This window comes from Populus euphratica, unplaced genomic scaffold, assembly GCF_000495115.2.
Source record: "Populus euphratica unplaced genomic scaffold, PopEup_1.0 scaffold129.1, whole genome shotgun sequence".
Taxonomy (NCBI): Eukaryota; Viridiplantae; Streptophyta; class Magnoliopsida; order Malpighiales; family Salicaceae; genus Populus; species Populus euphratica.
The window spans coordinates 859551-929468 of NW_011499907.1; the positions used below are offsets into that span (position 1 = coordinate 859551).

The window sequence follows — 69918 nt, forward strand, 5'->3', positions numbered from 1 at the left end:
AAGTTTAAAAACATATTAATAATATTTTTTATCAATAAAAATTCATTAACTTAAAAATCAGTTCTTTTAGTGACTAAAATATAATTGATTGGCTTTATGTAATGTAATAAGGATTGAAAAATAAACAAATAAAGTTTTGAATGAAAACATGAAATCATAAAAAATTAGGGATGAAAAGTTTTTTAAAAAAAAGGAAAAACCTTGAGGTATTGAACTATACTTTTCCCTCATGAGTAGTAAAAAAGGGGAAAATGTATATTGTTATGTTTATATGCCAAAACTGGTCCTGGTGTTTTAATTTCTAAAAATTAAAAAGAAAATCTTAATTTTCAAAACTCAGCATCAATTTAAGCGATGAAGCATTTTTTTAAGGCCTCAGATACAATGCAGCACAACAGAATCGTTTGAACATAACATGGGATAATAAAAAAAAAATTAAAAAAAAGGAAAGATTGATGACTATTATTATCTTATAAAATTACGTAGTCAGGATTTTTGTCATTGAATTTAGCCTTGGACTGACAGATCTGTGTAATATTCATTGTTTGTGAGTTCTGGTACTGTCCTTCGTCCTTACCTTTGATATCTTTGGTTCAGGCCAGGACATTGAAAGATTGGTAGAACAGATAAAAAAAAAAAAAAAAACTTTGACAGCAAAATGCTCCAACCACACAGGAACATCACTTTCGTGTAATGTTCCAGACAGCACACCCTCTTCGTACAGTACCTGACATATTAGAACTACTTGCGATACTTCCAGCTGCCTCTAAGCCATTTCTCTCCGTCTTTCACAATTTCATTTTATGTCGTCCTCTCTCTCCGGGTAAACTTTCGCCCTTCATTTTCTCATGCAGAATGTTGCTTTTTGCATCCTGTAGGTAATTATTGAAATTCATATTTTGTCAAATAATGTTTTTTGATGATCCCAGCTGGTTTCGACAAAGTAGAGGTAGTGTCAAATATTGCAATGAAAGCAAACACAGCAGCAGCAGCTCCAGCAACAATGCTGTTTTGGATTCCACGGAATGTTATGCTTGCACTCAGGTTGGTGTCCCTGTGTTTCACTCCACAAGCTGTGACAGTGCCCACCAACCCGAGTGGCAAGCCTTAGCTGGATCCTCCCTCGTACCTATCCATGCCAAATCCGACCCGATATCCAAACCTGCCCGCTGTCAAACCCCGACCACAAAGGGCCCGTTCGGGTCCATCCTGGATCCACGTAGCAAGTGGGTCAAGAAATGGAATAGGGTGCTGCTGCTGACCCGGGGCATTGCGCTGGCCATTGATCCTCTTTTCTTCTACGCGTTGTCACTGTCGATTGGAAAAGGTGGAGGCCCTTGTTTGTATGTGAATATTGGGTTTGCAGCAATCGTGACAGTTGCTCGTTCTTGCGTGGATGCGGTGCATCTATGGCATCTATGGCTGCAATTCAGGCTGGCGTACGTGTCGAGGGAGTCCCTTGTTTTTGGGTGTGGGAAACTCGTGTGGAACGCACGTGCCATTGCTTATCATTATGTGAGGTCACTGAAAGGATTTTGGTTCGATGTTTTTGTTATCCTGCCGATCCCCCAGGTTTAGTACGATTGCTTTAATTTGGTGATTGCCCTTTGTTGTTGTGCTAGTGATTTAAACAAATGCCAAAGGAGATTTGGTTTCCGGCGATATATATATATATTAGACTTTTATGGTAGTTAAGTATAGTAAAAATTAATAGCATGATCGACCACATTTATCTACATATTATCTACGCAAAAAATGAGTTGAAAATACTCTAATTAATATCTAATCCTTAAACCTTAGAAATAAAAATTCGAAACTAGTTGCGATGTTCTTGAGATTTTATGGATGACTTGATCTTCAAGGAATCATGAGCTGTGGCTAATATCAATACATGGAAGGAGTGGTGTGTATATCCAAGTGTTCTTAATTATGTCGGCAAAACAACAGAATAATTTATGGAGAACTACAGCAGTGATGGTCCAACTTCACAAATTTTCTAATTAGAAGTTCATTCCTTGTATTTGCTGAAGAAAACGAGGGCAAAATGGTGCGATTCATCTGGGGGGAAAAAAAGATTAACGCTTCTAATATCTTCATTTTGCAGGCAATATTTTGGTTCCTGGTACCAAAACTCATAAGGGAAGAAAAGATTAAGCAGGTCTTGACGATGTTGTTAGTGACTTTCGCATTCCAATTCCTTCCCAAGGTCTACCATAGCTTTTGCTTGGCTAGAAGAATGCGGAAAGTCACAGGTTATATATTTGGCACAATTTGGTGGGGTTTTGGACTCAATCTCGTTGCCTACCTAATTGCCTCTCATGTAGGTCTAACTTAATCTCACTAGAGAAATGAATCTTTAAGCTTCATATGACATCAATCTGATAGTAAAAGGCACCTTTCCTTGAGATTTTACAGGTCACAGGAGGATGCTGGTATGTTCTTGCAACTGAACGAGTTGCGACATGTCTCAAGAAACAGTGTGAAAGAAATGGAAACTGCGATCTCACTTTGCAATGCTCAATGAATGTTTGCTATCAGTTCATGTATCCAGCAGATAGCTATGGAAACCCTTGTGGCAGAAACTCAACATGGATTGCTAAGCCGTTGTGCCTGGATGATAATGGGCCATTCAATTATGGGATTTATTCGCCAGCTCTTCTAGTTGTATCCAGCAATTCTCTAGCAGTCAAGATCCTTTATCCCATATTCTGGGGCTTGTTAAACCTTAGGTAATTAGCCTACTTAATTTAGTACAAAAGCTGCAAACAATTTCTGATATGGGGGTCGTCAGTTTTTTCTAATAGTCATTTCATTTGCATTTGCCTTTGCCTTGGCCTTTTCAATCCTCCAGATTTTTGTGCACAGATTTTTCCTGTGCATCTTTGATAGGAGTCGAATCTTGAGCTAGTGTATACCAGAGTCTCTCTCGTTTCTTTTCAGGCGCGCTTAACATGTTAGTTTAAACTTCACAATCAGGTTTCCAACTTTCTGTATGAATAGCTATACATTTAACTACATCTTCCTGAACTTTTGTAGAAGCGTCTACAGTAAACTAGGTAGTCATGCTGGCATTATTGATGCACCTAGACTCCATGAATTACCAAAATTTAATCTGATTTTCTACAGATAATATGAGGAAAATGTAGGCTTGTATAAGCTTGATCTGGTTCTTTACTACGGTTTTCTTTTAATATCATGCTTTTATTGGCAGCTCTTTCGGCAACGAACTCGCTCCAACAAGTAACTTGGTAGAAGTGATGTTCAGTATATACATTGTGCTGTTTGGTTTCACTCTTTTCACTTTACTGATAGGAAACATCCAGGTAATAAAACTTCAGCACTGATTTCTTTTGAATGAATATATATAAAAGCAATAATTACAGAACTGAGGAATTCTTATCGTTTGATAGGTATTTTTGCATGTGGTCATGGCAAAGAATAAAAAGATGCAGCTAAGACGCCAAGATGTGGAATGGTGGATGAGGAGAAGACAGTTGCCAACTGGTTTAAGACAAAGATTTCGACATTTCGAACGCCAAAAATGGAGAGTCATGGGAGGAGAGGACGAGATGAGTTGGATTGAAGAGTTGCCCGAAGGACTCCGGAGAGACATTAAACGCTATCTTTGCCTAGACCTCATAAAAAAGGTAGCGCAAAATCCTCATAATGTGTTTTCAAAAGTAAATTGACTAATCAAATTAGCATCAAGGGATGCCTTTTAAATACTTATGAAATGGAGTAATTCTTACTGCAGGTGCCTTTGTTTCACAACTTGGATGATCTTATCCTTGACAACATCTGTGATCGTGTCAAGCTCCTTGTCTACTCAAAAGATGAGAAGGTTCGATATGATCATAAAGTTAAAATCATTCTGTTAGCTTATTTTCTATGCAACAATCCATACTGCATGCATAATTCTGCAAGAAAAAGAATTAAACTGTTACACTGTATTAAGTTGTTGAACATATTATTGCCCCCAAGAACAGATTTTAAGAGAAGGAGACCCTGTGCTAAGGATGGTTTTTATTGTGCACGGACGTGTGAAATACAGCCAATGCCTTAGCAAAGGCATGGTAGCCACAAGTGTGCTTGAGCCAGGAGGCTTTTTAGGTGATGAGCTGCTCTCGTGGTGCCTTCGCCGCCCATTTATAGACCGCCTCCCAGCCTCATCCGCAACTTTTGTTTGCATGGAACCAACAGAAGCATTTGTTCTGGATGCATATGATCTGAGATATATCTCAGAACACTTCAGGTACCGATTTGCCAGCAAGAGACTCAAGCGAACAATGAGATATTACTCGTCCAATTGGCGAACATGGGCAGCCGTGAACATACAATTTGCTTGGCGACGATACAGGATTAGGAAGAGGGGTCTAGCGACTCCTGATATGGTAAATGTAAGCATGGAGAACCGTCTTCGGCTGTGTGCTGCAATGTTCATGTCGCTGAGGCCACATGACCACTTCCAATAAATTACATGCAATTGATGCTGCTATTTTGGTTGGCCTTTTACCTTCTTTAATAAGATTTAGACACTAAATCTTCCATGAAAATTGTAAGATCAGGACTATACACAGCTTAAGAGCTTGTGCTATTCTAATATTCTTTCTTCAAGAGTTCGAAGTATGTGGATTTATCAGCGGGTAATTAGCTCAAAATTTTCCTTATATTTCATGACCAATATTCTCTAATCTTTCTTTACAAATTTAATTGCTTCTGGTTTGTTTTTCTATCTATTAGAAAATATTCTCACATCAGAGACTCAAACCTAACCTAGTTTATTAAAAACAAATTAACACAATATGAAAAATCCAAATTTTATATTTATTTATTTTTCTTGTAAATTAGATGGGGTTTGAGTTTCTCAGGATAGGGTTTTTCCCATTAATTTACATCAAAATTAATATTTGTTACTATTTATAAAAGCACGAACTTGTATTGAAATATTTGATTAAAACACTATTAAATTCTTATTAATTTAATGACTACACTAATAACTTTAATTCATTTTCAATATGTAAAGTTAATTATTATCTTTCCCAATTTTTATTAACTTCCCTTTATGTTTTTATTAATTCATTTTCAATTTTTATTAGCTATGGATACACATGTGTTCTAATATTACTTCTATACAGAAAAAAAAAAAAAAAAAAAACCTTGAGTCCTTATGTAATCAGTGAAGCTTCTCCTCCTCCTCTTCTTGTTCTTTTTTTTTTCAATTTAATTCTTAATTTTTATTTAATTTCATCTTTTTTTTCAATTTCATACTTATATTTGTTTAAAGATTGTTTTTGGGTTAGCCAAATCAACTAGATCATGTAAAAACAACTTCTATATAATTTAATTTTAAACTTAAGTTAAATAAAAAGTCAAGTCAATATGTTTTTTTGTTGATTTTATTTTTTTATTAATTTTATCCTTAAAATATTTTTACTGGTCGGTCATATTGCTTTTAAATTAGTCAATTTAACTGTGGCATGCCAGGACAATTCCATATCGTCTAATTTTAAGTTTAAAAAGTTGGATTGAGAGATTTTTTCTCAATTTTATCTTTAAATTTTTTTATTTATAAGCTTTTTCAGGAAAATATATATTTTTCTTAATTAATTTTATTTTTTCCTATTTTATTTACCTTTTCTTTATTATCATGTTTTTCTAAATTGTTTTCTATTTAAGGGAGTATTTTTTTTTTCTTAGTTTATTTTTCTATTCATTTTTCAGCCATTTTCTTTTAATTTCTTCTCAATTCCACCTTAACTTTTTTTATTTTTTTTATTTTCTTCATTTCTCAATTTTTAATTTAAAAAAATAATTTTTTTGGTTTAATTTTTTAATTTATTAGGATTAAAAATTAGGTTATGATAAGGATATAATCTTATTATGCATAAAATATATCTAATATGCTTGGGTGCACCAAAAAAAATATAAAATTGAAAACTGGAGGGATAGATGGGGTAATACTTGGGGAAAGTTCAATTAATTAAAAATATAGTTCTAAATATAATTTAAAAACTTTATGGTTTTAAAAATAAAAATATTGAACAAAAAAGGGGTTCAAAATAAAATTTTAAAATATATGAGGTTTGATATGAAAATACTGAACACCTTATAACTTTTTTAATTAAAAAAATGATTATTTAAAATGTAATTTAAGATTATTATTATTATTATTATTAAATCCTGATCTTGCAATCAGATCATTAACAAAGCATGCATGCAAGGATGGATCTTCATGAATTTGAAATTAATTTTTACAGAATATTTGAACCATATTGATGCTAATCAGACATGTCACTTTCCTAGCTAAATCTACCATAGAGTTAGGCAATTTTGGTATTAATTATGTATTTAATGGCTCTAATAGTATGGTCCTGGGAGATAAAGTTTTTATTATTTGGCCATGCATGCTTTTGATCCTTTTGTTACGAAAGCATATATATGCCCTTGAAGAAGCCATTCAAATTAATGGCCTTGCTAATCAGATAATTAAAAGAGACGCTAAACTTAAGATTGAAGCCTTTCACTCTCGGATGCTCAACAACAATAAGTCTCACCTTATTTTATTAGACATTGCTACTAAAATTTTAATTTATTAACAATATTCTAAAAAAAAATGAGAGATTCACAGTGTAAAATTATATCATGAAGCTTCTCATAAAATGTTGTGAACTTACTTTTCACTATGGTTTTATTTTCTGTTTTATTATTTTTTTTTTTTAATTTCACCCTTTATAGAGTAAATTAAGGGTCAATTTGCCAATTTAAGTAAAATAGTTAAAGGAGGAAAAAAAAGATAGAGGATCAAAATGAAAAAAACAAAGAAAATGAGTGGTGGTTTTAAAGTTTTGTAAAAAAACATAACCCATCCTCTTACTTTTCCAATTATACATTTGTGGTCCCTATAGATTTTTTAAATTCACTTTTAATATAAATCTTTATTTTCATTATTTTTTAGTTCCTGTGTTATAAAAAATAGAGAGGAAGTCACCCTGGATTTGAACCGAAAAGTGAGCAAATCATGATCAACATTAATTTCAATAAAAAAAAATACCTTGGTGTTATTAGATTTTATTCAATAAAAAAAGTTTTATGGTGATTATTTTAAGTCTTAATATTACCTAAAAAAATTTTAGATTAAGAAAGAAAATTTTTACCCACTTTAATTCGGAGATTTCTATTGTTTTTTAAGATGATAAATGAGTTTTTTTTCTTCTTTCTTGCAAACTAAAATCACGGGTCAAGATCTAAATGTTCATAAAGTCACTAATTTCGTATCTCCTTCCTCTTTAATCCTTATTTAGGTTGAATTTTATTATTTTTACTCTTATGTTCCTTCCTAGCTTAACTCTCTTTTCACTTTTCTATTTTTGATTCAGAGATAATCCCAATTAATTTATATATCTATATGTTAAATCTCGTAAAAGATTAAGGTTTAACTGGAAGATCTTCTTAATCTATAAAAATTTCTAATTATATGACTTAAATATTAAAATAAATAAGGGTACCATTTTTTTATTTGCTCTGGATCATTTAGAGGATGCCAATCAATCTTCTTAATCTATGAAAATGAATTGTTTTGGAGAACAAATTAATTTTTATGTTAACATATCTATAATCTATTTTGGATGCCAATGAATTCCGATAATTAAAGTTTATGTTATATTTTTTTTCTTTTGATTCACAAAATTATTTTATAAAATATGTTGTTTGATTATACATGTTTAATATGACTTTGTATCTTTATTACAATAATAAAAAAAACAATATAAATCATCGTTAACTAATATAGTATTTTATTCATATTTTATTTTGATTATCAAACCATAGATAATAACAAAAAATATTAAAATCCAAATTAAATTATTAGATTGAACTCTTAGTTACTTTTTTCTTTCAATTATTGGATATGCTTGGTTATTTTTTTGGGTATCCTTTGACTTATCTAAATGAATGAATTCATAAAATTTTCGTCATTTCTTTTGGAAAATTGCACTAACATTAAAAATAGTTTCTAAATAAGTTTTTATTCATAAATGTTAATTAATATATTCCAAAATAAGTTTTTATTCATAAATGTTAATTAATATATTCCAGTTACATAAAAATTAAACAAAGATTAAGAATAATAATGCTAATATTATCTCACCAAATATTAGTAGGGTCATAGATAAAGCTTTCAATAACATCATATAACTTATTTATTCATGAGATTAAAAAAATTTAAAAAAAAAACTCCTCTAAATAAAATTAAAAAACAAAGATTTTGTAAACATAATAATATTAATATTAATTGTAAGAGCAGAACATATTGCAATTTCAGAATATAGATATATGTATGTATATATGTAACAATTCAGCTTTACATTCTTAGTTTTTATCTTAGTGAAATTATAATTATTGTATAAATTGAAAAAAGTTAACTATTTTAGATACAAATTACCAAGATTTATATCAAATTATTTGAATTTTTAATATCATAAATTTAAAATAAATAAATAAATAATAAATTATTATTTTTATTATAAAATAAAGTATTAATAAAAAAATTAAATAGGAAAAAAAACTAATGAATTACAATGTGGAATTACAAAAATAGGCACCATATTCTCTTTTAAAAGGACCACCAGCATGGGCCATCCTGACAAGCAATGTCGGCCGCTTGGACCAGACAATTTCGAAAAGCCCCCCCAAGAAATTGTCTATAGCTTCATATCCTTAGACGAAAACAGAGGGAGAGAGACATGGAGGGGAACCCCTCTTAATTTTTTATCGTTCTCTGTTAAACCCCCTTCTTGATAAACTGGTAAGGCCATGTCATGAACTGTTTCTTTTCTTTTTCTTTTTACTGATTGGTGTTGAAAGTTGTTAGCTTTGTATAATTATAGGACCAAATCGAGCTTTGATTTTCATGGATCGGTTTTTTTTTTTTTTTTGTATGTTAGACTGTTAGGAATGTTTCTTTAACAATAAAAAAGAAGTGGGCTTTGATTGTTTTCTCTCAAACTACTATTTGTTATTGAATTTTCTGGTTTCTTGTTTGATTGTTTTCATGAATTTTCTTTGTTTAAATCCAAGAGTTTATTTCTTGTAATGATCATTGACTGTTTTTAGTTTTTTCTTTAGAATGTTTGTATGGTTAACGTTGCAGTTTCTGTAAGGAATAGTACAATTCTGGTACAGCTTTTGAATCTGATTGAGAGATTTTCTGGTGGTAACTGGTTTAAGCACATCAATCTTTAACTGGTTGATTTTAGTTTTAGTTGATTTGGGTGATTTTGAGGTCGAGCTTGAGTCTCTGAAGGGAGAGTGTTTGATTTATTTCAGATTATTAGTCTATTATTTCAGTGTAAATATCATTATTTGATGGGATTGTTTTTTTGGTAAAGATAACAGAAATAAATGCATGGTCTTGGGTCAAAAAGAGATGTTCCTGTGAGTATGTGACTGCACATAAGCACACATGCGTTCAAGTTAACATCCATAAGCAAGCTTGGATGCAAAATAAGGACAGGTGTGATAGAAAGTTGTCGCGCATATTGAATTAGCTCTCTCTACTTTTGCATCCCTTGCACCACTGATGGAATATAAGAATTTGTATTTTCTACTCATGCCAGAAAACAAGTTTATGATCCAATTTCCCGGCTAGTTGTTACTGCATCATTGTGATACAACTTAATATGTTTATCAGTTATATTGTCAGTCAGGCAGAGATCAGAAGTGTAGGGCATGGTTAGGGTAGATCTGTTTGGCATTAGAATTTGCAAATATGGATCTAGTTCAATTTATTGGTATTTATCATCGTGTCACCATCTCTTGTATAAACTTCTGCCTTGTTAACTGTAGCTCATAGCTGGCTAGCATTGCATGTGGAGAATGCAAATCATTTTTAAGATGCAGCTTGCTCTAATAACGTCAAGTGTTCTTTAACCAGTAAATTTATTTGTCTAAATGTTAAATAATGAATGTCAGCATGTTTGCTCAAGTAATCTATCCTGATATTTTGTTATTGGAAAATATGCCCTTATATTGTTGGGTCATTTAGCCTTTTCTTTTTACTTTGCATTTGGTATTACAAGTGATGGTATTATAGCTAGAGGCTCTGACACCATGAAGTCGATTGTTTGGCATCTTTTTATTTGTTCATTTTGGATTACCCTTCTTGATCATCTTAACCTGCTTCTTTCTATTAAGTTTTCCACCTTTTGGAGATAATAGTGTAGTCTGATGAAATGAAAATGTTCTGTTTTGACATACAGAATTAAACGCTGGATTACTCTATTATGCATAATTAGATTGCAGTGAAAAATTGAAAATGGATGCTAAACTGAACCTCAGCCTAAATTACATGGAATTTAGTTTAATTCTCTTTCTAATTCTTATTTTTCCTGCCAAGTGAAATACTTGGAAATTTATTAGCAAGAGGAGACAATCCAGTGTGAATTAATGGTTAATGTTACTTGCAGGTTTCAGCTTCTACAACCATTGAAAGTGATGATGTTTGCATAGTCATTTGTCTCCAATCAAAATGTGGAATTTTGCATCCAAGTGCCTAGCTGGAAATGTTAGTTTGAACAACTCTCTAAAGCCAACTCAAGTTCCTTCAGAATACTCAGACGACGAGGCATCTTCTGTTATAAGCAGAGAAGAAGGCCTAGAGTGCCCGATATGCTGGGAATCCTTCAACATTGTTGAAAATGTGCCATATGTTTTATGGTGTGGCCATACTCTTTGCAAAAATTGCATCCTAGGGCTTCAATGGGCTGTTGTGAAATTCCCTACATTACCAATTCAGCTTCCTCTCTTTATTTCTTGTCCATGGTGCAATCTGTTATCGTTCCGCCTTGTTTATCGAGGGAACCTCAAATTCCCTCGCAAGAATTATTTTCTTCTTTGGATGGTTGAGAGCAAGAATGGTGATAGAGAGAAGTCTCATGGCACCTTCTGTGAAGATCAACAACCCCACTGGTCATCGGACAGTAATTTAGTCCTTGGAAATCAGGCAAGCCGTGGGAACATCAGGAGGGGACAATATGTTCATCATGCTGAACCATCAGAGGCAAACCATGATCATAATCATGTCAACAGTTACCTCAATGTGAGGAGAATACATTCCTCTCTTCAGAAATCACTGGTTTTCTTTGTTCATCTGACAGCAAAGTTCCCATTGGTCATCATATTCCTTTTGATCATCTTATATGCAATACCTGCCAGTGCAGCCATTTTGGCCCTGTACATTCTTATCACTGTTTTGTTTGCTCTCCCATCGTTTCTCATTCTGTACTTTGCTTATCCTAGTTTGGATTGGCTTGTCAGAGAAATCATCACTTGATATCCAAATTAGCGTCGTAGTCTGCAAGCATTATGAATAGAAGTTTGCTCCAAGAAAGTGGCACATCTCTATCTTGGTGCCGCGAGTTTGGTTATTCAATGACTATCCAGTCTCCAAGACTATTTTAATTCTTTGGGTATGAGGCTCCTCAATCCCACTATTCCTATATCATCCTTGGCTAGAAGCTTGTCTGTAAATGTAGGATTTGGCTTGTCAGGGCTGGATGTTGTTTCTGGAGGTTTGTTGGTGATGATGGTCCTGTGAAAAATGGTCTCTTTGGGTATATGCAATGCTATTGTAAGTATCTGAAATATTAATCAAGTGAGGGCTATCACCCAAAAGCTTGATTTCTTGGTTGTATGGGGACTGATGTTTTATTGAATCTTTATTATGGTTCTGTGTCATGATGGATTTTGAAACAAAGCGACAAAAACCTGAGTTGTTTCATATTAATCTTCTGTGTTTAATACTATTTAAATTGAATTCTTTTTTATATATATTTGAAGCTCTTCTGGGAATACAATTGAAATAGGTTCTTGTTCATTTCCCGGATGTTACTTCTGAACAGACTTGAGTTTTGTTTGCAGAGGACGGGTTCTTTTACCTATCATGTTAGTTCGTGTATGCAACTTGGTTCTCTTTGGTCTGAAATGGAACTGTTGAACATGGGGTTTTAGTTTTAAATCAGTTGTCATCGAGTAGCTACTGAAATACCTGCAGTATGCATCTCTTGGTTATGCAAAGTTGTCTTAAAAATGCCATGCAAATGTGGAGTGAATGCTGTTTGTGGAAACATTTAGTGAACTTCCTGGATTTGCCGGTTGTTTTGCTTTTAGCGGGTGTTGAAAAAGCTAAACGTGAAATCGGAGATTAATGGACTAATATTTTAATTAGAATTTATGAAGAAAAAAAATTTATAAAAAATGTCCATGCATCTTGTGCTTGGTGAGCCAACTATTGCCCAAAATAAAAAAAGGTTAGGTTTATATGTCTAACTATCTTCCCTTTCTTACTTTTTGTGTTCAACTTTTATTTTTTCAAAAAAAAATTGATATATGGTAAATGAAACAAATGAAGCATCGTTTACTAGTTGAATTTTGACCACTTCAAATGCTAGAAATTAAAAAAGTGGAGGTTAAACTTATAGGATCCAAAAAAACTCATTATTATTATTTTTTTCTATCTACAAGTATCTAATAAATATCCTAAATGCCTTAATAAACTTAAAATTGGAGATCAACAAATTGGAGATCAACAAGTCACCATTTAGTTATTTGATTTAGAATTAATAAAAGACTTGGATGCATGTCTTATTAAAATTCTAAAAATAAAAGTTCGGTGAGGAAAGTATTAGCGTCCTTAAAACATCTTATCTGATGTTAACTACATTATATGTTCTAGATATAGTTTAAAAGTTTTGATAGATTTATAGTCAGTGGTCTGTTTAAGGTTTAGAATAAAGATTTACTTCCATAAATAAATATAATATTTAAAATTTATTATGAGCTCGTATGTCCAGATAAATTTTTATGGGAAGAGTTTATGTGGATATTCTAATAGAGTTTACCTATCCTAGAAGGCAAAAAAGTTCTTCAAAACTCGTATATTATGATGAAAATACTCCTAATTAAAATTGATGAATATCAAAAATAATTATAAAAATTTTTCTAGTCAACTTCAGTTATTTAAATATCAAACTACTTATAGCATTTATATCAGGATGTTGAACATTAATTTTAATGAATTAAAATTTTTAGAGTTATTTAAATATTGGCCAAATCGTTAAAGAATTTTTCAAACTTATTGTAAATTTTTAAAAAAAAAAAACACAAAGGAAAATCAATAAAAGTATTTTCTAAAACCATCCTAAAAATTTTTCTCTCTCTTTTTTATAAATAACATGTAATTTTTTTTTATAAGTATTGAGCCGTATACAACAAACAAAAATCATTTTTTGATTTTTACAATAAATTTTTTTGGGGCCATGTTTGATAATACCATATTTTTATTCAAAATAAAATTGTCAAAACAAGTGTAAAAATATTTTTGTCAAACATGCCCTTAAGCCAAAATTCTTTTTTTGTCAAAATAATGACAAACCAAACAAAGTCTTAAGTATTTGACTCAATTTTGACCCAATCAAGTCGATTCAAAAACTCTAGTTCAACCATGAACTAAACCAAAAACTAAGGTTTAACCCAAAACTAAATCAAAACAGAAATTTAAGCTAAAATAAACAAAACTAAAAAAAAAACATAAGAAAGCATAAAATTGTCTAACAAAAACAAATTGAATACTAATGAAAACAAAGAGCACAAAATAATAATGAAGAACATTCAAACTTAAAATCAGCAACATAAACATCAAATCAGACTAGATTTTAAGCAATAAAATGCAAGATTTATTCACAATTAAGCATATATGAAGAATTAAAAATTCATTTGCTTTGATTATTATTCAAACATCATGATTTTTATCAAAAATAGGTCTTAATTCAAAACCAAAACCCTAAGATTAAAACTCATAAAAACATGTTATTAATGCATGAAAACCATAGATTATTTACTAATGATAATATACGTACTTGCAAAAATAAATATAATCACGTGAAAACTTAAAAGTGGAGTTCATGTGACCTGCCCATTCATGTTTTTTTTTATGTTTAATATTTTTTTTAAAATACTTTTGGCATTATTTTGTGTTTTAGTATTTATGTGGATTAATAAATTAAAATAGTGTATTGTTTGCTTAATATTGTTTTGATGTTATTGTTAATGTTATTGAGATGTTTAGAAAATGTTTGTGTTTGGTTTTGATGAAATATAATCGAATTGATCATCTTTGAGAAGTGGGAAGAGTCTAGGTTATGAACTCGTGAATCATCAGCCTTTAAAAAGAGGGAAGAGTCTAGATTGTGAACTCACGAATTATCTTTCTTTATTTTATTTTTAAGTTTTGGACAAGGAGGGTCATTAGCCATAGACACCTTACCATGATCATAGCCTTCCACAATGAAAATCAAATTAAAATGAAACCTACAATTAGCACTCAAGATAATGTTTTTTAGATTATCATGAAGAACATAAACCCAGGTTGCTTAAAAAACCTAGTATATACTGTCAAATCTAGAAAATATATTTTAGCCCTGCAAATCAAGCTTTATTAGCCCTAACATACCATATTATCATAAATAAACATGTTTGAATTAAAAATACTAACAAATAATCTTGAGTCATCAAAAACATGTATAAGATTTTAACTTTTAAAATTACAGATATATTATGAGCTAATAAAAACATGAAAATTCAATCTAAAATCGATTCTTTAAACACTTGAAACCAAACTAAACTCAAAAAACAATGATATATAACATATATTAGCAATCTAGGAAAAAAAATCATCAAACACCTATTATTACCTTTGATATATAAAAAAATTAATTTGTATAAAATATAATAAAATAAATAAGAAAATTACATGAAAATAATTGTACGAAGTATTTAAAATTGATATGAAAATAATGGATCACTATACTATCAACTCATAAAACACCAAGCCACCATAAAATGATGCGGTCGAATTACAAAGAAAAGTTCAATGACCAGAAAAAAAAATCGCAAACTCTATTATTTTTTTTTATATGATTGTAATTGTAATTAGACATTGATGTAGCTTGTTAGCCAATAAATTCAATTATGATTTTAGGGGTCGTGGCACCTCTCTTGGAGTTAATATTTTGTTTGTTTTTATGTTTTAAAAATATATTTTTTATTTTAAATTAATTTATTTTAATATTTAAAAAAAAAACATATTATAAATCAATCAATAATTTCCATTCCATTGCCCCTTTTTCCCCGCCCACAATAAATTTCTAGAAAATTACATGTTGGAAAATCTAACACGTGTCGCAAACATAGCGGGGGAAATTCCAACTCTGGATTCTGTTAACGCTATGGACACCCCCCACAACCTTTTGAAACATCTATGCTCTGGTAAAATCTGACACCGTTTCAAGAAAAATGGTCGCAGCCATTACCATTTCTTGCCCAAAATCCAGAGTCCTACAGAATCCAACCACTTTAAAAGACTCAAGTTCTAGTTTTCTTGGTGGGTCCTTGAAGGGTGTTCCTTTTCAGTTAAAACCCAGAAACAAGAGACCAGACAGCTTCAGCTTGGTGGTTGCTGCTGCAAGTAACACCACTACCACAACTAGCACTAGCAGCGGCGGCGGCGGCGGCGGCGGCAGGTTTTATCTAAACTTTACTGGGTTTCCTTTCCCTCTTGGTCCTTTCCTTAATAGGCGCACTATAAGGACTGAGGTAACTTTCTTTATCTTCAACTTGGCCTCAATAAAATTTGATGATCGATAACCTTGGCTGTTAAGGATTTTGATCAAGAATAATGCTTAATCTTCCTTTGCTATGCATATTTACAAACTTGTCTATCTTCAGGTTTTATCCCTCGCAGTCTCTTGTATTTGGCATCTTATAGACTCTACGTACCTGTTAGGAGAGATAAATTACATCATAATGTCACTGTTTGTATTACAATCTGGTTTCTGCTCTTCAATTGTTGATGTGCAAATGAGTGGAGGTTGATGTTTTTGCTTGCATGACGGGCTTATATTTCATGCTGCATTGTTGTACACATTGCTAACTTTAATCAGGTCAAGCATCATTCTAGCAGGTGTTCTGTCTGTGATAAAAATTATGATAGGGCTTTTTTTATTATTATTCATATTTGCTGTGTTCAAGTTTTTACACTAACAAAAACTTGTGAAGTGGAAGGAGCAGATAGGAAACTTCTTCTCAGTTAATATGTTTTCCCAATATTGAATGTTTTCTTAAGAAAAATATAAGGACTCTTGATCTATGAGGTCTCCTAGAAATGTCTTTAAATTGTAAAAGACACAATTCTTTTGTATGCTAGTATGAGCTGTAGCTAGAAGGTCTGTTCATTACACTATGTGTTACCCCCTTTTCTTCTGTTTTATGCCTTAGGCTGTGAAGAGTTGTATATGGCTATTCGAACAAGAACAAGCATTAGGCTTCAGCAGTGTATCAACAAACATTCGAATGACAGTCATCAAACTCAAATCTGGAGGATTATGGGTCCACGCACCCATTGCTCCAACAGAGGAGTGTATTCAGGTTATACCTTGTGTACCTTTTTTTACTCTTTAACTAGATACTGTCAGTCTTATTTTGTTGCACGTAGGATTTGAGTGTATGTGGATTTTAGTTTGTTTCTGTAACGCAGGAAAATGTATTTTTGTTACTTTATTTTCTATGCTCATTATTGCAAGTTCATTCAAGGACAGAACCTTGTGCCATTGATTGCATCTTCAAGTCTGGTATTGGGTTACCCACTATTAGGGGCAAAACTGATCTGTCTTTCTAGGACTATCCAATAAAACCACTTTTACTTGTACATAGCAAACCAAAATGGCTTACCCTTGCCTTAAGTTATAATTTTTTTTTATCAACTATACAGTTGTATATGATATATGTAGGAAGTAGGAGGTGCGAAATTATTATAGCTATTGGTCCTCACTTCTATTCCAGATGAGCCTGTTGCAGGAGATCTGATCTTTGTTTGCTTTTACATGAAAACCAGCTGTTGGATGCTAGTTCATGTCAAGACATTGATTTCTTGACAGTAGGAAAGTACATCCTTGTGAAAGGAAGTGCTTCTATTTCCTGCCTCAAAATTCAAAATAAAAGAAAAATGGCAACATGTGCTTCTAAAATCTCAGAATTTATCACTATTAAATTGTCTTCATGCTTGATGGAAATAAGAAACAACTGAAGGGAAGTCAGTTATGTCTAATAGTCATATATTTGGTTATTTAATGTATCCCCTTAAGCAAAATTGGCGACATTTTGATGAGTGGTCTTACTCTGCCAGCTTTTGAAGGAGTTGGGAGCTCCAGTCGAATACATTGTCCTGCCTACATTTGCTTATGAACATAAAATCTTTGTTGGCCCATTTTCGAGAAAATTTCCACGGGCCCAAATATGGGTGGCACCAAGGCAGTGGAGCTGGCCCCTGAATTTGCCACTTGAGTTCTTTGGAATTTTTCGTGCCAGAACCTTGATGGATGAGGATATGTCTACCCCTTGGGCTGATGAGATTGAACAAAAAGTCCTAAGCTCGCCCGAAGTTGGTAATGTAGATTGCACATGCAATGAATTAAACTTCATTTAACGAATCACGATTCGATCAAATTTGTTGTGTATTATCTCAGGAATTGGACCGTATGTCGAGGTAGCTTTCTATCACAAGCGTTCAAGATCACTACTGGTAACAGATGCTGTGATTTTTGTACCAAGAATGCCACCTGAATGTATTGGCAAAGAATCCTTGCTAGCATCAGCAAAGAATGGCTTGGCTGTAAAAATTCTTAGTAAAGGAAAGGAAGTCCCTCAGGAACCAGTTGTTGATAACCAGAGGAGCCGGCAAAAAGGTTAGTATTTGAATCCCACTTCCAACACGGGAAACCGAATATGGTGTTGCATGAATTTTGAGGGTGAGAGTGTGTATGCATCACATTGAAATCAAGTTCTTGGTGCAGGTTGGGAAAGAATGGTCCTCCAGATCTTGTTTCTTGGTCCTTCTAATCTATTGGAACCTAATGCTAGCTTTGCTCAGATGTCACAAAAGTTGATTGTTTCACCCATTGTGAAGACTTTGGTCTTCAGCAAAGTTCCCGAAAAGGTAAAGAAACGGCTATGATGCAATATTAGAGCTCTTATAGCTGGGCTAAGATGATTCTGTAGGCCTAAAAAGTGAACAACAACAGACCATCATCTGTCTGGTTATGGTGTACCATGATTAGTACTATCCAACCAAAGAATAAACATATGATGAAATTCATTTGAACTATCAACCTACCAGATCAAGTAAAGTCCGCACAAGTGTTTTCACTTTCAGTACGTTCAGCTTTGTTCTAAAATCTGACCATTCTCGTGCTTGTTAATACTGCAGGTCAGGGATTGGATTGATAGTATTGTCCGAGACTGGAAATTCAAGAGGATAATTCCTGCTCATTTTGCTGCTCCGATAAACGCAGGCAGGTCTGAATTTTTAGCTGCATTTGCATTCCTAGATGACCTCTTGGGAGAGCGTTATGTTACTCGGCCTTCACTTTCTCTTCTGTTTACATCAATTATGGGCAAGGCAGCCAGTTACTTCCCACCAGATGACATGAAGACCTTATCATCTCTTGATCAGTTTTTAGTCTCAGTGGGAGCAGTGAAGAAGACTGTCTCAGGCAGGAAGAAAACTGCATGAAACATAAATTTAGCCAGTCAGTTTCACCACCTTAAATTCACTTACATGTAAATCAAGTTCTCAATAAATCATCTGTCCTAGAATCCTAATAGAGTAATAAAATATATGGTTTTGATGTCCCTATTTGCAGATGTTTTAAATGATACGATATTCAAAAGGTTCAATTGTATAAATAGCCTTGTTGGGCGAGTACTTCGTTATTAAAAGCAGATTATGCCGCCATCAAACAGGTTCTATTTGTTATCTACAGCTTTAACTTGCCATTTAAGCAATGAGTAAAAATTGTAGTCACAGTAGTTCCTAAAAGTCTCCTCAGTTAATGATTGTGGTTCCTCTCTGGTAGGTATTTGTTTTTGTGTTATAACTTGCTCTTTAGAGTGTGTTTTTTATTTTTTACTTAAAAAAAACATTAAATTGATACCTTTTAAGATGTTTTTAAAATATTTTGATGTATTAATATCAAAAATTAAAAAAAAAATTAAACAAACATCATTTATTTTTAATTAAAAAACACGCACTATATTACCAAACACGTGAAATTTAAATTGACTGCAAGAGAAAATGCGAAGGTTGGCTGGTTCGATAATCTGAACCAGGCTTAGCATCTTTTCATGTTAGTGACAATAACATGACTGAGAAATGATCAATTACCTAATCATTAAGAAATTCTGAGGATGAGAATGAGTTTCCTACCGAGACAAATGTTCATGGAATAACCAAGAAAGCAAACTCCCTCCTTAAAGAACAAAATTTGCATCTTCCTAGCACTTGACTGTTCGCACTGTTTCTATCCTTCATTTCTAGTGAAAGGAGCTCCTAAGCATTTATATGTTATCCATTTAGAAGCTTCGTGAGTGTCAATCACTTGCATCTTCCGCAAAGGTGGAAATTACTTGTCGGGGAATCAATCTTTCATGTCCCTGAAAATTAATAGCCTTGCCTTGCCTTGAATGGCCTTCTACCGTACTTTTGGGGTTATATATTAAAAGCTTGGGCCTACTAGGGTTGAAGTTCGTAAACAACCATTAACCGTTTTCTAAGTTCTGGCTACTTACCATGTTGAATGTTAAGTATAAACATCTAACAACATATTTCCATGGGTCCAGCATTCAAGGAAGATGACTCGATGAACAACTTTGAAAACAAAATCGTGCCGGTTCGATCTGGAGAGGAAATGCCCACTCTTGTGCATGGATTCCTGGCACTTGTTCAACCAGAAAATCAAATATGAAATGGATCGCTGTTTATCATAAATACTTGAAAACCTATATTCTGGTTGGAGGGTCACCTTCCCCTCAACTAAAAACTATACCACACCAGCTGTGTTGAAATTTCGTTCTCAGCAGGCTTGAGTATACACGCTCGTGCAAACCACTCATTGATAAACGTATAAACAAACAGAGAATTGTTTTCCATTTTCGTGGGGCACAGAACTATTCAGAGAGTAACTTGTCTTCGAGATGAACACCGCAGCAATAAAAGAAGATGCTGGCTAGCTAGGTAGATCTTGAAAGTTAAAACATGGGTGTCATGGACCATGAGAGAGCTAGAGAGAATCCAAAGTGACTTTTACTATTACTCAATTGTCTCTTTCCTCTTTTTTCTTCCATTTGGGTCATGACTTTGACAGAAACTTTAGGGCATGCCTCCATGGACCGATGCAATCATCTTCTTTTCATACTTTACACTTCTTAGAGAACGTTCAAGCAACATTACTTTTCCCCACGAAGTAAGGCTAGCTACGAGGGCCTTTATCTTGGAAAAGCCATTTGTCCAGCCTTTAAGTCTGTGAAATGTCAGGCATAAAGCACTGCAGATTTTTATTGTTTCTTTTCTTTTTGAGCGTGAGAAACAGCAGCAAGCCACAAACCTGCCACCGAATTAGCTAGACATTGCATGAATTAGAACTTATTGTAGATTGATTAGGGGAGATTACAATGGCAATGACAATATTACATTAATTGAAATAGGATGATGCTATAAGTTCATGGCTAGTTTGAAAGTTTGATAATAATTATTTTTTAAATATTTTTTGTCTAAAAATAAAATAAAATAATATTTTTTATTTAAAAAAAAATTATATTAGACATAATTATAAAAAAATAATATAAATTATATATTAGAACTTTATCTAATAATCTAAATTTTTAGATTATATTGGTTCTTTTATATTATATCAGAACCATAATAACTAGGTGATTACATATTTAAATCTTAAAATCTTTATTTATTTAATAAAAATTAACTTAATATAATATTAGTCTTTATAAATTTCAAGTTTACTTAAAAAAATATATTAAACAATAATATAAATTATATACTGTAATCTCACCTAATAACTTAAAAAAAAATTTAATTTTTTAAAAGAAACTAAATTAAATTTTCATAAAATACTGTTTAAACTAAATATCAAACTCCTAATGTTTACTTTATAGAAGTAGAATAATTAATTTACGGTGCATAGGATACCTGCCATCATGAAATCTTAATTCTCATGCAAGCCAAATCATATGTGCACCCACCATTTCTGCTGATCAATTCATCCATAATCATAATCACAACCAGACCATTCTATCTGCATCTTCACAAATCTTGATATAATGATGACGTCGACAAGACACACAGTATACAAATAGGAATTAGGCTTAACTACTTCCTGTACAAAACGGCTGTAGGTTTCACGAATAAGTAATCTTAAATTCCAAACTGATATTACAAGGCAGTGTTTGTGTTTAATTAATTTTGTTAGAGAATAATATAAATAAGATTATATATAATTAACTATTTAAATTATTAAATTAAATTAGTTTTTTTAAAATATATCAGAGTTTTGAAAATAACTAATTATTAAAAATATTATTTTAATATATTAAATAACACTTTTAAAAAAATAAAAAATAATCACAATAAAAACACAAAAACTACAAAGTTGTTCCGGTATTATATTTTTTCTATGTAACTTTGGTTTCATTTAGAATCACAAATCACGTTACATTAAATTTTAAATTTGTTTATTTAGATTTAATTTTTTGTTCTTTTAAATTGATTTATTGTGTTAATGTAAAAATAATTATTTTAAAAATAAAAATAAAATTAATATTTAAAAAAAAAATGGGTAGAACAACCTATGCCTAAGCACATTTTTCCAACATTTGGTAGCCAAAGCAGAAGTTGATCATTTTGTGATTTGGCCAATGGCCCACATGGGCATGGCACTGCTTCTTTGAAGCTATCCTTTCCTACATATAAAAATAAAAAAAATAAAAAAAGAATAAAAAAGCATATCTCACAGAATCCAAGCCTGAGAAGTGATTAAGAAATGATATTCACTGATGGAAGGAACCATTTAAAAAAGTCAACAATATATCTTTACAACCGACCACCACAAAATAAACTGTAGATTATCCAATGCCTGTTGATTGCCATTTTTTTAATATGGAAAATTAAATCTTCTATGTGCATAATATTGTCTCTATAATATTAATAACCCACTTTTCTTATATTTTGATTTTTTTTGGTTTTAATCTAATAATTAAAAATTACAGTTCGCTTATGTGATTAACTAAAAAAAAAATCAAATTAGATTAAGAAACATGTTTGTCCTTTGTATATAATAAATATAAATCTGTATAATTTTTTTACAAAGTTGTTTCTCTTCTCTAAATGTGATTTCTCTCTCTTTTTTCTCTTTCTAAAAACCTTTTCAAAATTAGGGCTGAAAACCTCTTTGTTGGTATTATTTTTTAAAACTCAAAGTTGAAAATCATTTTTTTAAATAAAAAAATATATTAAGATATTGTTGACATATTTTTTAATAAAAAATTTTAAAAATTATATGGAGATTAATATGATATCATCTAATTAACTTAAAAAATTTAAAAATAATCTGAATAATAAATAAAAATATAATTTGACTAAAAAATCAAGATGATAACATATTAAATTGATTTGAATCAATTTAGATTAACTTGTTAAATATACTATCTAAGTTATAAAATTTTTTATAATCATATAAAAAAATAAAAAAATATATTAAATTTAATCATCAATCAATCAACTCAATGTTAAAAAACTAAAAAATATTTAAAATTAAAAAAATAAAAAAATTTGAGAATTAAAAAACAAACCCTCAACATTCACTTTTAATTGCTATAATTTGCTACAGTGAAATCCCAACCATTTTTAGTATATGTTAATAAAATATTAAAAAAAGAATATATATAAAAATTGGAATAACAAAAGTACTTATTACATGAGCACATAATTTTTAAAAAAGACTAACATAATTTTCTTTGAACTTTTGAATTTATCTGTTTAACTTTTTAAAAAATAAAGATGATTTTGATAATTCAATTTTTTAAATGGCATTATTTGCGCATTGTAATAAATTTCCATAAAAATATGAAGAAAAAGGACAGTCTATAAATTAAATTTTTCTTCATTAATTTAAAATTTCTATAAATTGAATTCAAAGAAATTAAAGTCTCAATCATAGAAAAAGGGCATTCTTTAAATTAGAGATGACAGAAAAATTTACATAAATGATGGTCCAATACTATTCTCATAGAAACAGAGGTATCAAACTTTGAAAATTTTACTATTATTATCTAAAATATAAAAATAGATTGCAAAATATCCGAAAATGAGAATTAAATATAATATGCTTTAAAAAGATTAATTATTTTAAGAATTATTTAAAAAAAGGTGAATGTTCGCCAAGAAGGGATATATAATTCTCCTCTTTTCTTTAATAAAAGAAAGATAAAATTAAATGGTTCCACCAAAAAAAGAAAATGAAAAAACTAAAGCGTGTCCTGAGAATACTCTTTAAGATATTAGTTGTCGTAATTAATTTTAATTAAATATGGTAACAATTAAGAAAATTCAATTTTCAAAATTTGTATGTACTTGTAAATTACTAGCCCAATGCTTTTTTAAAAAGAAAAAACAATTGGTAACCGGCTCCAAACGTTTTAAATTTAAATTATTGAGTTATTAACAATCAATTTCTTAAAAAAATAATGAATTAAAATAGCATTTAATTATTGTGTTGAGAAAAACAAATACTAAGACAACTATGAAAATAAATAAAAATGTATATTTTTTATAAAAATTTATTTTAAAATTATTTTAAAAACATATTTATTTATTTTTTCTGTATTTTTTTCAACCAAATATATTTCTATTTTTTTTGTTTTATATATTTCATAATAATAACCTAAGAACAAACACTTGTTGGCGAAACCTTAAAAAATAAAACCACAAGAACCTATTAATTTATAAGTAATCTGAAAAATCATATTTTATTTTCAAAACAGTTTTCAATATTAAATTCCATTTTAATTATGAGAAACGTGATTAATTTAGACCTAATTTCCATTGATACAATAAATTCAATAATTTTTCCAAATTAACCACCAAAATAAGTTAGTAAATCCTCCCAAAAACTCCATCTTTGACTTCGGCTAGTTCTAGAAGTAAAATAAAAACCCAAAAAGAAAAAGGCAGAAGGCAGAATAATTATAATATGGTGCAACACTCATCTCTCTCTCTCTCTCTCTCTCTCTCTCTCTCATATACACGTAGGAATATAATGGCAACAACCGCAGAATATTGCAGACAGAGAGAAGAAGCCTTAGCCCACCAGTACCAAATACCAAAACCTGAAAACGAAACATAGTTGCTTGCATGATCTCTCAACCCTAAATCATTAAAGAAATAAAACTGACCGAATTCTCATTTCACTTGCATTTCCCTTGTTTTATATACAGTCTCTCTCAACAGGTATGTAAAAAAAAACTAACTTCCCTTTTTGTTACGTTTCTTTATTTAAGCTTTTCGTATTGCTTTTGTTTCTATATTAAAGTTCCTTTTTTTAGACAAATTTGAGATGGGTTTTTGTTTTGCAAAAATGGGTTCCTTTGGAAATGGTGTTTTGATCATGGGTTTGTTGAGAAAAAGCCTGTTCTTGGTGCGTTTCTGTTCTTTTTCTCTCTCTTTTATTTGTGTCTTCTGTTACAAAAATCCTGCTTTAATGTAGGGTTTTTTATTTTCTTTTCTTTCTTAGTTCAGTGAATTATTTGATTGTGTCTTTGTTTTTAATTTGGTGGCATGAACTTTTAGGATTTTGGTGATATGTTGGTTGAGAGCTTCATTTGGATTTGATTGGTGTGTTATGGTTTGATTGCTTTTATTGTAATTCTCATTCTTGTTAATGTATGCGGTAAGAAATGAATAGTAATGCATGTTATATTGATATTGTTTCGTCTCCTTGTTAAAGAGTTAGTATGGCTATGAAAATAGCATGTTGAAGAATATTGTTTATAGTAGGTTTGAGAAATTGAAAGATCTCAGTTTTAATGTATTTAACAGTTGTCAGTTAGTTTAAATGAATAAGATAATCCATATGCGAGTATGCTTTCGGTGCTGTGGATGGTTTATTTTGGTTTCGATGTTTGGAATAGCATAGAATTGAATTAGATTGATTTTGTGTAAAATTCTCATTCTTGGATAATAAAGTGATTCCATTTATCTATTTGTTTATGTTCTTTATTTATATTGTTTTGCCTATTACGAGATTGTGTGGTGCTCTGCTATCTCATTTTAAGCTTTGGAAGTTCTTGATTACTCTGTCTGATCCAATCCTCGAAAAGATTCTATCCTTCAAAACAGTGTCAAAGTTGATTTCTTGTCCCTTTCGATTTCTTTACATCATTGGTATCTGATATGTAAAACAATTCCAACATAACCAATTGTAGCATGTTAATTGGTAGTATTCGAGCTTTTGAATTCTTTAAAGTCCAGAAAATAAAATAAGTGATATGTCCGTGGTTCTTCTGCTTATCTCTCTTGACATTTGTAAAATCATTATTATATTACTCCTTATTGTTTCAATATTCGTGTAGGATATTCATATCATTTTCTGTGGTTTACAAGAAATTTACATTGATCTCAAAACATAAATGAATTGTTGTTTGCTTTCCAGGTTGAAGATTGAGATTTCCCCAGTCCAAAGTTTTTCACTCAGCATGATATCAGATTAGATTTTTGTGAGTTCTGTTCCTTGGTTTTAATATAAGAATAAGATTTTGGATAATACCAGAATATTTTTTCTCTAGATAATGCATCCAAACCATACCATCATAACTGGATGTTCTTTGTTGGCAGGGTTGCGTTTTCTATACTTTCATTCTCCTCATCTCGTGTGTATCTTATGGCTGAGCCGAGCATCAGTCTAGCAGTGACCCCAACAATAGATGAGGCAGATAGAGGTAATTCCAAAAGAAATTCTATGGGAAAATCAAGTTCGTCAGATACAAGCAAGGAGATTCTTCCCCATTATCTTCGAGCTTCTACTGGTTCATGCCATGATTTCTGTAAATATGGGAGGAAACATGCATTTGAAGAGAAGGCAAGGTGTTCCTTTCCAAGAAGGATTATAAAGAAACTACCAGACGACCAAAGTTTGGCATTGTCTCAGCCAGAGGACTACAGTACATCAGTGGTTAAGGTCAAATCTAGTCCCAATTCCAAATCCCCCAGTGCTAAAAGTCCTGATATCATCAAGCAAGAAGTGTCAACCAAATCAGTTGTCCGCCAAACTCCACTGTTCAAAGAAGTCCTGACTAAGAGGATGACGCCAACAGGTTTATTAGCAAGGTCTTTTGACAGCCAAAGTTCGATGTTAAGAAAAGCTCTGGCCAAGAAAGAATCATCAGCTGGATTACCTCTGACAAAATCATTTGATGGCCAAAGTCCAGTTTCGAGAGAAGTTCTGGCCAAGAAACAATCATCAGCTGGGTTACCTCTGACAAAATCATTTGATGGCCGAAGTCCAGTTTCAAGAGAAGTTCTGGCGAAGAAAAAATCGTCAACTGGGTTACATCTGACAAAATCATTTGACGGCCAAAGTCCAGTTTCAAGTGAAGTTCTGTTCAAGAAAATGACACTGACACAGGAAGTGTCGACTAAATCAGCTGACAGCCAAGGTTCAGGGCCAAGTGGGATTTGGATGAGGAAGAAGGCATCAGCTGTGCGGAGGAAGGAGAATTCAAAAATCAAATCATCAACTGAATCAGATGGCGGCCAAGGTTCAGGGTCAAGTGAAATTCGGATGAAGACAAAGACAACAGCTGTTGGCAGGAAGAAGGATTCAGAGTTCAATTCATCCCCAAGCATCTCTAAGCAGGATTTAGCATCATCTTGTGAAAAACCAGAGGTCTCTATGAAACAAGTGTTGTCGAAAGCTAAAGAAGTAAAATTATCTGCAAAATATGCTAGTACTTTGAATCCAAAATCATCTTCTCCTGACGCTTCAAGAGTTTTTGGTGCCAGAAGAAATGGTGACATCAAGATCGAACGGCGAACAGGGACCTCCAAAACAGTTGCAAAGAATTTACAAGCATCCCCAAGGGCTTCATTTTCTCCTAGAAGATCAGTCAGTGGTGTTGCTAGAGGACTAGCATCCCCACGAGCTTCATTGTCCAGTAAACCTTCTCCTATTAGAATTGCATGCCTGAATGCAAAGAAGAATAGGAGCTTGAAACTTACACCTCAGACTAAAGAAATTAATGCTAAGCAGCACAAGAACAAGAATTCCCATAAGAATACCGATCCTGTTCAACCCCATGGCAAACTTAAAGAATCCAACGGTGACATGATCCAGGAGAAAACGTTGTATGTCATCAAGATGAAAGCTGACGACAAATATGTGGAGTCTGATCACAATGAGAATGTTTCTGTTGAGGCATCACCACCTCTGCTGTCTTCACTAAAGTCTCCATCCCTCCCAAAATCTCTCTCCTCCATGTCCCACAGTGAAAAAGATGAAGACGAATCTGAGTATACTGTGACAGAAGCAGAAGATGACACTTCCTCTGAATACGATGAAACCGAGTGCATTGCAGAGACAGATACTTTGGAAGCAGAACACAGAGGGAGGAATAGAAAGTCTGGGATGGTTCTTTCTGAGGACAAAGATGGCAACCCTGTGAAATTACAATTCAGGAGGGGAAGGGTGATTGATATTCTGTCTGAGAATAATAGTCCAAGGAGGTTGAAGTTCAGGCGAGGAAGAGTGTTGGGGGATAACCAAAATCTCAAAGCTGATGGCCGAAGAAGCTTCAAGAGGAGAGTAGCTGATGGTGATGTGATTGACAGCAAACATGATTCAGGAAAATTTGTTTTGAGGCATCAAGATGTTCATGGAAAGAAAGATGCGCAGGGTCTGTTTAATAATGTCATAGAAGAAACAGCAAGTAAACTTGTAGAGACAAGGAAAAGTAAGGTTAAGGCCTTGGTGGGTGCTTTCGAGACGGTAATCTCCCTGCAAGATGGCAAACCCTCTGCAAATGCTGCTTCTTGAATTGGAAATGACTGCTAAACTAAAAATAAGAAAAAATTTCTAAAGAACAATTAAGTCTAAGTGAATGCTTGGTCATTAACAGTCCATTGGTTTTTCAAAGGATTGGTAGGAAAATAAAACCAAGCTTGCACTGAGAAGTGTGGTTAACAAGCTTATGAGTCGTGGAAGTGTAAAAATGATTGCTTCGGTTGACATTAGATTGCTTGGATATAGAATTGGTTGGAAAGTCCTACGAGTATTGATCTTGACATGCCTAATATACAGAGTGTATGCGTCTTCTTTTTTCAAATTTGTACCGTATATGATTGGATTCTATTTGTGAATGAAACAAGTATCCTCGTGTAGTTTGACTTGCAAAAGAAAGCTGCATGACATGATTTTTCATCCTTACATAATTTATCATGTGTGTTAAGCTTTCTCATGTTAAATGTGATATCTAATCCGTATTTCGTGGGATTTCATGTTTCTCTGTGATTGAATTCATCGTTACTCCGTTGCTTCCATTTGTTATTATGATGTGTTTACAGAGGGCAGATCAGATGCTTTCCCATACTTTTGTGGAGTGATAATGTCTATGAACCTTCCGGTGCCAGTTTTGGCAATTGGCTGCCCTTGTGTGGACTTGCTTTTAGCCAGCCTTAGAATAGTTGAAATCGCAAACCCGAATCATCATGACGACCAGTTGATTTGCATTATCCTTGAATCTCCTTTTCAAGCATGGAAGATCGTTGCTGTGCTTTTGCAACATTTTCTATGTTCATAAAATCCTGCTCAATACCAGTCTTTGATTTGCATTATTCTTAAATTTCTTTTGAATTTTTCATTAATGAGAGTGTTCTACTTCATATCAATTTAAATGGCAGGGTGATGAGGATCCAGTACATAATGAAATGGGGCCCTGGTTATATATGCTGTGCTCATTTCAGCTGGTACACCCATAATTCCAGCAAGTGGTTGGCATGGCACATCTGCCTTTAGCACAACTCATCGAGCAAGAAGAAGGCCGTGTCCCCAAAGCCCTTCCCCTTGACTGAGTCGGGCATTCAGAAATGTCTTTCTGATGACGCCGCTGCATGTCTTTATTATTGTCCTATCAGATAGCAGGCAGGGCCTCCATTTTCTGCCGATGAAAATGGTTTGCTTTTACTGTTCTTGAAACGCCCACCTGGTACTGCGTTACTAACGTCCGTTGAGTAAAATTTATTTTTTATATTTTTAAATTGTTTTGATATATTAATATAAAAATTAAAAAAATATATATTTTAAAATAAAAAATATTTTAAAAAACTATCTGAAACATTTACTGATGATGTGAGGATGAATTTTTCAATATTGCCCTGATTTTGAAATACAATACTATTTTTTTTAAGCAGCCGACTGTGTTTTAATAAAAAAATATTTTTTTAATATTTTTTTATTGTTTTGACATCAAAAATAAATTTTTAAAAATATAAATAAAATATTATCTTAATATATTTCCAATCAAAAAACAATTTAAAAACCAATTATTATCGTAATATCAAACATTATCTTAACATGTTTAAAAGTGTTGTAATATTTTTTTTATGATTTTGAAATATGTGATTATTAAAAATAAAATATAATTTTAAAATAATTTATTTAATATATTTTAACATAAAAAAACACTTTTCAAGAACACCACAAATGTTCATGATTATGGTCACCTATAGACCATTAATAAAATGGTGATTAAGATCTCAGATGCATGATTATGAAGAAGTTGATAATAGAACTTGGATCCTCTACAGTAGTTGTCACCTTAACACCCTAACTGATATCAAAGTAATAGCCTCTTGATTTCTTATGCAACCAGGCTACATGCAATTACTTCTATTATTTTAGTAACTAAAATGTTAAAAATTAATTATTATTTTTTTTACTTACTTAACAGAAACTAAAGTTGTATAGAGCATGAAAGTTGAATCTTTAAAGCATACTTGGTATTGTAATAATGATTGATTTTTAAAATATTTTTTATTTAAAAATATATTTAAATAATATTTTTTATTTTTTAAATTATTTTTAACATCAACATGTTAAAATAATTTAAAAATATAAATAACAATTTAATTTAACAAAAACAGCAAGTCATTTCCAAACAAGGTGTTAATTAGTTAGCGGTTTTCTCATATTGAAACACGTGTATTTATCGTTTAATTTTTTATTTAAATGGTGTTTTTTATATATATATTATATGAGTTTGGTATTGTGATAACAATTATTTTTTAAAAATATTTTTAAAATATATTAAAATGATAATTTTTTATTTGTAAAATTTATTTTTAATATATACAAATCAAAACTATAATAAACATGGTAAATTAAAAGAGAGGATGCTAATAGTATTATGTTGGTTTAAGAAATACCAGTGATTCTACTTAAGTAGCTAATAACAGGCTAACACATTACTTATGACATTCAACAAATAATTAAAGTATTTATTATCAATGTTATGTTATGTGCATCAACATTACAGCACCACCTAGTATCATGCATCTTTATTAGGAATTGAATTTAAAATTAAATTTAAAATAAATAAATTGTTTCTAATCAACAACTTCGTAGCCATCCATCATATGAAATCATGCATGGTGGGTTCGCACAAAATCATGCTTGCAAATATGTTTAGCCGTCAAACAAGTGCAAATGTTGTCAGCAAGATCCATGCATGTTTTGTCAGCAACATCATCACTATAATATCAATCAATTTCCACATTCATTTATAACTTACTAATAACTTATTTAAAAATATAATTATTATTATTATTATTAAAAAATATTTTTAATATCACCATGTAAAAACCATCAAATTCAATAATAATTAATTTAAATAGTTTAATGATTTTTTGCTTAAAAAAAAGTTTTGAATTTGAGTTTTTTTAATAGAATATATTGTTATTAGAAGAGCTTTATTTTTCGGTGAGTAGGGCCAGCTTTAATTTTTAAATATTACAATTTAGATATAAAAAAATAAAAAATAATTTTATAAAAAATTTAATTTTTTAAAAATATTTTATGAAATATAATTTTAAATGTCTCTAATTAAAATTTTGCATGGGATCAAAATAATGTTTGTCTAAAATTTGAAATTTTTAATATTTAAAATAATGTTTTTGTATTTTAGATTGTTTTAATATAATCATATTAAAAATAAAAAATAAAAAATATTTTTTAATATATTTTTTTAATAAAAATTACTTGAAAAATAAGGAAATGAAAAACCAGCTCAAACAGCAACCATAGAGAATCTCGAACAGAATCTGAAACGTGGAAATATACCCAATCAAAGGATGCCAAAGAGGCACACAGACAGTGATCATCGATCAAATAATAAAATATGCTGCGAAAAATCTACACTGACACGTGGACAAATGTGGGGGCTTTAGAATCTTTCTCCTGTGGATAGTAGTAGTGCTCTTGGCATTTCATTTCCCTCAAATTTTAAAAATACCCCATAAGTCTGGGTTCTACTTATCCCCCTGACTGTCATTCTCTCCCAAACAACCACCAATGACCTACTAACACATGAGCCACTGTCAGAACCCACTTGCTCTTTATACTCTTGCGTGGCGAAATATGAATGGTTTTGATTTGAAAATAAAAATAAGCACGTAACTGTATCTGTTCAAGAAATATAAAACTATTTTCTTCTCCTGCGTGCAGCCTCAAGAAAGCCGTCTGCTCTATTTGTCGCTCGCTCCAATCTCTGCATTTCCTTTACTCTCCAAAGTCCTCTCTCTGGACTGCGTTATTTCTCACTTTGGACCGAAATACGTCTCAAGGTGTTTATGTGCGTGTAAGTGGTCATAGTTTCCTTTTTTTTTTTTTGTGAAGTTTTTTTTTAAACCAGTGCTTCACAAAAAGCCTAATCTTTGCTTCATTTTTTTGGTGTAAATTTGGTTTTTTAGGGTTTTTGAGGGTATGAGAAGAGGACACTTGTTTTGCTGAGGTCGGAAATTTTGGGTTTTTGATGTGATTTTAATTACGATCCTATCCACTTTTAACTTCTTTGCTTTTTCTTGTTTGATTTTGATGTGGGCTAGGGTATTTTTTAGCTCTTCAACCTCAAGTGCTGTTTTTGCATAATCAAGTGAATATGTGAAGTGGGTTTTTCTTAGATCAAGTGATTGCATTTTTATTTTTATTTTTTTTGGTTTAAGTTGCTTGCAATTTGATAAATTGTTCTTGTGGATCTAAGCTTTGGAGGGTAACTCACATGCATTGAGAAAATCTCTGTTGTAGTTTGCTATGTGACGCTTGAGATGATGGAGCTTAAACAAGTTTTGAAGCTTTTAATGGTTAGGATTAAGTGTCAACTTGTACCGTGGCAAATTTCTATAAAATGTTATGCATGTTTAAGGCATGTGCACTTTCGAACAGAAGCGCTGGAGTTATTTTTTACTGAGAAATGCATAGGTAGCTCAGAAGGTTTTATTAGTACTCACGTATAGATTAACGTTGGACTTTGTTTGATAGGATTTTTGTTTTTCAACTAAAGTTTGTTGCTATTGTATCTTTTGTGGTTCCGTTGAAGATTATGATGCTGTGTGCTTTCAATTTTACATTTTTTTTTCCGTTTAACTTCTAGATTAATTATAGCAGGAGATAGTAGATTTATTCATTAAGATCACAGTTCATGAATTTTCTTGACTTAACATCATTATTGCTGGCACTCATTCTTGTTATTGAATGAGAATAGATGATTTGAATGGTTAATTTGTTGGTATATATGACTCCATAAGTGAACCGTATTCACTCCCATGACCATGATATGAAAGGTATTTAATATACGTTTCTTATTATTATATTATACATATAAACAACATATGGATCTAGTCTTTACAGGTTCACTTTGCCGTGTTCCAGTGCTATTTTCTTCCTTTAGCTTCATGCCCCTGAATTGCACGGTCAAACAGTTGTTTCTCAAATAGAAATCAGCCTGAGCTTTGTTTTCAACTTGGCAAATTTGGTCGTCAAATGCTATATCTGTTGACTTTTAACTGTGTTGATCTTGATAGGAATATACAACAAGTACTGATTATCTTTGTTATCATATATTAATATCTTACTAGGTGGAGACAATGATTTTGACAAAGCAATATCGTTGCGTACACTCCTCCAGCTGTCAATGCATAAAAGGGCATCTAAGTGAAGATGTGATTTTTTTAGTGTTTCAACATCTGAACTGGAACCCTAAGTTGATTGCTACTCTGTCGTGTGTATGCAAATGGTTTGATGATCTTGCCAAGCGAGTATTGTGGAAGGCATTTTGCCGAGCAAGGGCTCCAAAGATGATGCTTGATCTGCAGTCCAGTGGAAGTCACAGCGTTGATGGGAATTGGAGGGCACTTGGGAAGCTGCTTATTTACTGCTCAGGATGTACCAGGGGTGGCCTGTTTAATAATGTTCACATTCCTGGTCATTTTGTTTATAGGACTCGGTTTTCCAGGACGTCAGGGAAGAGCTTTCTTTTGCCACAGTGCAGGACAGATGTATTGTATGTGTCTGACCCCTGTGAACATCTTGACCAAGGGGATGAAGGGGATGTAGGATTTTTCCGAGGAATTTTTAAGTCATTCGCAATGTCAAAGGTCCGGACAATGCTGATTAAAAGGGGGGCCCAGCTCCACCCAACCGAGGTGTGTCCTTATTGCAAAGCGAAGTTGTGGAGCATGCAGCAAGCTGAAATGATTCCACAGAGTGCCAGCTGCAGACTGGGTGCCTATGACGACTGCATTGAATATTATGTGTGCCTCAAGGGACATGTTCTTGGAATATGCACTCTCTTACCATTGTCTGATTCCGAGGAGGTTTCTGAGCTGGAGTGAGTCAGAATACATGCAGGTACCCTCCTTTACTGAGTAATTTGCTCTATGTTAGAAAGGAACTGAGATAAAAATATAAAATTCTGGAGTTTTTGACTGTTATGAAAGAGACATCTTCGATTTGTCATGAACAACGAAGTAACAACCTGTAAGACGATATACAGTGTCTGTGGTTGTGCAGGCATGGAAGAGCATGCGTTTTCTGTTGAGAAATTAGATGCTACTGACTTGTGAGGTATTTTACGTGCTTTTCCTACCCAGAAATTTCTACAACTGACGGTCCTTTTTTTTTGTCTTAGCAGGCTTGGATTGTTTCTTGTGGAGTGAGCAAATGTGGATGAGAAGGGATAGGCTAATCCTATATTGCCCTGAAGCTGTAACCAACCCTCACAATTCTCTTCTAGACTTCAACGACATTGCTTCCTGTTCTTGCTCAGGTCAGTTGTTTCATAGAGAAGGGCTGGAGGCTGTTGCTGACGAGCTTATCATCTGTTACTTACTGTGAGCGTGTAATACTGTGTGCTTTTTATGTATGCCGATATTTGTACTTTCATGGCAGATTGGTAATTGCAATAATTCACAGACCCCTGTTGTCTATGATCGATCAGTTGCTTTACCCTTAGATTTTCTATGAAAATCTTGATACAAATTAGAAGGTTCAACCTCCTGTATGCCCTCTGCGGAGGATTATATTCTGCTTCCATGGCATAATTTATATTGGTTCCAGTGAAGGATGGAGTTCGTGTGTACAGCTTGAAACTCCACTGTGTTCCTTGTCTCTCCGATTGTTGTAGAACTGCTCCGCCGCGGGCTGGGAAGCGGCTGGGTCAGTTTTTCTCAATGTAAAAAAAAATAAGAATGCTGAGGGATAAGAAGCAAGAAAAATATGAGATTAATGTCATTAACTTATTTTGATTTAATAGGTGTGGTTGATTTAATAATATAATTAAAAAATAGATAATGATTTTAAATTAATTTAATGTTTGTTAATATTATGAAAAGATTTTCTCTTAATATTCTTATAAGGTATCTGATTAAAAATTAAATGAAAATATCATAATTTCATATAAAATAAAATGATAAAGAAAGTTAAAGTTTAATTTTTAGCAAATTAAATATTGTATAATAAAATTAAATTAAAAAAATGAAAGAACTAAATTGAGACTGTTCAAGGTAGTTAATTTTTTTGTAAAAAGTAAATTGAATAAAAAATAAAACTCATTCTAAATAACATAAAATAAATATGAGACTTGTAAAACTAAGATAATTTAAAAAATAAATTGAATAAAATAACAAATTCAAATCCAAGATGACACTGTTGAAAAATATAACTGAAAAAAAAAAGATTCAATCTGAAAAAAAAAGATTCAATCTGAAAAAGATATTGAAAAATCCAAGATGACACTATTGAAAAATATAACTGAAAAAAAAAGATTTAATCTGAAAAAGATATTGAAAAAACAACCCAAATAAACCTAGATAACTCATTAAACTCAAACTCATGACTCTGAAATGATTTCACTGGAAAAAAAATAAATAAAACATATAAAGTTTAATTATTAATCAACTCAATATTTAAAAATAAAATTAAAATAAAAAAATTTAAAAAAGTTTGAAGTCAACTCAAGCTAATTTTCTAAATTAGTAAATCATGTCATGAGGCATTGACTAATTTTATAAAAGACAAATTCATAAAAAATACAAAATCAAATTCATAATCAATAAATTATTGAGAGATGAAATTGAAAAAATAAAAAAAAAGATAAAAGACAAAAAAATAACAATTAAAAGAATGAAAATTAAATTTGATATAAAAATAAAATCAAATCAAATATACGAGAGATGAAATTGAAAAAAAAAATCAATTAAAAAAAACAAAAAAACAAAAAAAATAATAATTACAAGAATAAAAATTAAATTTGATATAAAAAAATGACAACATCTTCTAATTTTCGTAGACTAGTGTGATTCTTGAAAAGAGGAAAAAGAAAAGGAGGGGGAGAGCATGGGGTGACACTTCCAAAGCTATTGTGAAAATCATTGTTTCACCACTCGAAACTCTTCATGACTGCTTGAAAATATTGAAAAACATAACTGAAAAAAAAAAAAAGATTCAATCTGAACAAGATAATGAAAAAACAACCGGAACGATTTCACTGGAAAAAAAATAAAAAAAACATAAAGTTTAATTATTAATTAACTCAATGTTTAAAAATAAAATTAAAATAAAAAAATTTAAAATTTTTTTAAGTCAACTCAAGCTAATTTTCTAAATTAGTAAATCATGTCATGAGGCATTGACTAATTTTATAAAAGACAATTCCATAAAAAATACAAAATTAAATTTACAATCAATAAAATATTAAGAGATGAAATTGAAAAAATAATAAAAAAAGATAAAAAACAAAATAAATAATAATTAAAAGAATGAAAATTAAATTTGACATAAAAATAAAATAAAATTAAATATACGAGAGATGAAATTGAAAAAAAATCAATTAAAAAAAATAAAAAAATAATAATTACAAGAATAAAAATTAAATTTGATATAAAAAAAATGACAACATCTTCTAATTTTCGTAGACTAGTGTGATTCCTGAAGAGAGGAAAAAGAAAAGGAGGGGGGGAGCATGGGGTGACACTTCCAATGCTATTATGAAAATCATTGTTTGACCACTCGAAACTCTTCATGACTGCTTGAAACTTATGGACACCTCCCACCCATTGGTAAGTTCGTTATATCTATTAGCCTATTTGACCTGCTTGTTTACTCCATTCCCCATATATATTTTTTTTAATTTTTATTTTGATCACTTAACACTTAATTATTTTAAATAAGCTGAATTTTGTTTTATTTTATAAAAACAAGCATCAACTGAACTAAAACATTTCCCTCAGTATTGCAAGATCTCCGTATCAAAGCAATTAAAACAAACTAGTCAAATCCCAAGTAAAGCCAACATGAAGGGATCAATTTGAAAGGAAAAAAAAGTTCAGAAACTGAAATTGAAAAAAAAAGAAACATGAACCCCCCATTGACCGTAAAAATCAATCCATGATGTTAGCCAAAAAAAGGGATTGGATATTCCTTTAAGCTTCAAATGTGGTTCTTGAAGGTCTAATTATCTTAAATTAATTAAATTGAAATTGGGAATTAACCGTGTGATACATTTCCTCGACACCTTGAGATTCTCATATGCACGCATAAGAACAAATCATCAAATCAAAGCAATGTAAAAGGATCAAAAAAGAAGAAAAAAATTGAAGGACCAAAGCATAAAAAAAGGATCAAAAAAGAAGAAAAAAAATTGAAGGACCAAAGCATAAAAAATATAAGGGACCAAATAAAAGGGAAATCACTGTAGGAATGAGCAGTGGATTCATTGATAACTATTAGTTTTTTTTTTCAATAATTATAATTTATAATAATAGGAATTTAGCGTATCTTCTTATTGTAGGGCTGCTGGCCTGTCCTCTGGTTGAATTTAAGTTTTGCCATATGAAAATGGATTCCTCTGCTATGCCATTTTCCAAATTCTTATAAGCGAACCAGTTGGTTTACTATTGATACTGGACACAGAAGGGACAAGAGCTCAGGTTGACTTGACAAAGAAAATGATCCTTCTCCCCATTGTTGGGTTTTGAACTGTCTGAGTTCAGACAACCTTTTTGCCCTTCTCATCATTCCCCTATGCAACGAGCGTCTACGAAGAGATGCGGCGTTAAGGGCTATTCCTAAGCTCCCCAAGATAGAAAGCCTAATGCGGCATACCGGGTTCATTTGAACAGGACTGATGTTAATTAAATTGCGCTTTAGAAAGTTGTCCCCGAATTTGTTCATGGTGCACAAGATTGGCACAATTTGAAAGCGAGCCGATCGAGCTGTAAAAAGAATTGGTAACGAAATTTAACAGAGCCCTCAAGTTACAAGATGTCTGGATGGTTTTCCCTGATATGAATAATAGGATAAACAAAACAATCTAATAATCACTTTTTAAGGAACTGAAGCAGTAAATCTTGTTCTTCTTCGAAAGAGAAACGAAGCAGTAAATCATCAAAGCCTTGGTTTCAAAGTCCATATTTGATCTAGAAGACTTGTCTCAATAAACTTGGTTGCATAAGCAAGCATTAAATTAATTATCTTAAGATAACGCAAAAAACGTATAGCTGCATGTGATTAACTAGCTTCTTGTCATAGATTAACATATAGTATGCAGTAAGTAGCATATACAGACAAGGATAGAGTTATATCTCTATTGAATCATAGTCTGCTTAACACCAGCATCCTCTGCTTCAAAGTCCAATCCTGAAATGCTCATCCTCCCAATGTTAACTGCACAATTTCAAACTTCAGCAAGTTGATTTACAAGGCTTTTCAAGCTCTAAACAGTTCACATACCGCCTTGCGTAAACCAAATGCTGTAAGATTACTTAAAGAAGTTCCAAGTTTGGGACACCATATGTCAACGTGAAAACAAGTATAAGAATCAATACGTCATTTGGGTTCCAAGGAACTTGCCATGACCGTAATTCAATATGTATAATTCTGTCCCTTCTGTTAAATTGAGGATGAGAGTGATCAAGGACTCACACTTGTGCAAAAATGACACGCAGTGAATTTGACTGTCTTTTAAAGCATCACAAATTATTTAAGCTTGTTCTGGAAAGTGAATAGTAATTTGATATGGAATCAGAAAATTTTGTGACATTTAAATGCTGTGACACTTTTTTCTGTTGAAATTGACATGAACACAAGCTAAGTTTGTTTTGCTCGTCAAACAAAACTATTATTTGGCTGAATCAGTCAAAAGACAGTTAAATGCTGAATATGGTGCATATTTCTTGTAATGCCGCATAGGGGTTGATGTTTACTGCTTGGGCTAATAAAAGATTCAAAAACTATCCAGTGGGAAGTAGGGTCAGATAGAAAAAAATTACCAACAGCATCTAGCCCAGCCAATTTTGGCATGAACTGCTTGATGTGGTCTTCAGCTGCTTTGTCAGCTTTCAGTGTCTCACACTCAAATGAAACATGAATCTTTTTCTTCCCATGCTTTTCTTCTACCATACCTACAATATCCTTTTCCCAGCTGTTACAAACAGCATATGACATGTTAGTGCAATCATTCATCACCGAGGGTCTATATCTGAACAGAGAAACAAATCCCAATTTCTTAATAAGAGATGGATCTAGGAGCAAGGTCGGAGTGAGTGATTAGAGCTGTCACAAAATGCTATCAGAATCCAGCTTAAATAATTCAATAATTTCTGAGGAACACATGGTAGTTTATGAACTATACTTGAATTAATTGCTAAAAGTAAATCAGAATATAGTTTGTGTAAATCAGTAATCACTAATTACTGGGATGAGGTTTATCATTGACATTTTATCCATAATCCAATTGATGAAACATGTCACACTTGCATGCACAAACTAATTGTGGAGCACAAGTACAGAAGATAATAAATTTGCATGAGTTAAAACAAACTTAAAAACATCAGAAAGTTTGTTTTTTAAAAGAAAAAAGTAAATAAAAGAAAGGAGTCATGAAATGGAACTGATTCCCATCTCAGATGTTAATCTGAAACTAACAGTAAATCCCAGATGGCTTACCCATGAGCTTGATCAACATTATGGAATCGAGCAGCATCATGGCCTTTACACTCAACTACAACAGCTTGTTCTTTCCCACTCTGTTATAAATTAGAGACAACCGAAACAAACAAAAGGGTGGTTACAACAGCCCAGAAAAGGGAAACGAATTACAGGAGGAAAACGAAGAAACAAACACGCCATACGTTGAAGTCAACAATTGTAAGTTTGATCAGGCGATAATCCTCTCCTCTGCTACACTCCCTTTCACAAGCTAATTCTTTTCACCATAAAAGAACTAGTTTAGAATAGGAAAATAATTCACGGAAACATATCAAAAGTAAGTCTTTATGGAAAGATATTTTTACATCAATTCTTACAGAAGATGGCCACTAAGCAAATTTCTAAGATCTAGAAACATTCTAGGCAGGAGAAATTATTACATAGACTCAGTTTTTGTACAAATCAATCATGTTGGCACATCAATGGTAATATGTCCAACCTGATATGCCCCAACATGATTCATTTGATCTAATAGACCAGGTCATGAAAAAATATCTCCCCAGCACGTGTAAGCACTTGGATTCACTTGTTATTTGAATGTCAAAACACTCAGAATGTCACATGTATACATTTCCTTCTCATAATTTATAGGTTATAATTTATATCATCATTGCAAGTTCAAACGCAGGACTCCACTATGGTGCGACTGGTGACTACCATCAGGTAGTGCAATGAGTGATCGAGAGCATCAAATGAATTTGGAATGTTAGTACCACATATGGAGCTGCCAGAAAGTCTTAACAGCAATATAATTTAAGCCAGAATGTGCATTCAAATAACCAAAAGCTTCAGTGTGACTTTACAATTCTAAATAGTATTAGTTTCTTCCCGCATGAATCATAAAAGAAAATAACTTGTTCTTCTTTTTCGTCTTTTCACAAATCAGCCAGAATAGAAAAGAGAAATTAGCAAGAACCAACTATTAAGAGACATGTTTCGTATAATTTTTAGCATCTTTATACACTGTAAATGAAGACCTCTAAAAGCACTAATTTTCGCTGATGCATCTATAATTTCTCGCAAACAACACCATGAAAACCAATTTGTAGTAATACTATAAGACAATTTGAGAAATAAATATTATTGACTAATAACACTCTTCCAAGTTCCAAATATTCCCTCGCACCCAAAGTTCTGGCGGATAAAAGACTTGAAACTTTGGTTTGTTTTTCTCTTTTCCTGTCCATAGTTCAAGTACAGACCTTGCATCCATTTTTTTTTTCCAGACCGGTAACACTTCGTTGACCCACTTAGGCATAAACATACATTTAAACACATCCATATACATAGTGAGGTGGGGATTAGGGGTACCAGTGCCATGAAGACCATAGCAAATGGAGTGGGGCAGCTGAATGAAGTGACCGGAAATGGACCCAGATGGCAATAATGCTATAGAAGCCACTCCTTCCTTCACCGCCTCCACTTTCTCACTCTTTGATGATTCCACTTCAAACAGTTCTTCTCCCCCTCCTTCCTCTGCTATAAAACATGCTTTGCATGTAAAAATAAATAAATAAATAAACTTTAGAAGCAGAAATAAAACTATAAACAATTTCCAAAAAGAAAAGAAAAAGAAAATGAACCTTACCCATCAGCTAAAACTTCTTTACGAGAAGAAAAAGACTGGCCCTTTTTTCTTGCAATCGATTCTCTCTTTTCTGCTATGGCCAAAGACAGGGTTTTGCTTTGTTTTGTTAACGAAGGAGTCCCAGCAGTTAAAAGCAAGCTGCTTTTTTCAAGGTGAAAATGAAATACAAAGAGGAACAAAACGATGACGTTTAACATGGTTATTGAATATTCCTTCTATAAAACGGCTCCGTTTGCCTCTTTATACAATAATCTATAAGTTCAGATAATCCTGTATATCTTCTCCCTCTCCTTCTCCTCGTCCGACCCCCCACCCCCCCTCTTTCTCTCTCTCCCTCTCTAAAGCTATTCTCTTTCTAAAGCTATTTTCACTTTTCACTTTAGTGCTTTATAAGATCAGGACTTGCGACTGAACTGGGTCTTCTCCATTTGGTTGTTTCTGAAAGCTTCATAGCTTTTTCATTTCTTACTCTTGTTGAAGTATTGTAAGTGCCCAAGTAGTTAACTTTTGTGGGTTTGATATTTTCGAAACTTTCTAGTATTTTACATGAAAGTAGTTTCCCTTTGCTGGTGGTTTAGTATTTTGAAGCAAAGATAGTTCCTTTTTTTTATGAAAAGGATTGTATAGTGTGTGTGTGTGTGTGATGGAATTGGGATGCTTCCAAGTTGGTTTATTCTTGTTTTAGAGGATTTAGATTGAAGTGAATATTTGCATATTTCTTTTTTATGTTATGTTAGTTCAGTTACGGGAGAATTGTTGAGGAACTCAATGCTAGTTACCATGAAATGGCATGGGCTTGCTTGTCAAAAGGGTATGTATTTTCCAAACAATGGTAAAGATAGAAATTGTTGTAGAAGTTATTGCTGCGGTGGATATGGTTGTTCAGCTATGAAAACAAGGAAAATTCATGCGGGAATATGTGAGCTCAATGTGGTTTCCGTGTCAATGAAGGGCCTTACTTGGTTTGGAAGTGTTCGATTGAAGATGCCTCAGACGGGTTTGCAATTCGGGTCCATTACAATGAGAAATTCGCTGACTGTATCAGGCGTGGTAGCTTGTAATGAATCTAAGTTGGTTTCCGAAGATAACAGACAAAAAGAATTGGTTCGAAGAGGAATAGGCCAATTTGATACGGATCCTCTTGGACAGAAATTACCTCCTTGGGGAATTGTCAGTGACAATTCTGAGTTGTTTTCTAATGTAAAGGAAGAACAAGACTTGGCTGAGAGTGGAAAAGACCAGTTTGACATGGATTCTTGTGGACACAATTTGCCACTTCAGCAGGGATCAGATATTAATAATGAAAAAATTCATTCACCATCACTTATAAACAATAGGGCTGCTGTGAATGAAAGTAGGGTGCATTTTTTAGAGGAAACTGATGAAAATGAGTTATCAAGAAGAATTTTGATGCTCAGTAGATCTAACAAGTTTAGAAGTGCACTGCAGTTGCTTAGGTCCATGGAATTCTCAGGCCTCCAGCCTAACAGACATGCTTGTAACTCTCTTCTTTCTTGCCTTATAAGACACAAACTGCATGAAGATGCATTGAGAGTTTTTGAGTACATGAAGAAAAATGAGATCACAACAGGTCATGCATGTAGCTTAATACTGAAAGTAGTTGCAAGTACCGAGGGTTGTGATTCAGCACTTGATATGTTTGCTGAATTGGAAGCATTTTCCAGAGAGAAGAAGGATTTTGATGTAATTGTTTATAACACAATGATATCTGTTTGTGGCAAGGAGAAAAATTGGGATGAAACTGAAAGAATATGGAGAAGCATGAAGGAAAATGACTATCATGGAACACAAGTTACTTACTCGCTGTTAGTTAGCATTTTTGTTCGTTGTGGTCGGAATGAGCTAGCTCTTGAAGCTTACAGCGAAATGGTTCAAAATGGTTTGAAACCAAGAGGGGATACTATGCATGCTGTTATTGGTGCATGTTCAAAGAAGGGAAATTGGGTCTTGGCTCTGAATATCTTCCAAAATATGTTGGATCATGGGCTGAAGCCAAATCTTATTGCATGTAATGCATTGATTAATTTACTTGGGAAAGCAGGGGAAATCAAACTAGCATCTAAGGTCTTTAAAATTCTCAAGTCTTTGGGTCATGCTCCTGATGAGTACACATGGAATGCATTGCTCAGTGGTCTATGCAGGGCAAATCAACATGTTGATGCTCTTCAGCTCTTCGAGAGACTAAAAAGAGAACAAAATTCTCTATTAAATGAACATTTATACAACACTGCTTTGATGTCATGCCAGAAACTCGGTTTATGGGATAGAGCTCTTCAGCTTGTATGGCAGGTGGAAGCTTCTGGGCATTCAGTTTCAACAGCATCCTATAATCTTGTTATTGGTGCTTGTGAAGTTGCTAGAAAGCCAAAAGTTGCTTTGGAAGTTTATGAGCACATGGTTCACCAGCAGTGCCGTCCAGACACATTTACCTATTTGTCGTTGATAAGAAGTTGCATTTGGGCATCTCTTTGGGATGAGGTGGAGGAAATACTAGATGTAAGTTTATTTCTGAACATTCTATCTTTTTTGTGCTCGAAAACAATTGCATACAAAGATTAATCTAATCTGTCTTCAAGCCTTCACTCTTCATGAACTCCGTGCATTTCTCTGAATTCACTCTAGATAAACTTATTCACATAACCTGGACTCTGTTAAGGAATCAGGAGCATAAAAGATGAGCTGCTTAGCTTTACCGAATTTTAGTTTCATAAAAGTTTTGCAAGTCAATTTCTTGTATTGAATATCCTTTGTAGATGGAGCAGAATAATTTAGTTCCTTATCAATATCATATTTTACCCTTGTAGCTGTGATAATTAACGAACAAGAAAAAAAGAATTTCTGTGAATTGTTGGTCCAGTCTGGACGCTTATATAATTTACAGCTAAATTCCAAGTGCAAAATTTGGTCTTTCAAAAAATTTCTGTCAAACTAACGTGCAGAGCTGACATGGATGAATGACCTTTGTATCTGGACCTTTTCTTGTTATAGCATTGCAAATGGTTCAGAAATAACTGATAAATTTCGTTTCATCTGCAGCAAGTTGCACCAGATGTCTGCCTCTACAGTGCTGCAATCCATGGAATGTGTTTAAGAGGCAAGACTGAATTAGCAAAGAAGCTGCACATGAAAATGGGCAAGAGCGGTCTAAAACCAGATGGGGCCCTGATGCTCCAGAACTTGGAGAAGAATTCAACTAAAAGCAGGTTTTCTACCTGCCGTAGATAATCCACATGGAATCATATCCTTTGTACTGTAACTAAACATCAAGGAAGAGAACACAAATGAACAAGCTTACTGTCGATCGTTGTTTTGACCTCTGCAAATATCACGGGACATAGTTGTGCCATGATCTCGCAAAGTAAATGAGCCATGTCTAGTCTCTAGTTATACAAAATATCCCATTTTCAATGCTCCCTCTTCCTTGATTCTAAAGTTGGCACAATGGTATTAACTAATACTCTAAAACACGGGAAATATCTGTAGTTTTCTTCACACACACACACACACAATATATATATATATATATATATATATATATTGATATTGTTTTTCCTTTTTTTTTTGTTTTTCTCTTTTTCTTGGGTTTTACAGGTTTTTTTCCCCAAGATTATCTTCTTTTTTTTCTTGTTTTGGTGTTTTTTTCAAGTATCTTTGATGATTTTTTTTTAATATTGAACTAATTAAAAATTAATTTTATAATTTTTTTAAAAAAATATTATGAATTATAATAATATTTCTTTATATTTTTATTAATATTTTAATTTTTTCAAAAAATAATTTTTATCAAAAAATTTTTATATTAAGCTGGTTAAAAATTTTATTTGGTAAATTTTTTATTTAAAATATTGTGAATTGTTACAATATTTTCTTATATAGTTTTTTTTTCTACAATTTTTGCTAACATGTTTGACAATTATTTTTGTCGAATTTTTTTAATATTGAGCTGATTAAAAATTTAGTTTTAATTTTTCAAACACGTTTTTTCTATTTTTTTGTTTTTTTTTCAAAATCTTTTTTCCATGTTTTTTTAGAATTGTTTTTGTTTTTTTTTTAATATAAAACTGATTGAGAATTTAGCTTTATAGTTTAAAAAAACAAAAAAATATTATTGATTGATACAGTGTTTTCTTATGTATTTGTTTTACGATTTTTTTTTTATTTTTTTAGAATTTTTTTTTATTTTTTTATATTGAGTTAGTTAAAATTTTAGTTTTGTAGTTTTTTTTAAACATTGTGGATTGCTATAGTGTTTCCTTACATGATTTTTTTGTTATGATTTTTTTAAAAAATTATCTTTATCGATTTTATTATTTTTAATATTGAACTAATTAAGAATTACAATTATAAATTTTCTCATGAAATATTATAGGTTGCTACAATATTTTTCTGTTTTTTTTTTGTTATGATTGTTTCCAAAAAACATTTATTGATTTTATTTTTTTAATATTAAATTAGTTAAGAATTTAATATTATAATTTTTTTCTTAAAAATATTATAAATTATAACAATTTTTTTCATATAATTTTTTTTTTCTATAAATCTATAACACAATTCAAGCATGTCATACACTTGTAACATCGCATGGACGCATAATTAATTATAACAATAGCTAAAACTGCTCAATGCTTGATTGTGCAAGTTTATAGTGAAATGCTTAGTTTTTTTTTTTTTACTTTTTTTAAGTTGTTTTTTATTTATTTTTTATTTTCTTCTTTTTTCTTTGTTTTTTTTAATGAATTTTTTTGTTTAATTTTTTTCTATTTAGTTATTAAATTATAACAATAGCTAAAACTGCTCAGTGTTTCACTGTGTAAGTCCACACTGAAATGCTGAGTTGTCTGTTTTTTTTCTTTGTTTTTTATTTTTTCTTTGTTTTTTTATTGAATGTTTTTTTGTTCAATTTTTTTTGTTAATGTTAATTTTTTTCTATTTAGTTATTAAATTCTCATGATACAGGTTCCGGATTTGAAGAATTAACCTGAATTTTTTTATTTTTCTTTTTAATTAATTTTTTTAAGTGTAATCAATAGTGAAACACTTAACTGTCTTTTTTTATTGTTTTTTTCTTTTTCTTTTCTTTTTGCTTTGTTTTTTTAAGCTATTTTGTTTTCTTCGTTTTTTTTTAATGAATATTTTTTTGTTTAATTTTTTTTTGTTAATATTAATTTTTTTCTATTTAGTTATCAAACTTTCATTATACGGGTTCCTGATTTAATGGTTTAACTTGGATTTTTTTCTAGTTTTTCTTTTTAATTAATTTTTTTATGTAATTTAGTTTATTAATGTTAATTTCTTTCTATTTAGTTATCAAACTTTCATAACACGGATTTTGGATTTGACGGGTTAACCCAGCTAATTCTGGGTTAACCTGTAATTTTTTTTATATTTAGTTATCAAATTTTCATGACATGAATCCCAAATTTGACGGGTTAACATGGTTTGAAGAGTTAACCTAGTTAATTTAGATAATTTTTTTTCTTTTTAATTTTTTTTTAAATTTAGTTTGTTAATATTAAATTTATTTCTATTTAGTTATCAAACTTTTATAACACAAATCCCAGATTTAACGGATTAACCTGGTTTGATGGGTTAGCCTAGTTAATCTAGATTTTTTTTCTTTTTCTTCATTAGTTTTTTTCTTCCTGTAGGTTTTTTTTTCTTTTGAATTAATCTTTTTTTTGTTCATTTTAGTTTATTAATGTTAACTTTTTTCTATTTAGTTATCACATTCTCGTGACATGAATCTCAAGTTTGACGGGTTAACCTAGTTGATTCAGATTTTTTTCTTTTTTTTAAATAGTTTTTTCTTTCAATTTCATCTTTTAATATCGATTTGATTAAGAATTAAAGTTTATGATTTATTTTTTTACTGGTCATTAAATTATTGTGATCTCATGAGGGGATTTTACTATAGCTCTCCTTGCAAAGTATTATTCATCGAAATAATGTTTTGCTTTATTATTTTTTTCTTTTCACTTAATTTTTATTAATTTCATTCTGTAATATTAAATTTTTTTCTTTTTAATTATTTCATTTTTATAATAAGACCTTATAATTAGAATCATATCAAAAGCTCCAGGTTTGATATTGCAACCAAACTAGTTTAAATTTATGTCATACAAGTTTAATATTATAATTAATATTATAAATATAATTTTTGGATCAAGAGTAACAGATAGACCAAATTCTCTTAGGTATAACTCTATAAAAAAAATATAATACTTTTAAATTTTAATTTTTTTATAAAAAAATTAACTTGTAGCATAGCACCAACCACATTTTTTATGTATATTTATTTGGTGTGTCTCTCATATTCCGTGTTTTGGCTAAATGATGATGGATTGCTATGGAATCCAATATGTCAGGAACTTGAATTTTTAAGTGTTTGGATAATTAAAGATTAAATTTTTATATTAATTTTCTCTTCTTTAGAACTGATGGCCTGGAGGGTTAAAGGCAGAGGCATGGATTCCTACAAAAGGTGTGATTTTTTAAACCATTTGTTGGTTAACTCAATGATTTTATAGTGAAAAATAATAAATAAATATTAAATTCTAAAATCAAGAATGTTCGATCTTAGTTTATATATAGTGAATATTAAAAATTTATCGTAAGAGGGTGAAGATTATTAAATTGTTACTAAGATTATTCAAATAGTATTTATAATATTTGTTCTTTAAATTTTTTTATTTTTGTTTAAGGGGTTGAAAGTTTTTTCATGAAGTAAAAAGAAAGTCTTTTAGATAAATATTAATATTGATGTAAATATCTCTTTATATAACATTAAATTAGATCTGACATTTACTAGACTTACAACCATTTAGGTTTTAAATGTAATTAAACCCAAAAAAATTAAGTTTGATATCTTATTAGAACTACAAGTTCCTTAACTTTAAATAAAGCTAAGCTCAAAAGAATTGGATGTGATATTTTATTAAATCCACAGGTAATTGGGCATGCAATGGAACCAAAAAAAAAATAGGTTGAACATCTTTCTATCTTTTTTTTTTTAATGAATTTTGATCTCTTCTTCCTGGATGCTCTTTCCAGGAGACATGGGAATTTTGAGTAAATGGATTTTAGTATCCATTATGCTTATCTATCGAAGTGTCATGAATGGTTTGGCGAATGCATCACGTACAAAGTCAAAAGTATTTAACTCGTGAATCCAGTCTGATAACCACAAATACAAAAAGGTAACCATAAATCTCTGCTACTGATCATTCTAGTATACTCTATATTCTGTGATGGAAGGCATTGTGAGCCAAGTGGGCTGGCACATTAAGCAGTCCGAACCACTCCGAATTCCCCTGATTGCCCATCTGCTGAACAATCTACCGAAGAGTATTTATTTCTTGTCTAGAAATATCCATGACAAACCCTCTGAACATGTCTTGGCTATTGTCTCTTGTCCTTTTTGTAGGGTGAAATGCAGAAAGTGTTCTTGGCAGCAAGACAGTCTCACTAACATGACATCAGCTTAAGAGATATCCGCTGCCAATAAACAGAAGACATCGACATCGTATCGTGATGTTTTCTCTAGGATCATGACTTCAAGCAATATATAGGTTCAAAATACAGAAAGACGCACCGGCCAATTCGTCAGATCATAATAGCAGCACAGCCAAATACATTAGAATTGACTTTCTACGATCAATTTTTACTCTTCTATTGTTTTCTCCAGTTCACAAAATTTCGTAAATGATTCATACAGCTTAATTGAAATGAAATATTAAGAACAATGTTGTCGATATGGATAGCCAATTTCTTCATCTGGAGCATGCATGAAAACTCTGGTCTCTGAAATAGATTATTACGTCGCTCTCTTGTGCACTTCAGACTTCAGGAACACTAGATCGCCCCCAACTTTGCCAACCATTCAAGGCATACAAAATATTAGTGTTGGCAGGGTGTACATACCTTACAACAAAAGAACATAAACCTCGCGACCTGTACTTTCATAATGGAAACATTATACAAGATGGAAAAAGCCATTTAGTATAAGCTACGAACCCTCTACACAAAATGTATAAAACCTATATAGTGTAGTGAAGGTAGAAACATTCAGACAGTTTGTGAGAAAACTCGATTTTCTGCAGCTGCTTTTTCTTCACTAGTTACAAGACGCTTGAAAATTAGCTTTTGCTGGGGAAGCTGCCCATTAGCGAATGCTGTGACCTCGGTGTCTATTAAGACAGAATCCTCATCCTTGAATTCCCCTCTCAAGATACCCTTGGCAAGTTCGTTTTCAACATACTGTTGAATCATCCTTTTGACTGGCCTAGCACCATAGTTGGGATCATATCCCAGAGTCCCAAGAAGGTCTACAGCTGCATCGGTAACCAACACTCTTATCTTCCGGTCTGCAAGCCTTTGCTGGACACGTTCAAGCTGAAACACGCAAGCAAATATGGCATAAGCAGTCAGTAAAATGCATCAAAACTGGATCATCATGCAATACTCTACACTCAGTGTAAAAGGCATAATGAGGTTAACATTGAAATTCAAATTAAATTGCTCCATTGTTAACAAAGAAAGAGGTCATTTCCCATGAGTCTCCATGAAGAATTGTAAAAGATCCAGCACATCTTGGAACGTATACATGCAAGCACCACAATTCAGGTAAATGCTAGGCAGGCTCACTTACCAAGTCTCAATCTTAATCTAACAGGCTGCAAGATGATTGCAGTTAACTAGGATGCCAAACACATTTAAGTTGGGCAATACAATCAAGAATGGACCAAACAAGCTCTAGCCACTTTTATGTAATAATAATTTATAGCACATTGCAAGGAGATTCACTGAAGAAGAAGAAAAATATGATCAACCCAAACAAACTATCCCAACATACCTGTAACCTGACAATGCTGTTTATTTGATCACGATCCAGAGGCTGGAAAACTATGTACTCATCAACCCTGTTCATGAACTCAGGTCGGAAGACTGATCTAGCAGCATCCATTACCCTCCTCTTAATTGTTTCATAAGCTACCTCCTTTGGCAAGTCATCATCAGTGTCAAGTATATATTGTGAACCCACATTTGAAGTCATAATGATGACAGTGTTTGTGAAACTGACTGTGCGACCTTGTGAATCAGTCACCCTACCATCATCCAAAATCTGAAGGAAGATATTAAATACATCAGAATGAGCCTTTTCTATCTCATCAAAGAGAATAACTGCATATGGCCTCCTACGAACTGTCTCTGTCAACTGGCCCCCTTCCTCATACCCTACATAACCAGGTGGGGCACCAATTAATCGTGAAACTGCATGCTTTTCCATGTATTCGCTCATATCAATTCTTACAAGGGCTTCTTCAGTATTGAACATATAGGATGCTAGGGCTTTAGCTAGTTCTGTTTTTCCTACACCAGTGGGGCCCATGAACATAAAACTAGCAATTGGACGGCGAGGATCAGAGAGACCAGCACGAGATCGCTGAATGGCCTCAGCTACTGCTTTCACTGCAGGGTCTTGACCCACCACACGTTTATGCAGCTCTTCTTCCAAATGCAATAGCTTCTCCCTATCAGATTGTTTAAGCTTGGAAACAGGGATGCCAGTCCACTTGCTAACAATTTCAGAAATGTCATCACCTGTAACTTCTTCTCTCAGCATAGACTTTCCGGACTTCATATACTCATCCAACTCCTTTTCAGCACTTCCAAGTTGGCGTTGCAAAGAATTCAGGCTCCCATACTTCAATTCAGCAGCACGATTTAAATCATACTCTCGCTCAGCCTGCTGAATCTCAAGATTGACCCTGTCAATCTGTATGTGAAGGAATAAACATTAGCTTTGAGATTGTCACATCAATTGGCATTTTATTACTTTTTTATTGATTTTTGGCAAATTTGTTTTGATAATAGTTAAATTACATTGGAGTTCAGACTTACTCCATTATATTTGTCTTTTCAAAATTTGTGTGCGTGGCAGTGTGCAACAAAATTGTTCTCATGCTGACTTATCTAGTTTATGTGAAAAGAAAGTTAACTTCTTACGAACATTCATGGTAACATAATACCTCTTCCTTAATTGACTGAATGCGTGTCATCACAGACTTCTCATGCTCCCATTGCTCAGTCAGCTCAGCTTGTTTCTTTTTTAACAGGGACAACTCTGCATCAAGGCGGCTCAACCTATCTTTTGAAGGTTTATCTGTATCATTTTTAAGGGATAACCTCTCCATCTCCAGCTTTAATACTGAACGGTTGATTTCATCAAGGGCAGTAGGCTTTGAAGTAATTTCCATTTTCAGTTTTGCAGCTGCTTCATCAACCAGATCAATAGCTGCAATTTGAAAATACATGAACACTTTGTGGTGTTGTACTTCTTATAAATAAACTGTAAAGACACAATTGGCGTTGTAGGCGCATTATATACATTTTCATGCAAACCACACAAGTTTATGGACCAAATATAAAACTTAAATACAAACTTTACGGACAATTGATATCTCTTCTATATAAATTTAGCATATGATAATGAGATTTAACATCAGTTTTGGGATAATGACAAACAGGCACAAAATTGTTTTTCACACGTCCTACCTTGCTGGCCAAACATGCATTATAGGAAGTCAACAATGAATCATCTAAACAACATAAATTATCTTCCAGCCTTTTAGGCTGTTATATATCCATGTGCATATGATAATGAGATTTAACATCAGTTTTGGGATAATGACAAACAGGCACAAAATTGTTTTTCGCACGTCCTACCTTGCTGGCCAAACATGCATTATAGGAAGTCAACAATGAATCATCTAAACAACATAAATTATCTTCCAGCCTTTTAGGCTGTTAAATATCCATGTGCATCAGTTTTACCTTTGTCAGGTAAAAATCTTCCGCTGATGTAACGATCAGACAGAATCGCTGCTTCCACAAGTGCACTGTCAGAAATACGGACTCCATGATGCAGCTCATATCTTTCCCGCAGTCCCCGGAGTATAGATACTGTATCCGCTACTGTAGGTTGATCAACAAAAACTTGCTGGAAACGACGCTCCAATGCAGGATCTTTCTCGATATACTTCCGATACTCATCCAGTGTTGTTGCACCAATGCAGCGCAACTCTCCTCTGCCAAGCATAGGTTTCAAGAGATTGCCCGCATCCATCGCCCCATTTGTGGCACCTGAGACAAGTATTAGAAGGTCATTATTGTTATCAGATATATTATCAACAGTTCATCAACAAACCTCATCTCACATATAGAATAGCTACTATTGATCTGGACCACATTCACATTCTCTATTATATTAAGAATAATCTGCTTCCAATGTTAACTTCATCAAAATTTCAGTTATTTGCCACGAAGTAATGGCATTCTCAAAAAAAAAAAAATACATTTAGTTCTACTTTGAGAGAATTAAATTCCATAAAGACATGAGCTCAAAGGTATAGGATAAAGTAAAGATATCTGATATATAGCTTACCAGCACCAACCACTGTGTGAATCTCATCAATGAAATAATCTGCTTCCAATGTTAACTTCATCCAAATTTCAGTTATTTGCCATGAAGTAATGGCATTCTCAAAAAAAAATAAAAAATACATTTAGTTCTACTTTGAGATCAAAGGTATAGGATAAAGTAAAGATATCTGATATATAGCTTACCAGCACCAACCACTGTGTGAATCTCATCAATGAAAAGGATAATCTGACCATCTGAATCCGTGACTTCCCTAAGTACAGCCTTCAATCTATCCTCAAATTCCCCTCGATATTTTGCCCCAGCAATGAGTGCACCCATGTCAAGGGATATTAGCTGTAAAGCAACATCTAATGAAATCAATACCAGGTTAAACAGTAAACACAGGTTATGGACAATGCAGCCTCTCCTCTGAATAACATGAGAGAGGAAAAAAGAAAAGTTCCATTGAGTGGAGCTTAAAATGGGCATATAGAATGCACCTTGCGGTTCATCAAAGCTTGAGGTACATCCCCTTCCACAATTCTCTGGGCAAGCCTGTCCAAATGTACAGTCAGAGTAATCTATACATTCTAGAAAAAGACCACCGAGATGTAAAGCAGATCCAGTTATGGCAGTCAAACTAGACAAAAAAATATTTTAACCACCCTCTATGAAAACATCCTACTGCATCCAGAAGCTCAAACCAGGTCCGTAAAACAAGCATGCTTCACTTGGGACTCGACACAAACTTGAGTACCGTTTTCACTACTTTAATATGTTCTATGAGATAGGTAATATAGTGAGAATAACATTGAGTATGTTTGTTTAAGCTGCAAGTCAGAAAAATTTCAACTATCTTGTAAGGCCAATTACTGATTAGAAGTAAAGCCAGAAACTTATCAGATCAAGAACCCAATTTATCAGAAATACCCAGAGTCCCAGTTGATCCTACTTTAATGATATTGCCACTGTGAAGAATGAAGCATTTAAATGCTTACCCTTCAGAAATTGCAGTTTTCCCCACACCTGGTTCACCAATTAGCACAGGATTGTTTTTTGTTCTCCTGGAGAGAATCTGGATGCATCGACGGATTTCATCATCCCTGCCAATAACTGGGTCAAGCTTTCCTGCTTTTGCCATGGCTGTCAAATCCTTTCCATACTTCTCCAGTGCTTCATACTTTCCTTCAGGATCTGTAACAAACTAAAAACATTTCAGATATGCTTCATGCAATATTTTAAGCATTGAGAGAAACAAAAACACAAAACTATGAATCATTTATCAACAGATATGAGGCTGAGTACAGAGACGCATGAAAAACAATATTTTATTAGCAACCATCAATCATATTGAAAAACTAGAAATTTTTCCTTGTCCTAGGAACATTAGTTCAACCCAGATGGTTAATAGTTCCTCCCTCCTGACCCCAGCATGCTGTTCCATTAACAACAACTTGAATCATATCACAGTTTAAACTTGAGAAAGAATTTATTGCTTTCATGTTTATCTTGAATACACACAAAACACTCAAAGGGAAAGTATTCAACCTTGGTCTATAACTGATTGGCGTCCCCTTATGGATTCTATAGCAGGTTTCAGAGTTTGTAGAGATATTTGGAAATCTTTAAATAACTGCTTCCCAAATCGTTGATCTTGAGCGAACGCAAGAACCAAATGCTCAACAGAAACAAATGAATCCCCATACTCTTTCTTGTATTCTCTGGCTCGTTGGATCAGAGCCTCTAAGTCACGTCCCAACATTGAACCAGCTGATTCGCTTAGAACCTAGCATAATAAGACAGAGAGATATAAAGTGATAATGTGGTCATCATAAAAGCTCCAGATATGAGATCTCAAACCTGTGAAATTATAATTCCGTCGACATGATCACATTTCATGCTTTAGCTTCAAATGAGGGAGGGAGCACATACAGATATTAAGATGTGTCAGCCAATTTTTCTAGTGCCCAAACCTGGTGTCCATGACTTTAACACTAAGGTACTAATCATGTGATGGTAAGACATCTTCTAATCAATGCCTTAAATTGTATTGAAGATTGACGACCTAAACACCACATTGCAAACAAAGCTTTGATATTCAGGGATCAAATGATTAAGTAACACCACATTGCATCGCAACTTCCATAAGCAAGGCAATTTTTGGCCAAAAATTTCACTTGAAACCACACAAAAACATGTTAGATGGGTACTAATAAGCATGAAAGGAGATAAAGCAGAAGTACATTACCTTGGGTTGGCGTTGGATAAATTTATCGGTGGCTTCAAGAAGACGAGTATTATCAACCCCAACCTTGGAAAAGATACGGCGAGCAAGGCCATTCTTTTGCTCCAAGAGGACTTTCATCAAATGCTCAGTCTCAACTATCTGATGTTTGTTCTCTTTCGCCACATCTGGGGAAGATACAATTCCTTGCCATGCCATGTCTGTAAATTCTTGCTGTGTAATCTGTCGAGAAATAAAATAAAGAATAAAATCCAATAATTGGCATCACAACTGTAGATAGTTAACTTAATTACTTACTTACCCTTCCATTAGAAGCATCACATCTAACAACAAAGGAAGTGGGTCTACTAGTCCTCTGAAAAAGGGCACAATTTCTCTTCAACTCAAGCGACTTCACAGGAATCCGCCTTCCAGCGAAACTAATAAGAGACTTTTGAGGCAACAAAGCATTCCTAATGGAAGCTGAATGTGAAAGGGGAGATGATGAGGAAGGACACAGACTCACTCCGGTAAACGACGCCGCTGTAGCAGTGGTTGCCATTTTGGCTGGGCAGGTGGCAAGCCAGTAATACAACTTGGAGATTGACAAGAAGAAAGAAAGGAGCTGGGAGAAATTAAAGCGAAAGAAGAGGACTTTACTTTAACTTAGAGTGAGAATGAAGAAGAGAATTAAAAACAAAAAGAATTCTATGTATCGTATAGACTGAAGCGAGTAGGCGAAACCTGTGTTGTTTGTTAAAAGACAGAGGAGAAGATAAGAGAGAGAGAGAGAGAGAGAGAGAGAGAGAGGGGTCCGTGGAGAGTTCTTGAAAGCTCTCAAAATTGGTAGAAAAGCGTGATTTTACTGTGTTCAACCACGTGGCACTTTGTTAGTGTAATGAACGCATTAACTTTTGATGCGATGGAGATATTTCATTTTATAATGATTTGGGCTTTCGCTTTTTTCACGGATTGCTAGTACTTTAAGTTAATTTTTCATATATAAAAAATATCGATGATATTATAGATTTTTTTTTATGATCAATTTTAAAACTAGGAGATTAAATTAAATTAAATAAAAGATAATATTTATTAAAAAAAATAAACAAAATAAATATATGTTCAAATATTTTTATTTTATATGTTTTATTTTATTTACTTGTAAGGTTAATTTTACTACTTATATATGTATGATATATAATTTAAAAGTAAAAAAAGATATTAATCATACTACTTATATATGTATGATATATAATTCAAAAGTAAAAAAAGATATTAATCAAAAAATAAATTAAAAAATAAATTTTTTTTTTAAACAGCTAGGCCTGGACCAGTCTAGAAGAAAAAACTTGTTTAATGTCTTAATATAGGTTATTATTATGTTAAGTTCAATCACAAGTTTGAATTAACTTTATTAAAAAAAATTGATTTAATTATGAGATTCTAAAATTTTTAAATTCATAGGATCATATCAGTTAATATTATAGCAAGTATTTAGAATTAACTTATATCTATTTATCTTTTAGTTTTTGTATTATTTTATTATTGTCGGAGTTGTCATAAAATTAAAAAAAAATTATATATATTTGTCTACAATTAAAAAAAAATAAAGAAAGATCAAGGCATCGTAAAAGAAAAATAGTAGAAATAGAGCATAGGTTGTAAATTGGGGTTTTTAATCAAATCTTGGATTCATCAACTCAAATATAAAAGTTCTTGATTATTGAGATATCTTAGTGACATTTATTGATTTTAGGATTATTTGGATATATTTTGTTGGGTTATTTTTGGAAATTATATATATATATATAAAAAAACAAATCTTAATGGGTAGCTTTATGTTAAAAAAAATTCTTTTGATGTTGATTTCGAGTTTAGTACAAAAAAATAATGTATTTCTTAGTTTGGGTTATTTGAGTCTCATTTCATTAATTTTCTTAATTTAATATTTTTTTATATCTTCATATTTTTTATATTTTGCACTAATTTATTTTGTTGTTTGTTGTTTTGTATGGGTAGTTTTTAGTATTTTTCATTCTTCTTCGGACCAAATATTTTTTTGGATTGAACCACTACATTGTTAATTTTATGATTTGTTGTTAATTAGTTCCTTAAAGAATTAAAAAAAAATAGATTTAATGGTAAAAGATATAGAGTGAGCTTATTATAGTGAGAAGCTAAAACTTTGTGTGAAACATGAGAGAAGTGACATTTATTGAGTGTACACGCATGAGGGGGTGTGTAAGGATATATTTTCTTGTTACTTACATAATTTTTAAAACTTGATGATGTCAATTAAAAATATATCATCATTGCTAAAAGATAAGAATAATATGGAATGAGAATATTTGGATATGCAATAATAATTAGAGATGAAGAACATTAGGTTTAGAGAAGTTATGAATGGAATGGTTTTATTAAGAACCAAAGTAGTTAGCCTTTGATATGGGTCAATCCATAGGATCTCAAGAGTAGAAGGCTTACGAGATAAGTTATTTCACCTCTAAATGAGTTTATGGTAAAAAAATATATATGAGAAGGCTGAGGATTTTAATTATGAAGATGGTATTAGGATTCAAAAGCCTAGAACATTGGGTAGTTTATCCACATGATTTTTTCGACCATAGAAGAGCAAATAGGAAGGATGATTTTCATGATGGTTTAGACATAAATTTAGGGAGTTTTAAGATAAAGATTCTAGATTTTTAGGATATAAACGATTTTGAAGCATATTTGAAATGGAAGACAAAAGATAAGTTGACTTTTTTGTTAACACCATTACTATAAGGAAAAGAAGATAAACTTTATTGTTATTGAGTTTACTAACTACACTAATATAGTTGGATCAAATTATTTTAGGTTGAAAAATAAATTGTAAAACCTGTAAATACTTGGGATAAGATAAAAGCATTCGTAAGAAAAGGTTCATTCTTGAAAATTGTTAGAGGAAATTAATTCAGATATTACAGAATTTGAATTAAAGGTTTAATAATATGGAGGTTTACTATAAGAAGATGAAAATTGCTATGCTTAAAGCTAATGTTGTGAAGGATAGAGAGGTTATAATGATAAGGTTCTTGAATTCTTTGAATAGAGATATAACTAATATGATTGAATTATAATATTATATTGAGCTAGAAGATACAAGACTATTAAGATAGAGAAGTAGTTAAAGAGAAATGACAGTACAAGTTAATGAGGTAATTTGGGTTCTTTTTTAGCTTGTAGATCAAATTTTAAAAAAGAGGAGTTGCCCTATGAAATTTGAATACCATAAAAATTAAAATTGAATCACTTAAGACATTGAGGAGAGATTTAGCCAATGAACTAAAAGGTAAATCAAAACTCAAACTAATTATAACCATGATATTAAGCATTTTGGTGTTTGGATAATAGACATGTAGTTTCATAATATCCAAATAAAAGGGTTATGGTTATGAGAAAACACGAAAAGATTAAATTTGAAAGTGACAAATCTAAATAAAGATGCCACCATTTGAGAATTATAGTGATGTTAAGTATCTAATTAATAAAGAAGCTTTGTTAATTTGGAGATCACATAATATTCAGATTAAAGATGGTGATATGGAGCAAAAAAAGATAATATCTTTCAAATTATATGTCATATAAATAATAAGGTATGTGGTATGATAATTGATAATTGAAGTTGTGTTAATGTTGTCAGTGTTATACTTGTTAGAAAATTGAATCTGAATACTATTAAGTATGAAAAACCTTGTAAGCTTCAATGGTTAAATGAATGTTGTAAAATAAGAGTTATTAAATAGGTTTTGGATTTTTTTCTTGGTTGGAAAATACAAGGTTAACATTTTTTGTGATATGATTTCTATTCATGCTACTTATTTATTATTGGGATATTTTGATAATTTGATAGGAAAATCATGCATTATGGGTTTAAGAATAGATATTTTATTATAAAGGATGAAAAGATTTTTACACTTGTGTCATCACCACCTAGACATATTTATGAAGATCAATTGAAGATGAAAAAAGAAGGTGAAGCTGAAAGTTTAAAACAATTATATGAAGATGTGAAAAAGAGTGAAACTAATGGGAATATTGAGATTAAGAATGTTTATTTTTTTGACATGTCTAAGATTTGAATTGTACATAACAAGGAATTTAACACTAATAAACTTAATTATTGTATTCCTAGTATTTATGTTTCTTTATTGTATGATTATGAGGATATTTTCTGTAATAATACTTAGTGGATTGCCACCTCTTAGGTGAATTGAACATCAAATTGATTTTGTACCCGAAAAACAACATCTAAACAATCAACCTATAAAAGTAATCTTGATGAGACAAAATAAATTCAAATATAAATGAATGAGCTAATGTCAAAGTGTTGTATAAGATAAAGTATGAGCCCATATGCAATTTCAGTGATAATGATACCAAAAAAGAATAAGACTTAGAGAATGTGTATTGATTGTCATGTAATCAATAATATTATAGTAAAATATAAACATCTAATTCTTATACTTAATGATATGTTTATATGAATTGTATGGATCCTTTGTGATTTCTAAAATTGATTTAAAAAATGAATATCATTAAATTAAAATGAAAAAAAAATGAATGTAAAACTGCATTTAAAACTAAATATGATTTGTATTCATGATCAGTTATACCTTTTGAACTTATTAATGTATATAATACTTTCATGAGATTAATGAATCATATTTTGTGTAATTTTATAGGTAGATTTGTTGTGGTTTATTTTGATAATATTTTAATTTATAATAAGAGTTTAGATGAGCATGTTGAACATTTAAAGAATGTATTAGATGTTTTAAGGAAAAAAAATGTTTATATGCTAATATAAAAATATAACTTTTATATGGAGAAAATATATATTTTCTGGTTATGTTATTAGTATAAAAGATATTAAGATAAATGAGAAAAAAGTAAGAGTTATCCAATAATAGCCTATACCTAAGTCAATCATAGAGGTAAAAAGTTTTCATAATTTAGTTAGTTTTTATTAAATATTAGTTAAAGGTTCCAACACTCTAATCGCTCCTTTAATTAAAATTGTTAAAAAGTCAATATGATTTAAATGAAGTAAATAACAAGAGCATCCATTTAACTTGTTAAAGGAAAAAATGATTTTGTTTCCATTATTACCATTACTTGAGTTTATGAAAACTTTTGAGATTGAATGTGATGTACCAAAAATAAGTATTAGAGCTATTTTAATTAAAAAAATACCTCATAGTGCAGTCTTGAATTATCTTGTCTATGATAAGGAGCTTCACACTTTGATGAAAGCATTGGAAACTTGACAACATTATTATGGTATAAAGAATTTGTGATCCATTTAAATCATGAATCATCAAAACATCTGAAAGGCTAATAAAGCTAAATTGTTTTTGCATGCCAAGTTAATTGAGTTTATAGAAATGTTCTTATATGTGATAAAATACAAGTAAGGTAAAGAAAATATAATGACTGATGAACTATCACAAAGTTATGTACTTATTTCAACTTTGAGTCCTAAATAATTAGGATTTGATTATATGAAAGACTTGTATCTTTATGATATTGATTTTAGCAAGGTATACAAAGCATATGAGAATTTGACATTTGATAAATTTTATAGGTTTGATGGTTATCTATTTCAAGAAAAAATATTATATGTGTTAATTATTCTATACGTTAATTGCTTATTCATGAAGCTCATGGAGTGATTTAATGGAATACTTTAGGGTTGCTAAGACTTTAGATATTTTGCATAAGCATTTTTATTAGCCTAAAATGAAAAATAATATGTAAAGAATTTGTGATAGGTGCATAACAATAAACAAACTAAGTCTAAAGTTTTACCTCATGGTTTGTATATTTTTTTAATAGTACCTATGAAACCTTAGGTTGATATATCCATGGATTTTATTTTAGGTTTACATAGATAAAAAAAAATGAGGAGTATATTTTTATAGTTGTAGTTAGGTTTTCTAAGATAATATATTTAATATCTTGTCATAAAGTCAACAATGCAACTAACATGATGGACTTATTTTTTAGGGAGATAGTTCAGCTTCATAGGGTTTCTAAAAGTATTAATTTTAATCATGATGTTAAATTTCTTATCTTTTTGTGTAAGATTTGTTAGGGTAAGTTATGAACAATATTATTATTTTTTTACCTCTTATCATTAATGGATAAATGGTTAAACTAACATAGTTAATAGAACTTTAATTATATTTTTAATAAATGCCATTAAAAAGAATTTAAAGAACTGGAAAGATTGTCTTTCATTTGTTAAATTTGTATATAATAGAAGTGTGTATTCTATTATAAATTATTTATGACTTTAATCCCTTAACTTTTTTAGATTTGATTTTTTTATCTATAGATAAAAAAGTTAATCTTAATGATAATAAAAAGCATGAGTAGTGAATGCTCTTAACAAAATCCTAAACAAAAATCATGATATAATTATAATTCTAACCCTAGTTGCTGCATCAGCATTATTATTGTAGTTACTAAAGCTATCATAGCCCGCCTTTTAAAACATTTGTGATCTTTTTAAAAGATTTGGTTGTTTACCTTTTAACACAAAAGCTCATGTTGCCTAGGTTGTCTATTTTCTTAAAATTTTGATGTCATTGGCCTAATTTTTACATTCCAAGACACCATTATATAAGCTACTAAAAAAATTTGTTAAGGTTTGTAATTTTGCCAACTAAAATCAATTTTTCATTCGTTTATAATTGATTTTAAACATAATAATACTGTACTTTATATATCTTATGCTGGAGAAAGCTTTCCAATAAAATCTTAAACTCAAATTAATCAACTTTTATAATTTTGCCTAAAGATGTCCACTTGAGTAGTTTGCTTGCCTGGGCTTAAGAGGTCGCCTGAGTCGACTGACAAGATTGTTGTCTATTTCAGTTTTGTCTATTTGTATTATGGTAGTAACAGATCTTTTCTTAGATGAAATGAGGAAATCAAACTCAAGATATCTATCTACTGGGCCTACAAAAGATTTTTGTGTCTTTTTTCTTATCTTTAACATCCGAATATCTTAGCAACAATTGTTACTTAGGGTTCAATAAAGATGATGATCTTCGAATATAATAGACTTCTTCAATAGATCCACATTTAAACACATCAACAGACGGATCCCACTGATTTAAAAATGAAAGAAAAAGATATTGTTAATCTCTGAGAAATTAATTAATACCTTGACCCTCAAAGAGTGGATCTAAAAGTGATTGGAAGCAAAACCAAGGAAAGTGACTCCCTCATTGACAGGAAAAAAAATTTACTTGTGCTTTGATCAAGTAAACATGTAAACCATGTCATGAATCTATTTTGAATCCGCCAAAATCACATCAACCCTCCATATTTGACATGTTTACGTGTGCTTTGATCATCAAGTAAACATGTAAACCATGTCATGAATCTATTTTGAATGCGCCAAAATCACATCAACCCTCCATATTTGACATTGTCATGATTCATACCAACCTACACATAATTTACCTTCACCATGAAGGAAAAGTTAGGATTAGCTCTCTGCTTTTGACCCGTCAATGGTTATTTTAGATCTATGACCAGTGTGCCACCAAGCATATAGAAGATAGAAGTTTGACAGCCAGCATCTAGACAAAACCTTCCACCAATATGCATGTGAGATTCAAATAGGTGGCCGTAAACAACCAGAACATCAATCAAATTGGGCAATAAGGTTGTAAGAACCTGAGAAAAAATTAAGCAAGTGGTAAAGGTTGGTAGTTAGTATTTGATAGCTCCATCAAAATTTGACAAGTCTACTGGGGGCACCAACTGGAGACCTGAGAAAGACTCTGGTTTCTTGCATGGTATTTTACACACATGTTGTAGCTTTGCGACAATCAAGTGCAACAAATGTTAAAGGCAAATATAAGGTTCTCATGCACAAAATAATTACTGGAAAACCAACAAACTCATACTATGAAAGTTCTTTAAGAAAGCAATACTCATAAACTACATTTGACCTTAGACTTTGAAACCCCATCCACTTGATCAAGAATGAAACAAGAATTTTATTGCATTCTAGAACAGTCATGAGCTTTTCAGCATTCAACTAGGTAAATGATGACCGCCAACATGAACTGTAATACCTACTCAGATTGTACAACTATGACCGATACATGACAAGGTGACACAAATTCAAAATGTAAAATCTGGGATACGTGCATGTATGAAATTTTCAACTAAATATGAGATTTAGTTGCCTCAAAGCAGAGTTGAATTGACTTAACTACAATCATCATTTACCAAATGGGTTGGGTATGACCTGACCTATGTATGATCTATATTATAAAAGTTCATAATGCCATTGCTTCTCATCAAATCAACAACTTGCTAACTTTGTTATCTCATACCAGCACCAAACTATCTTCCTGTAGAAACATAGGAGGAGGAAAAGGAAACACAAAAATCAACTTAAAGAGCACCATGCTTTATTGAAGATGAAATGGACTGCCATGTATCTAATTTACCTTTATGTCATTCCTGCTCTTGGTGGTGCAAATTATAATATAACACAAACGCATTTACTTTGCTTTGCTTGATTTGCCCCTTTCTTCCCTGCTCCGCCACAATGGGATACAAATTTTAATAAGACACTAGAAATAAAATCGATATTCAAATAAACTATACGACAGGGAAAGGCCAAAAAAAATATGTAATAGCCGTATAGTTAGCAAAAGTTAATGCTTTCCATCAGTGTTGCTTTGAAATGGCCAATAATTGAGTTGAATTGACATAAACTATTGCATTGATAATTTATAAGACTCGTGGGAACTCAATGAAATGCAACCATTTCTATATGCCGTCCCTGGCCTGTAACATAACAAGGTATACGAAGCCAAAGAGCCATCTGTCTAACATAATAGTCTAACATAATAGACCAAAAGAGGGTAAAGAACTGGACAGGGTACCATTCTCAAAACCGCAAACTAGGCTTTTTCACAAAAACAAAATATAGGGATCTACAAAAAAACAAAACAAACCATGCTAGTTGCACACTGCTCAAATAAAATATAATAATTTATTTCCAAAAGGCTCCAAGAAACAGCCGATTGGAAAGAAAGAATATATTTAAAAATTTGGCCATCATTATTGTCGGGTGATGGATAATGCTTGTACCTTTCTCTACAGAAGATGGCTGAACAACAACATGCATGGTTGTAACACCGCCAGGGTTATCACAGAGTGGGCTCCGGCATTCCCCTACTGTTCTGTTGTTTTCCAGTATTTTTCCTGCACTAATTAACTTGACATCCTTCAATGTCCTTGGACCATTCTCCTTTTCTGGTCAAATAAATATTAAGATTTTTAAGTACCTTGAATAATATTTCTTTGAAGTACTTAAAACTACAGAAAGCATCAAAGTTCACAAGCGTAAAATCTTGTCTTTACTGGGAATAAAGAGCAACATAAAAAAAAAAGACTTAAAAGATGTTGTCTAGCAAGATTACATGACAAAGCTGATTGCTACGCTATCAAGTTTGATAGCGGTTCTTAATAACCAGCAACTGAAAACTCAAATGCATTCACTTTACAGAGCTGCATTCCCACTGGATTGCCAATGAACAAAAACAACCATGTTCACAACCCAAACTAGAGTCTCAGAGGTGCCATCCTATTCCATCTAAATTCCTAAATTATTTAACTGAAGAAAGAAGATTATGAAAATCCAAATTACCAACAAAAAAACAACTAAACTAAATAATTTGTTACTTCAGTTTTTGTTTGAAGCAAAATGTGTAGTATATCAATTCAGATTTCAGAATTTCGTTACAAATTTTCATCAATATTCATAAGAACAAAAATGCCTCAAGTCTATGTATCCAATAATTGGAACTGAAGAAATCAAGGATTTCTGGGAAATCATCAATTTGATTATCACATAGTACTTGCAGTAGCCTGACTCCAAAGAAGGGAATGTGTATACATATTGATTCAAAGCATAAGGCAACAATTATGGTACTTCCTCTTGTTAAGGTTGTCGCTTCCGAATAGCAAACCACAGATAGACAGAAATTACACAAAGTTTTAAAGAGAAGCCCAACATCAATACATGTCTGTCTAGACAAAGTTTAATACAATTTGTGCAAAATTTCATAATGAAACAGTTAAGAGAAAGGACAATAATTTAGAATTTGAGGGGGGAGGGGGGATCCTTTGAAGCTTTTCTAACCTTTAGGCCATTGAGCAAGAATATTTTCTTTCAAGGTTGCAACACTTGTAGCAGCCGGAAAGGTGTTGGGACCGATATCTGATCCATCAGTCAATCGAAACTTGATCTCTAACTGATCTTGCACCCCAGCCATTTTCAAAGATTCAGTCTTTCAAAATCAAGGCACCCACCTCTACTTGGAACTTTTATCTCAATTGAATTTTCTATCAGAAATCAAGCCCACTAAATTTCTTGATTTGGGTCCTTACAAAGACAAATATTTGACCAAGATTCTGAATTGGGTACTCTGCCAAATGAAAACAGAATTTATCCCTTGTAAATATGTTATGCAGAAAGCATAGCAATCTGGAACAGGAAACTAATGCAAAGAAGGAAACACCATTGAGGAAATAGTTTTGAATTTAAATTTCTAGCAATCAAAATCCGCCATCAATTATGACCAGATAAATTTATCCAAAATTAGAAGTAAAGCTAACCTTTTTTTCCCAGCAAAATCATGCAGAAGTCCACAAATATATAAATAAATCACAAACACGAAGTGACACACATACCTACGCTTACTAAACCTTTAATAACAAATCCCATACAAATCACAGCAACTTGAAAAACTTTAACTGGTTCTTCCTCAAACCAATCCATAGAATCAAAAGAACCACTCAGAGAGCATGAATAACTTGCATGGGGCATAACAACAGCACAAAAATACAAAAGGAAACTCCCATGAACACAAAAGTAAACCCAAATCCTCAACTGGGTCAACAGAATTGAAAATAATTGATGGGTTAGCTTACTTTTTGTTTAAAACTGATCTGGGCCAATCTCTTTTTGGCTCAAAAATCCAAGCTTGAATAAAAAAGAGAGGAGAAGAAGAAGAAAAACTGATTTGTGCATCAATAGTGAATAGTAATAAAAGAAGAGATCAAATAATCCCCTGAAACGAGGCTGTTTCGGAGTTTTCAAAGTCTTCTAATAAATCTATGGTCAATGCCTCCGTTCTTGCATTCTCTTAGCAATCTCCTATGACTATGGAAATGGACAGATTTCTCTCCTTTTAAAACTTACATGACTTCTAGCATTGTTTCCCAGTTTACAATGTCATGGTCACATAATATTATAAAAAAAAACACCCTACTTTGAGGGCTTTTTTTTTAAAAAAATAACAATTATAAAAAAAATATTTCACAAATTAAAAAAGAAAATGATGAAGAACACTTTAGCTTAATCATTGTGGTAACACGGTTTAATTTATATTTTTAAAAAAATTAAATTTTTTATTAAAAATTAATTTTTTAATATTTTTAAATTATTTTAATATATTAATCTTAAAAATAAATTTTAAAAAATAAATAAATATGTTATTTTGATGTATTTATAAAATTAAAGCACTTTGAACCGCAACCACAATCCCAAATATGAAAGGTGTCTCTGACATAGCATTTCAAAAGCGCTTTTGAAAAAATTTAAATTTTTTTTATTTTTTTATTTCAAATTAATATTTTTTTAATTTTTTCAGATCATTTTAATGTGCTGATATCAAAAATTATTTTTTAAAAATAAAAAATATTATTTTAATATATTTTAAAATGAAAAATACTTTTAAAAACAATTATACTCCCAAACACAAGTGATGTAATTAAAGAAAATTGCCTAGTTGAGTATAACATTGTGGTAGTTCTTATAATTATGATATAAAAAAAGTAAGTTTAGAAAAATTGTTTTTAAAGTGTGTTTAATATTATGGTATAAAATAAGTAAGTTAAGAAAAATTACTTTTAGTAGTAGTTGATTTAATAAAAAATATATGTTTGGTTAAAATTATAAGTGAAATTATTTTTAAGCAAAAAATATATCCAAAGTTTTTGATTAAAAAAAATAAAAATTGATATTAATAATAAAATGATCAAAAAAGATACTTACCAATTTCTAGTTTCTCTCGTAGGGAGAAGAAAAAAAAAATAAGGTCATCTTTGTAAGTTTAAAAAGTAACAAACAATAAAAAAAATTAAAGGGCAAAATATTGATTGAACCTTAGCAACAAAAATGGATAGAAAATACTTTATAATAACTTAGATTGGATCTTGGTTTATTGGTGGATCCCATAAATAAAAACACATTTTAATTTTGTAACCAAACACTAAATACATATAGTTCAACGCAAATATAAAAGCTATCAAAACAACAAACAAGTTTTAAACTAGTAGGGTGCAGAACCAATACTTTTTATTTGGAGTGGCATAATCAACCAATTTACTTTTAAAAAAAAATAAATATTTTTTTTTCCTCTTATTTGTCTTCTTTTCCCTCACTCGGAGAACCCTTTTCTTTCTCTGTTCTTTTTTTTTTTTTTTTGATTTACGTGGGGTGTCCGGGCCAGCTTACACGCACCACGACTAATCCTCACGGCCCACTGAACACCCTGCAAACCCTTTTCTTTCTTGATACACCATGAGCTTCCCTCACTTGTTTGTCTCCTTGCCTTCTTTCATGTTCTTTCATTCTACCACAAAAACCGTGACCCTATTCTCCCTCACCCACCACTTTCATCACCGTCAATTCCAACATGATTTTTTTAGTTAACTCTTAGTACTTAAATACGAGCTTTCTAGGAGGTCTAATATTTATGTTAAAATATTAATTTTTAATTTTAAAAATTAAAATTATTAAAATATTTGTGAAATCCTTAAAAAAAATTACAAATTTTTTTTCATTTTTTTTAAATGCACATAAATTTTCTAAAATGATGCTTTATAAACATTTTCCCCTTCTTTTTAAAATATAATTTCTATAAGGATTGAGTCATGTACAGTAAAAAAAAATCATTCCTTTATTATTATTATTTTTTATTTTTATAGAGTCATGTTTGATAATAACATGGCTTTTTTTTTAATTTAAAATATAATTTCTATAAGGATTGAGCCATGTACAATAAGAAAAAATCATTCCTTTATTATTATTATTATTTATTTTTATAAAGTCATGTTTGATAATAACATGGTTTTTTTTTTTTAAATCAGAAATGTTAAAATAGGCTTATAAGGTATTTATCAAGCACACTCTTAAAACAAACAAAAAACCCTTTAGCAAAAACATTGTCAGCCAAATAGGGTCTTAATCTTTTATCTAATTTTGACCTGACCGGATTGACTCAAAATTTTTTATTCGACCATAAGCCAAACAAAAGACATTGTTTGACCCAAAAACTAAACAAAAAACGAAACCAAAACTTAAAACGAATCAAACTTTTTTTTTAAAAAAAAAAAACTCAATTTTTCCATCGAAAACGAATCAAACACCAAAAAAATAAAGAGCACGAATAAAATTCATATCAATTAAGCAACATGAATCTCCAACTAGACCAAATACAATCAATACAAGGTCACAAACATATTGTGAATCATGCAATGATCAATAACATAGCATTGATTCACTTTGATTGTGAAATAATCTTCATGATTTGGTCCAAATAGGTTTCGGTTCTAAATCGAATTAAACCAATTAAAAACTTATTATTGATGCCAATAAATTCTATATTATTAACTAGTCAAATATCATGAAGTTTTTAGTGAAAAGAAATTGACCAAAACTAATCCAAATTATAGAGTTAAGACAATGTTTTTCCCAATAATACTGCCCAACAATCTAGAAAAACCCAACACATTGTCAACTTTGAAAATGGCCTTCTAGGCCTCTAAACACACTATTTTTTATTCTCACAAACCACATTACTAATACCAAACATAATTGAATCAAAAAGAATTAATAAAAAAATATAAAATCATACATTAGATTCCACTTTCATAATTGTATCCGTAATGATAGCCAACTACAATATCAAATCTCAATTCAATATGGACTCTCTAAACAACTTGGGATCAAATTCAAGTTCAAAAATTAAAAAAAATATACTAATAAACAGGAAAAAAAAACCTTCAAACACATATTACCATATTTGGCAAAAAATAAAAACTATTTTTTTTCAACAAAATAAACATCAAAATATTTCCTAAACATCTAGTATACAGTAACAAACAACTCAAATCAAAATCAAGTAAAGAAAAGAAACATTTCATGTATTAATCAAAATACAATATCATTACAATATATTAACAAACACAAGTTTAAAACACCATTAAAACATGTAATGAAGAGCTAGAGGTATGCCTCATGGACATCACCTACTAAACTAGAAGAGTTTTTTTATACCTTTCAATATAGTTGTTGCCATTTCTTTTTCAAACTTGCTACTTTCTCTTAAAGTTAAGGAAATATTTGTGCTCAGCTTTTAAACCTTCACACTTGAAATTCTTTTATCCTATCTTCCTCTCTCTTTGTTATTGCTCCTCTACCTTGAATTTGCAGGTGTATTTATATGGCTTTAAGTTAGAGTTTAATTAAATATTAATTATTCTTCATCAAAGCTCAAACTTCTACTTAAAATAAGAGATTTTTTTATGCGTTTTATAGCTGTAAGCTTTGCACCTAAATTGGTTTTATAATGGTGGTTTTGCAACAAATATAATTTTAAAGATTTGGTTGTTTTCCTATACTTGGAGACCAAAAGGCTTATTTATAGCCTTATGATCTTGAGAGAAATGTGGGTAACCTTTGATAAAAATTGACCGAGAAGGCTTGAAGTATGAACACATGAAAAAGATTAGTGATTTTGAGAAATAAGTATCATAACCATCAATAATCAAGTTACCTATTTCAAGGCTTTGTCAAAGCAACTCCGACGTTATCGTTTTTAAAGACCACCTGAAGTTGGTAGATCGCACACCTTTCATTCAGATCCAATCTTGCTTGACTTGAAGACTTGTAGTTTCATATTCATTTGCTTGAAAGTGTAACCTTGATCAACCTACAATTTGTCGATGTGTAAGGCTGATTGAGAATAAGATATTGTTTAGATCATTAGAGAAAATAAGATGTAATTGTTTGATAGGAGTAGCTGAT

The 69918-nt window shown here is 31.6% G+C and overlaps 9 protein-coding genes across 18 annotated transcripts in view; 6 read left to right on the plus strand and 3 right to left on the minus strand.

The window, feature by feature from the left end:
* LOC105133500 (cyclic nucleotide-gated ion channel 2-like) overlaps window positions 1-4634 on the plus strand; it is a 5732-nt gene extending 1098 nt beyond the window's left edge. Inside the window, exons 2-9 of the mRNA XM_011037529.1 lie at window positions 598-823; window positions 930-1572; window positions 2105-2320; window positions 2416-2729; window positions 3212-3323; window positions 3411-3647; window positions 3755-3841; window positions 3987-4634. Of these exons, the coding sequence (XP_011035831.1) occupies window positions 804-823; window positions 930-1572; window positions 2105-2320; window positions 2416-2729; window positions 3212-3323; window positions 3411-3647; window positions 3755-3841; window positions 3987-4472 (2115 nt within the window). The 5' untranslated portion in view covers window positions 598-803 and the 3' untranslated portion in view covers window positions 4473-4634. The remainder of the gene's footprint in view (window positions 1-597; window positions 824-929; window positions 1573-2104; window positions 2321-2415; window positions 2730-3211; window positions 3324-3410; window positions 3648-3754; window positions 3842-3986) is intronic.
* Window positions 4635-8655: 4021 nt separating this feature from the next.
* On the plus strand, window positions 8656-11826 carry LOC105133501 (uncharacterized). Of its 2 annotated transcripts, none has more exons than XM_011037530.1 (2): window positions 8656-8803; window positions 10464-11826. In XM_011037530.1, the coding sequence occupies exon 2, from the start codon at window positions 10526-10528 to the stop codon at window positions 11327-11329; it is 804 nt and encodes a 267-aa protein (XP_011035832.1). In that variant the 5' UTR covers window positions 8656-8803; window positions 10464-10525; the 3' UTR covers window positions 11330-11826. The 2 variants fall into 2 exon arrangements, with proteins under 2 accessions (XP_011035832.1, XP_011035833.1); XM_011037531.1 differs by lacking the exon at window positions 8656-8803 and adding an exon at window positions 8841-9511.
* A 3443-nt stretch (window positions 11827-15269) lies between these two features.
* Window positions 15270-18865, plus strand: LOC105133503 (uncharacterized). The gene is made up of 6 exons (XM_011037532.1): window positions 15270-15648; window positions 16330-16479; window positions 17237-17495; window positions 17577-17795; window positions 17904-18046; window positions 18317-18865. Exons 1-6 carry the CDS (start codon window positions 15349-15351, stop codon window positions 18620-18622), a joined length of 1377 nt encoding a protein of 458 aa, XP_011035834.1. The 5' UTR covers window positions 15270-15348; the 3' UTR covers window positions 18623-18865.
* A 5292-nt stretch (window positions 18866-24157) lies between these two features.
* LOC105133504 (Plant calmodulin-binding protein-like protein) lies at window positions 24158-28381 on the plus strand. Of its 2 annotated transcripts, none has more exons than XM_011037533.1 (3): window positions 24158-24406; window positions 25608-25671; window positions 25790-28381. In XM_011037533.1, the coding sequence occupies exon 3, from the start codon at window positions 25836-25838 to the stop codon at window positions 27984-27986; it is 2151 nt and encodes a 716-aa protein (XP_011035835.1). In that variant the 5' UTR covers window positions 24158-24406; window positions 25608-25671; window positions 25790-25835; the 3' UTR covers window positions 27987-28381. The 2 variants fall into 2 exon arrangements, with proteins under 2 accessions (XP_011035835.1, XP_011035836.1); XM_011037534.1 differs by lacking the exon at window positions 24158-24406 and adding an exon at window positions 24483-24593.
* Window positions 28382-31645: 3264 nt separating this feature from the next.
* On the plus strand, window positions 31646-34563 carry LOC105133505 (EID1-like F-box protein 2). 5 transcript variants are annotated; one of them, XR_843812.1, is made up of 5 exons: window positions 31646-31803; window positions 31916-31956; window positions 33080-33851; window positions 33997-34067; window positions 34135-34563. XR_843812.1 is itself a non-coding variant. In XM_011037539.1 (4 exons), exon 3 carries the CDS (start codon window positions 33089-33091, stop codon window positions 33833-33835), a length of 747 nt encoding a protein of 248 aa, XP_011035841.1. In that variant the 5' UTR covers window positions 31646-31803; window positions 31916-31956; window positions 33080-33088; the 3' UTR covers window positions 33836-33851; window positions 34132-34563. The 5 variants fall into 5 exon arrangements, 4 of the variants coding, with proteins under 4 accessions (XP_011035841.1, XP_011035838.1, XP_011035839.1 ...); XM_011037539.1 differs by lacking the exon at window positions 33997-34067 and having other exon boundaries at window positions 34132-34563; XM_011037536.1 differs by lacking the exon at window positions 33997-34067 and having other exon boundaries at window positions 31647-31803; window positions 34123-34563.
* Window positions 34564-37919: 3356 nt separating this feature from the next.
* LOC105133506 (uncharacterized) lies at window positions 37920-41218 on the minus strand. 4 transcript variants are annotated; one of them, XM_011037543.1, is made up of 6 exons: window positions 41077-41218; window positions 40800-40979; window positions 39632-39705; window positions 39447-39526; window positions 38775-38922; window positions 37920-38165 (listed from the first exon to the last, which is right to left on the minus strand). In XM_011037543.1, the coding sequence occupies exons 1-6, from the start codon at window positions 41078-41080 to the stop codon at window positions 38148-38150; spliced, it is 504 nt and encodes a 167-aa protein (XP_011035845.1). In that variant the 5' UTR covers window positions 41081-41218; the 3' UTR covers window positions 37920-38147. The 4 variants fall into 4 exon arrangements, with proteins under 4 accessions (XP_011035845.1, XP_011035842.1, XP_011035844.1 ...); XM_011037540.1 differs by having other exon boundaries at window positions 37931-38165; window positions 38771-38922; window positions 41077-41214; XM_011037542.1 differs by having other exon boundaries at window positions 37931-38165; window positions 38771-38922; window positions 40800-40964; window positions 41077-41213.
* Window positions 41219-41390: 172 nt separating this feature from the next.
* Window positions 41391-44510, plus strand: EMB2076 (Pentatricopeptide repeat (PPR) superfamily protein). Its single transcript, XM_011037544.1, has 2 exons — window positions 41391-43593; window positions 44134-44510. The coding sequence occupies exons 1-2, from the start codon at window positions 41845-41847 to the stop codon at window positions 44320-44322; spliced, it is 1938 nt and encodes a 645-aa protein (XP_011035846.1). The 5' UTR covers window positions 41391-41844; the 3' UTR covers window positions 44323-44510.
* Window positions 44511-48898: 4388 nt separating this feature from the next.
* Window positions 48899-55530, minus strand: LOC105133509 (chaperone protein ClpB3, chloroplastic-like). The gene is made up of 10 exons (XM_011037545.1): window positions 55066-55530; window positions 54768-54986; window positions 54068-54305; window positions 53518-53713; window positions 53020-53074; window positions 52723-52873; window positions 51931-52239; window positions 51126-51391; window positions 49949-50872; window positions 48899-49488 (listed from the first exon to the last, which is right to left on the minus strand). Exons 1-10 carry the CDS (start codon window positions 55303-55305, stop codon window positions 49162-49164), a joined length of 2925 nt encoding a protein of 974 aa, XP_011035847.1. The 5' UTR covers window positions 55306-55530; the 3' UTR covers window positions 48899-49161.
* A 7174-nt stretch (window positions 55531-62704) lies between these two features.
* On the minus strand, window positions 62705-66058 carry LOC105133510 (membrane-anchored ubiquitin-fold protein 2-like). Its single transcript, XM_011037546.1, has 5 exons — window positions 65757-66058; window positions 64966-65251; window positions 63912-64076; window positions 63263-63350; window positions 62705-63163 (listed from the first exon to the last, which is right to left on the minus strand). The coding sequence occupies exons 2-4, from the start codon at window positions 65096-65098 to the stop codon at window positions 63295-63297; spliced, it is 354 nt and encodes a 117-aa protein (XP_011035848.1). The 5' UTR covers window positions 65099-65251; window positions 65757-66058; the 3' UTR covers window positions 62705-63163; window positions 63263-63294.
* Between the last annotated feature and the right edge of the window lie 3860 nt (window positions 66059-69918).

Bases quoted from the DNA above. Each gene is read 5' to 3' on its own strand.
- LOC105133501 (XM_011037530.1), top strand. From the start codon at position 10,526: ATGTGGAATTTTGCATCCAAGTGCCTAGCTGGAAATGTTAGTTTGAAC.
- LOC105133509 (XM_011037545.1), bottom strand. From the start codon at position 55,305: ATGGCAACCACTGCTACAGCGGCGTCGTTTACCGGAGTGAGTCTGTGT. The intron at 54,987-55,065 runs GTAAGTAAGTAA...ATTTCTCGACAG, and splicing joins GTGATGCTTCTAATGGAAGG to ATTACACAGCAAGAATTTAC. The intron at 53,075-53,517 runs GTAAGCATTTAA...ACATTTGGACAG, and splicing joins AAAACTGCAATTTCTGAAGG to GCTTGCCCAGAGAATTGTGG.
- LOC105133505 (XM_011037539.1), top strand. From the start codon at position 33,089: ATGATTTTGACAAAGCAATATCGTTGCGTACACTCCTCCAGCTGTCAA.
- LOC105133510 (XM_011037546.1), bottom strand. From the start codon at position 65,098: ATGGCTGGGGTGCAAGATCAGTTAGAGATCAAGTTTCGATTGACTGAT. The intron at 64,077-64,965 runs GTTAGAAAAGCT...TTATTTGACCAG, and splicing joins TCTTGCTCAATGGCCTAAAG to AAAAGGAGAATGGTCCAAGG. The intron at 63,351-63,911 runs GTACAAGCATTA...GTGGCGGAGCAG, and splicing joins GCCATCTTCTGTAGAGAAAG to GGAAGAAAGGGGCAAATCAA.
- LOC105133506 (XM_011037540.1), bottom strand. The intron at 39,527-39,631 runs GTATGGCGTGTT...AATTTATAACAG, and splicing joins TTACAATTGTTGACTTCAAC to AGTGGGAAAGAACAAGCTGT. The intron at 38,923-39,446 runs GTAAGCCATCTG...TGTTTGTAACAG, and splicing joins AATGTTGATCAAGCTCATGG to CTGGGAAAAGGATATTGTAG.
- LOC105133503 (XM_011037532.1), top strand. From the start codon at position 15,349: ATGGTCGCAGCCATTACCATTTCTTGCCCAAAATCCAGAGTCCTACAG. The intron at 16,480-17,236 runs GTTATACCTTGT...TTACTCTGCCAG, and splicing joins CAACAGAGGAGTGTATTCAG to CTTTTGAAGGAGTTGGGAGC. The intron at 17,496-17,576 runs GTAATGTAGATT...GTATTATCTCAG, and splicing joins CCTAAGCTCGCCCGAAGTTG to GAATTGGACCGTATGTCGAG.
- LOC105133504 (XM_011037533.1), top strand. From the start codon at position 25,836: ATGGCTGAGCCGAGCATCAGTCTAGCAGTGACCCCAACAATAGATGAG.
- EMB2076 (XM_011037544.1), top strand. From the start codon at position 41,845: ATGCTAGTTACCATGAAATGGCATGGGCTTGCTTGTCAAAAGGGTATG. The intron at 43,594-44,133 runs GTAAGTTTATTT...TTTCATCTGCAG, and splicing joins AGGTGGAGGAAATACTAGAT to CAAGTTGCACCAGATGTCTG.